Genomic DNA, 58,276 nt, shown 5'->3' on the forward strand with positions numbered 1-58,276 from the left:
CAAAAGAAGTCTTGAATCGTCTTTTTCTAATTTCTATTTCAGCACTTCATGCCCAAGGATAACCATAGCTGCCCTTATTAACTAAAAAACGTCTCCTTCCTTGCACAGATCATGGAAAACTCAGTTTTGCAACAAATGCATGACAACGTCATTTGTTCTGATTTACAAGGAATCAAATACTTTACAGAACAGAACCAAAATGATTAGTTATCACACAAAACCACCCCTATAGGCAGGCCCACGTGGCTTTCAGTGGGAATCTCCGAGTTCGGCAGTCCTGTTGGACAAACTGTGACTCATCACTCAAATCTAATTGTGCAGTTTGACTCTTAATCATCCCATTTTATGTCACTCTGCCACTTTGACTTTCACAAAAGATGAGGAAAGATGCCTCGAGTGTGCAAACATTTTGAGCAAACTCTACTTGAAAACCCTCAATGACATTACGAAGTACAGATTTCACAGAGACTAAATTTCAGTTCCCATTTCAGCCTTCAAACCTTAGTCCCTTTTATAGTTAAAAAAAATATAAAGAGATGATGGACAAAGACAGAAAAGTTATATAGGATTGAATTGATGTTTTTGATTTTCATTTATTAAAATACAAAAAATATATATGCTACCCTTTCAGCAGGCATAAGAGTTTTGAATAAATTAGCATGAATCTGTGTGCCCTTCAAACAATCCACATAAGTCACTGTAAGAGTTTTAACAAAGTAATTTCATGGAAATTTTAAGCAATACATTATCTTAACTTAGATTTCCTGTATGCTCACCTGCTTTACAATGTCTGAGGCCCTGTGGGTTCTCGTCCTCCTCGATATGCTGCCCTGCACCTTAAAAAAAAGAGAGCGAGAAAAGGGTCAGTTTACAAATTAGCATTGGGGATGATCGCCACTCTGTTGCTTCAACCTGCACTGTGAAAAAATGATCGAGATCTGTGATTGATTAGGATTTGTGGTGCACTGTTTTGTTGCGTGCTGTTCTCTCACAGTGTGCCAGCACAAGCTGGGAATGACACGTCGTTACTGGAACATTTCTGCTGCTACATATCGTCGCTGTATGGCAGAAGACCAGAACAATAATATTTCCCCTTTGTTTCAACCATAAGTTTTAGTTTTCATGAAATAATCGTGTTTAACTGCAATCATAAAGAATAAATATTAATTATATCTGTTAACATATATTTTCATATACAGAAAAGGACATTGATATACCTCATGAAGTACAGATTGAGTTGTTCAAATCAGCATAAAACTATAACTTTTACCCATTATGGGGCGTCATATTTGTCTATCAAGAATTCAAAAGCAAACTAAAACAATTTGTAATATATATATTATATATAAATATGTAATATATAAGTAGTATCAAATATTAGCCACACTTTTAATGTAATTGTTATTGCACTTTAATGCAACTTTACAGAGCAAACATATATATAGTTTTATTTTAAAAGGTGCAATATGCACAACACCTTGCTATAGGAGGAGGACACTCTTTAGCATCTATAGCACAAGCACATCAGAGCTAAGGGTCTCCTTTTCTTGCATCGCCAGACACTGCTGCAGCTTAGAAGTGATCTATCCCACAACCCGACCCTCATTCAGTCTTTTCCCCTGACCTCAGCATCACCTGATGCCTGCTGTTGGGTTAGGGACACTGAACGCACCACAAACGAGGAGTCATTCCTGTTATACTTCTTTAAAGTGCAACTGGAGCCTCACGCTCACTGTCTGATTATGACGTTTACAGTGGGACCCAAGCAGACCCTTGGATACTTGTGGAAATTAAGTCTGGCAGGAAGCCTTGTTACGTTTACTGTTTCTGCACTGTAAAAGAGTTGCATGTACATTAACAATAAAACAAGGCTGCCACCAAGTTACTGTTAGTTTAACAGTTTTCCTACTGTTATCTACATTACAGCATGCTACTACAATGATACCGTGTCCTGAAGTGCTCCGCGTTCCTTTATTTCTTCCTTATACCACGTCAGCTATAAAAACCTGCACAATGTAAGTCTTCCTCTCTCTCTCTTTACCACTGAGGGCATAGCCTGCTTGTTTGTAAAAGATTTACTGGAATTGTGACCAAGATATGGTGGCATTTACATTTAGTATTAGCTCTCACTGGTGGCTCATGCGTTTCATCAAACAGGATTGGTGATTAAAATGAAATATCAACCTCTAATGTCAGTTAACATAATGTGAAAGTTTAAAAAAAAAAGGGCAACAGTGTCTGTCCAGCTTTCAGTGCTAAGGCTAATCCTGCTAGCATTCTACAGACAGACAATAAATAATGCATTATCAAAAAAACTTCTATTTTTTACATAAATAGACTTGACTGTAAAGGATTAGCTCAGAGTGTACATAATCAAGCATACCTCATATTGAAATTATATAATTTGCATTCAACATTTTGAGAAGACCACTTTCTACATAGACTATGTACTAACCAATAATAATAATAATAATAAATTGCTGACTTGACATATTTATTCAAGACTTCAGCTGTTTTTTTTCTGTCCACGAAGTTACAGCCTCAGAGCTAATGCTGCAAAGTCCAATTAAGGGTTAAAGACACCCGGCCAAGGCTTGCTTACTGAGCAAGTCAAACCCGCTGCCTTACACAAACAAGATATTAAAACACAAGGACAAAATGGTTCCTTGACTACTCCTTGAGCAGACTAGACTATTCATTAATGAATACCTGTTTTGTAAGGACCGTATCGGTCCTTACAAAACAGGTATTCTGGAATATTTCTGTCTCTCGGCAGCTGCTGGGTGTGTGACGATGTTTCTAGATCAGTCTGTAGATAGTTCAAAAGGTATTGAAAAAAAACATGAAAGAGGCTGAGTAGGTGTTTTTAGTTAGAGTATCTGGCCTTATTTAATTCCTACCACCCCCACCCCTCCAGACCAAAATATGTACATGAAACCTTGAAGATGAGATTAGGTCATGCTGTTTCAACATTTCTAGCATTTGCCTTGGTCTGCATGTAGTTCTTGGAATAAGTGTCATCACACCTGAAATATGTCTAAGAACAAATTTAAGCTCGGTGACCTTCAAACCAAATGAATCAATTTCACGTTTATTCCACAAAATTATCACGGTTTTGGGATGCCAACGAGTCGATCTATAACCCCGGCTTCCAGTCATTGTTGTTCTGTGGTACAGTACCATTTATCACTCGGCAGATCACTCAGAAGATTCATTGGCTACTTTTATCTTTTGTTCTTTACTTTTTCGCTTTCAGCAATACAACGGGCAAATGCTTCGTAGTGTCTCGACACTGGCCTTGATAAACCCGGTTTGCGTATGTATGGTAAATACTTAAAAAATACTTTAAATACTTTCCAAGTATTTAATGGACCTCCCCTTTTTGCTGCACTTAGTTTATAACTGAACCGGAAGAATATGCACTCCTACCCACAAAGCAACCCCCTCACCCAGTCTTCTCACAGGACTTGTGAACTCTCCATAAACCCCCGAGTCCCTCCAGAACACTGCTGTTCATCTGGAATCAGAAAAACTCCACACACACACACAAAAAACTTAAATAGACACTAAGGTACAGAGAGTGAAAAGAGAGAGGGACAGAAAGAGAGGCAGGCCAGATTGCAGAGGGCTGAATCAATGCAGCAGCCTGGTCTCTTTTTTTTTCCCTCTCCACTCTTTTTTCATTTTTTTTCTCTCTCTCTCTCAAATGATTCACAGTGGAAAGAAAAGGCCTTTTCCCTGTCCTCAGTTGAACTCCACATCAGCTTCCTGTTAGAAAGGCAAGGAGGAAACACCCAGAGCAACACGCGCGTGCGCACATACACACACACATACACAAACACACACAGAAGAAGGCCTTCACTAGTGGATTCTTCGCTGCCAGAGAAATTAGGTCAAGCACTTAAATGCCCTGTGCTGAGATGCACAGAGACTTAAAATGTGAAGTGTTTGGTGGGGACAGCAAAAGCACAGCAGAGCAACAAACACACATGCAAACAAACGCCTGTTGCACTCGGGATATACACACACTAGTGACACACTTTACATCTCATGGTTTTCCACATTATTAATACCAGAGAAAACTTAAATAATCAGTGACAGACGCCCACCTACTGTTAACACACCATCCATCTGTGCAGATTAGAACATGACAAGGTGGCTTTGTCACACACGATAAAATAAATGACGAATTAAAAAGGGGGTAAGGAGAAAAAAAACAAACGCATTTTAAAGCCCTTTACGGGCAAAAAGCTAAAGGAGTATGTGTGAGTTCTCAAAACGCCAGATGACCTGATTAGGGAGCGACAGGACTCTGCGCGCCTATACGAAACAGCTAAAGATGGGGTGGGCGAGCACAAGACGCCACACTGCAGCATCGGCCGTGCACGCCGAAAATCCCCCTCGCCAAACCCCACCGCCCCCCGCCCTCTGACCTGAAATGGCCTTAAAGAAACAACACACCACATCGCCATCACGTCCAATCAACTATTCATAGAAAGGCTGGATTGCGCTCCGTCCTGATCTTGCCGTTTAGGGTTTCAATCAATTGCGTGAGATATGAGAGTGTGGCAGGGAGTGTGGGAGGGAGGATGAAGCTGCTCTGAAAGCAAATGAGAGGAATTTTTTTTTTTTTTTTTTGCTGAATCCAATCCTTCTTCTTTCCTACCATATTGGCCACTGCCAGTATGGCCCACAACGGAGCTCAGAGCTACGGGGTGGCGGGCTGAATCTGAAAATAATCACGTCAATTTTCACTCCACAGCCATGTGCTTTCTTCTGTCCCACTGCCTCACTGTAGAGAAATGAACCCCGGCCCATTGTCTAAAGGCCACCTGTGTTTCTGCTGCATTCTCTCAAAGGCACATTTTCCTGTTTATAACCATGATTGTGCCTTATAAACATGCACTGTCAGGGTATTAATAAATTTCATAAGACACAGAGGGGGAAAAAAAATTGTGTTTGTGACCAAGCTATTGCAGCCAAGAGGTCGTTCTGACCCCGCTCAAATTTTTGGCTCCTGACAGTTGTGTTCCTCTTTCATGGTGAGAATGTGGCAATAGCACAACACGCCGTGTTTTTGTCAGCTAGCACAGATCTTTTACTGGGAAACGCTGCTGCTTCTTTGCAAATTTGACCGACACTCCAGAATGAACAGAATCTTACCCGACCGGCCAACCAGGCTGCACACACACACACCTTGAGAGCACACATACACTCACAAAGCAAAAAAGAAAAAAATGTAGCCAGATGAGCAGAGATGAACTGAAAAGGAGAGGCAATTCTCTAAGGTGTGCGTGAGCCACTTTTTAACCTTTAACCTGCGATGCGTTTCCGTGCCGGTGAAGTGTGGCCTGAGTGATATATCTAAGATAAACTGACAGCAGTAAACTTGAAAAAATCAGAGTATGAAGCTAACAAAAAAGGAGACTTGTGCTTTAAATCAATAGAGTCAAATTTAATAAATTTACAACCAGTGCAAATTACAAAGCAACCATGCTTTTATGACTTTATGTGCAGGCTGCATTTTTGCTTTAGTTGCTTTTAGAAGAGGACGATGATTTCCCCACTTTATCTATTATTTAGCAGGAATCTGTGTGATTATCTTCAGCCAAAAACAACCAAAGAACGAGGCTGTAAAAAGAACTTTGTGTGCTGCTACCTGACCAGTGTAAAGCACCTGTTATTACTGCCCACATCCACGTGTAACATCAAACAAATCAACATCAAACGCATCACAAATCTGATATCTCACGGGGAATTTAAGCATGTGTCTTTTTAGAGAAGCTCAGTGTACACCTGAGACACAGCCGGGAAGCACCAAACGGGCCTTTAGAGCATTAAAAATACATTCAGCTACTGCTGAGTTAGCTGCTCTCGGATTTCAATGAATTAATTTCATCAAAAAACTTCTCTTGAGAGGAAACCACAGTGACACATCAGGGGGAAACCGCACAGTTCTACCATATGTTCTCGGGTCTTTCGTACGCTCATCATCTCGGGGCGCACAGCTCCGGGAGACGCAGTTTTTACTAATTAAACGCACATTTTTCCTTTTCCCCCATCAAATCCTTCAAACTGATCACTTGGAGAGCGGTGATGTTTTCCGCTGGATTGATGCGATCCGCCCGGCTGCCTATCTGTGTTTGCATCGGGGACAACAAAGGGGGAAGATTATGCCTCTCAGCTAGCAGAAACTAGGGCACGGGAAGGCGACCTCTTTTCTCGTATTGCGACGGAGAATTTACAGCCTGGCGACCATTTCCATCACCGCGTATAGACTATAAGGTGTCTGCGACTTGTTCTCAATTTTAAAGACTTTTTTTTTTTTTTTTTTTTGAAGCTATTAAACAGTTTCGGGCACGCTGGAAACTTCCCCTAAGGACTGTTTCAGTCATAACAGTGTCAATATCCACTGACTCAGTCTGGGGAGGGTGTTGGTGGAGGGGAGACACGCCGCCACAATTCACACACGCTGTATAGCTTTTGCTTTTAAAACAAAACCTTTGATGTAATTTTACGCAATTGGCGCAAATTTAAAGCTAAAAATAAACGTATAGAGCGGCATTTTAATACGCACCGATTCGTCTCAAGTTCAAGTTGGATGGTCTGCTCCGGCGTGTCCAAGTCGGCCGGCTTTATATTTCCTTTAGCCCACGGTGACTCGTCTTCCTTTTTGTGTCTGGAGCCACGAAACAGCAGGAAATTAAAAAAGCAAGAAAGGGACGATATTTGCAGACTGAGATGTGGAGGAGTCATCCCGAGACTCGGTCTCCGAGAGCCGCTGCTATGCCACGAAAGTGTTGCGTTTCCCCCCTTTCTTTCCCCGCGTCTCTCTCGGCTATCCAGCTCGGTTCAGTGGGGACACACAGCAGACTGCGCCGTGCGACTCGCGCCGCCGGTGAACCAGATGCGTCAAGTTCAGCTGAGGTGAAACACGAGTTATACAACCACACCGCTGTGCGGTGCAGGCTGCTCTGCCGTGCTGCTTATTTAAAGACTCCAAAATACGAAGGGAAAGGGGGGGAAAAAACAAAAGACACCACTCTGAAATATCAGCAAAAACGAGCCTGCGTTCAGATGATTATTAGGGCTGCCTCACTCCCTCCCCTCCTGCCCCCTCCGCGGACCTAAAAAGCACTATTTGCTCGCGTGAACTTTTGTCAGCCTCGTGAAAAAGACTATTTTAATTCTACCGTCAACTTTTACTGGTGCTGAAAAAAGCACAAATTACTGCCGCGAAATTATTTACAGGAATATTAAAGAATTAAAAACAAAAATGCTATAAAACAACCACCAAGGTCACTGTAAAGTCACATATTTTCCATGGCACACAGGTTTTATGCCCCACCTTGAATTATTACACACATACCATGCCTTTTTCCCCCCCACTTGCACCACCCCTGCTTTTGTAATTAACAATTACTCTGGTAAGTAGCTTTGCTGTAAAGTATTATTCATAAAAGTGTGTGCTTTTAAAACAAACTGCAAGTGTGAAGCTGAAGAAAAATAGCCACAAAACAAGCAAAATGTGCTGCGTCACCATCCGTCCGGGCTAACGGCGCTCTATTAACAGCACATTAACTTAAATGTAATTCTCATGTTAGCTTAAACCATTACCTCCACAGCTAAGCTACTTCATTTTCTTCATCTGCTAGCTTTTAAAACACACTCCCCGAAAGCGGGACTTCACACACCTGTTCCCTCCCTGCAGTTAATGAGCTTCATTCAGTTTTGTCCTCTCTGCAAGTTAATGAAGACCTCCTTATTCACTCGACGCCACAGGTGACTCGCAGACAAGCCCGGACTTGTTGAGGTAGCCAGTTTGCCTCACAGACACTTTATTGATTAATCAGCTGTGGTGATGAGTCAAACCAGAGCTGCTGGAGCACATCCCCGACATTTTGAAAAGTAGCTAAAAATAAATAAATAAATAAAAATAACCCCAAATGTCAAAAGCGAGGGGACGTGGGAGATATTTTAATAGCTAATAATTAGATTTTTCATGCTGGGTCATACTAGTTTAATGTAAGGAAATGAAACTGTAATAGAGTCCGTGTACTGGGGGAAAAATGTTTTCCGAGAGAGTTTGTAGGGGAATTTTATGATTGGACTAAAAATAAATAGTGCGCATCTTTAGGTCTAAATCTTTTTTTTAATCTAAAATTATTTATAATAACATAGAAAGGTCATTAAATGTTATACTCCTTATGCTGACACAGAGCTCTGCACAGTCACTCTTTAATAATGTAAACACACACAAAAGTGGCTTCCCTGTAAGATTTAACCTTTTCCTCAGGTAAGTTACTGAGAAATGAGATTCTCTGAAGGCAAGGATAAAAAATTAACTTTTAATATTCCTCTGGAATGTGTAAGAACACACTCCCTCACCATCAACTGCTCAATGTAAATTAATAAAGGGGGACCAAAAAGTCAATTATTAAGGGAGCTAATTAATTAAAATCCTCCCTTAAAAATCTTTGTAATAATATTAATAGGAAGAAAAACATTAAAAACAGCAGGTGGAAATATATCAATCTGATTATTTTGTGGGAAAAAACATAACACTAGTAAAAGAAGTTGAACAGAAGCATGTTTGTCCCTCAGTTCGTGATCAAACCACTGCTTGTGTGTTAGTTTTTTCTAAGCTCTGTGCACATTAGCACTGCAGCATCACACTGTGAACTAGCAGAGTGTGCAATGAGTGCAAGTAAACCTGTATTTACAAGCGTACAGAACACCTATATTCACGAGCATGGAGCCATACTATAGGATTAGGAGTGTGTGTGTGCGTGAGAGAGAGATGTTACAGCTCAGCTGCCTATGGCCTGAGTATGTAGGCTATAGCTTACTGGGATTAGAAGGTGACACGAGTTCATATTATTAAGACAAACACACACCTATTTAAAGCTGCAATAGTTCATGAATAAAGGCTGTGTGTAAACTTTTATTAACTAAAGCCAATTATAAAAAAATAGGGTAATGTTTTTACTTACAGTTGTGATGTTTATAACTAATATATATATATATTATATAGATGATAATATTTTATTAACACACATAGGCGATAGTAATTGCTTAATATATTATTTTATGTAAGCAAAGAAACATCAAATTCTTATGTAGGGTCAGGCTCATATTTGTTCTCACACACACACATACAACCCTGTTATTTAAATTTCTTAGATGTTAATAAACATATTCATTGTAATATAATATATTAGTACAGAAGTGTGAAGTTATTGTGTAATGTAAGTATTCTGTATTTTATTATTTCACCACGTCCTTTCTTTGTAGAAAAGCAGTTTTCATAAGGCACTTTTGAACTTTTTTTTTCTTTGTAATCACCTTTAGAAATGTTTTCACAGTTCCTTAAATTTTGTAAATGAACATGTTGAAAATATAAAATACCTTCAACAGGATATATATTTAATTATTAATGATCTTTTTTGTCTGTTTTCCCTCAGAAGTGGACCTGAAACTATAAAATCCCCACATTTCCTTTGCCTGGGAAGAAAAAAAATGCTCCAATAATAATAAAGTGAGCTTCAGGTAAAACAAATATTAGGAGATGTTAATGTCACTGGTGGATTTGCTGCAGATGTCGTATTTGGCACTTATCGTCCAAAATTTTACACCCACATTGACTTTTGCACTCAGTACTCATCAATGTTTCATTTGACTGAATTTGAACACTCACTCGCATCAATTATGTGAGAAGTATTGACGAGAGAAAAGCACCGAGTCCCGCCATTAACCTTCTTTTACGAGACTTTTTCATAAAATCGAACCGGCAACGTGTCCGAGGAGGACGGGCGAGGAGACGAGATGGCGTAAACAGTGTTGAATCTAGTGAAGTTGGCCAGGGTGCTCTATTTGGCACTTCTAATTTGCAATCAGACCCTCTCTTTGAGCCCACGTCTCCAGACAGTGTGGATGGCAGCTGAGACAAAGCTAGCATTCTCCACCGCCCAAGGCCCCTCTTAGTTTTATTTCAGGCCACTGCTCTCAGACACAGACCATTCTGCATGGAGTACCCAAAGACAGCAGCCACAGAGAGGGAAGAGGAGGAAGGAGCAAGTTCGGAGGAGGTGTGGAAAAAAAGTGGGAGGAGGCTTTGTCAAGGACCAAACTGCTGTCTGTCTCTGTCTCTCCCTCCTCCACCTACCCTCCTCTCACTGCTCCTTCCTCTCCTTGGATGGTACCCCTGGCCTGGCCCCCACCCCCCACTCCCACCCTCAAACGTACTGCAGTGCAGTGCCACGCCCCACCTAGTACCACGAAAAACACTTGAGACTTGATCGATCCCACCACTCAAACCGGGGCACGCCAATCATGACCTCCTTCCCCTTCACCATCTTTAGTTTTTTTAGCTCACGGGAGCAAAAAAGCTCTTTTGAGATTAGCATGCCGAGTGTAGGAAGTTTGCTAAACTCCTCAACGGCCCACTTCGGCACGCGCACCAAATGGATAATACACGGCACATCATCTCATGGTGCAGTTGTAAAAGTGAAAATTGAGTCACTCTGGTGGCAGACTTTAGTGCCACAGCAACCCAACTCTTTGAATACTTTAACTCTTTGAGTGCGACAGATTTTCATTTGGCAGGGAAGCTGGTGTCCGATCGGCAGTTGGCACAAGTTCAAAGATTGGAGTCGGAATCAAGGGTCAAAAAGTCTCCGCTGCCTTTGTGCTTGGTATTCACAAAGTATAACGTTGTGTGTATGCAGTAAAGCTTGGATGAGCATACTTGTTTTTACAGTAACGCCCTGTTTAACGAGATAATGAACAGGAGTTAGGGATTTTCTTGGGGCTTACAGGGATAACCGTGACGCTGATAATTCAGCCCAATATATATAAATACGTAATCTAACTCCTTTAGAAAAAAAAAAGCGTGAGCACGCATGCCTGCGCTGTTATCCACACGCCGACGTTATCGCCTCGCTATCAGCAGTCCTGTGGTCGTACGGTTCTTGTGGCTTAGTTGCCACAGGTAACAGGTCAATGATTACCAAGAGGGCCGAGGGTGTCCTCGAGCTCAGGTCATAGTCAGTTCCCCGAGAGAGAGCAGGACAGCAGTGCGCTGCAGCTGCCGTGTGTAACTCTAGGCCTGAGTGTTGAAAAGCGGCACTGTGTTCACATTGGGCATGTGGCCTGTGTCAGGGGGCCACACTCCAGTAGCCGGTGCTACTTTATGAGGAGAGGATGGGATCTTTTTATTTGGCTTTCAACCAGTCGCTTCTAAAACCAGGAGGCACTAAAACTTTCACATGATGTCGTTTTAAACCCACAGCTGTACCTTTCCTCCTCATCAATAACGTCTCCAAAAACGGAGAAAAGATCTGCCTCAGTCCTCTTTTTCGGTTTGAGCTGATTCCCACAGATTGTGTCACTTATTAGCTGCTTTTCCTTCACTGGACCGAGGAGCACAATCCCTCTCAGTCTCACTCGAACACATAACAATGCCAGGAATGGCTGCATTTGTGCAGTACGACCATTAGGCAACATCCAACTGCCTAATTCATTCAATTTCTCCCTCTGCCGTGCCAGCACAATTGGCCTGAAAGGGCACAGGTGGGGGGCAGAGGAGGCTGGTAGGCTCGCTGCTAAAGTCGCTCGCACAGTTCTAACTGTTCTAAGGGGCTTGGATGGGTTAAAGCACGGGAGCTGGTTGGGAAAATCGTGTCCTTGAGTCACCCTGACCCTTCTCTCTCTCTGAGCTTGACCCTGACTATATCTTTAGCAGTGAACGGTGCAAATTACTGGATCGCACGGCTCTGCTTTCTCCCCTCTTGAATCCCTTTCTCTTTCTCACTTTTCTTTTTCTCCGGATGACCACAAACAGCCATTGTCGCTGCAGACCACGAGAACAATTGGGTTCTTATGCTGTGGCTGGTCAGGGGATGGGAGGGTAAACTTCGGCAATGACTGCACTAAGTAAATTATAGCTCCAATGGCCTGTGTGGTTTGGAGAGGCTGTGCTTTGTGAGAGGTCCTGCAAGTAAAACCACCGGTTCAGCACATTCGCTGCACTCTGCAGCGAAAAACCGACGATAGCATGGCAGACTTTTTTGCATTTCTTTTTGTTTTCGCTGGTTTTTCTCGATCTACTAGAGCGGTTCATAGTCGTGTGAGCACTTTGAGCTAACACTGAGAGCTGTTAAGAAGCAGTTTGAGTTTTTGTTTGGAGTCTCTCTGTAAACTATATCTTGTGAAATGAATAATTGCATGACTGCGGGGCAATGCAAGATTGCCACAGTCCGGCTCCTTCTCTCCCCCCCCTCACCCTTCCCTTTCTCTCAGATCGAGGCTCCGCCTGTCGACTGTCCTCCCGCGCCTCCATCGCTCCACCCTCCCACCCTATCCCCTTTCTACATGACATCATCCGCACATCTGTCGTCCCAACAGGGTGCTAGTGACACAGACAGGCCACAAAATTAGTAGAGTTCCTCCCTCTGCCTTTGTCACTATCTCTTTCTTCCCCTCTGGTTTTCTGTTTCTTGCTGTTGCTTTTTGCTTTCTCTCAGCGCTCCTCTCTTTATACTTTCTAATCCCCACAACCATCACCATGCCCCCACCCCTTTCTGCATTATGTCCTGTAAATAATATAGCTGCATGCTGCATTACATTCTGCTTGTTCCCTACAATATGGCGCGTACATTTGAGCAGGCAGGAAACAGCCATTAAACTAAATGATGCGTGAGCTTCACCCCAGCCTTGACCCATGTGATTGTGAGCAAACTCAATCAGCAAGGTCAGCACTAACACGATGTGACTCTTACAAAAGACTTTTTTTTTTCTTGACTTTCTCTGATTTGAGCTAATAGGGCCTGCTAAAACTGGTTAAGAGGTTGCAGTTGTATCAATTTGTGCGTTGGTTTTTTTTGTGTGTTTGTGTGTGCGCCCGAGAGAGAGTGCAAGAGGAAGAGAAAGAGAGTGGGAACGATTTCTAGTGTGTTTCAACAGTCAGACCCAACCCATTAAGGGCCAAGTATTTCCAAGGGAATAGAAACTTACAGAAGTATAACACATGTTTGATTCCCAGAGTCCCAGTGCAATAATTCTTCACACATGAATTACTCACAGATCAAATCAAGTTGTACTGGATCACACAGCTGTGCTGGATTTACAGGTCTGCTGATGTGTTAGTGAGCGTTCACATCGCCATTCGTGCTGTTAATACCATCATTAACCAAGTTTCCTTTTAAAAAAATTACATTTCTCATATATTTCCTCCTATATAGGCGTATACGTGGTAACACTTTAAGTAAAGGTCATCAGTGCAGGTGTTCATCATTAACTACTTGATTATTAACATCCATATTAGTTGGCTCTTAATAAAGAACGCTGAATTATGGATTTTTACTTTTTTGGGGGGCCAGAGCTTTTACATCGACTATATATAAAAGATGGACCTACCCACTATGACATCACCCAGTGGTTACTGAGGTCCTGTTGTGAAGCCTTAAGCTGAGAGTTTGCTCAGCCATCGCATCTTCTTTCAAAATACCATTTTAGTGTTTAGTTTGAAACAACCTGTGACGAGTGAAGGGAGAATCTGGCTGAGAAACACACAGTAGACACAGTAGACCCACTCTAATGTGCACCCTGCTTTATCCTCCTTTGGACTATAATGAGACCATAATATACAATAAAAAAAAATTGGATGTATCCAGTAAGGTTTAAAAGAAACGATTAAAACAAAAAACAATTGTAGAGGTTGTAGAACAAGAAAGCTGAGGCTGTTTTTGCAATTCTACACAATCAATCATTTAGAAAGAATGCACATGTAAAGCATCTCTGAAGACCTGGAAGCTCTTCACCTATGAACTGCCGTCCACGGACGTTGACCGTTTTCTTTTAAGCTATTTTAGTGCTCTGCTTCTTTAAGAAATCAGCTTGGTTACAAATTACAAGTAATATTTTTTATTAGAGCTCCATGGTGATGCCTTCCTTTTTTATTTTTAGCTAGAGTGTGACAAGTGAAAGTAGTGCCATAAAGACCTGGGATTGTATGGCCGAACTCTTAGATTCCATGTCCAACAACAGCTAGCAATCAATCCCACAGCCCACACTAGACAAGCTATTGGCATTTTGCTAGCTCTGCTCTGTCGAGGTTACACACACTCTGATCGTTAGCTGAAAAAATCTAGAAAAAGCCAGTCGCTTGGCAGCAACTCATTGCATTTAGGTATGTAGACGTGGTCAAGATGGAATACTGAAAAACTGAGCATCAGAATGAGAAAGAAAGGTATTTTTAAGTGGCTTTGAATGGTTGTTGGTGTGTTGGTGGTAGATGGGCTGTTGTGGATGGGTTACTGTCCCACACAACCACCTCCAGGGTTTAGAGAGAGTGGTCCGAAAATAGAGATAATATCGTCTGGAAGAAAATAGCTGCTTAATGGAAGAGGTTAGAGGAGAATGACCAGACTGCTTCAAGCTGATAAGAAGGCAACAGTCACTCAGATAACCACCTGTTACTACCAAGGTGTGCAGAAGAGCATTTCTGAGCACACAACATATCAAACCTTAAAGCAGATGGGCTACAGCAGCAGGATGCCACTCCTGTCAGCTAACAACATGAAACTGAGGCAACAATTTGCCTGAGCTCACCAATAATGGACAAACTTTGCATGGTGAGTCTCGATTTTTGCTGCAGGATTCAGACAGTAGTGTCACAATTTGACATTAACAACGTGAAAGCACGGATCCATCCTGCCTTGTAGCAGCATTTCAAGCTCATGCTGATGATGTTTTAATGGTGTGGGAAATAATTTAGTAGTAGTACTGAAATGAACAATAACTACTGAATGAACATATTCTGAATTAAAAACAATCTGGACTCATTTGGGTAATGTTAACACATGCAGTTTTGTGTTTTGTTACACAAAATACCCCACACACCAAGGGAAAATTTCGACACTTGTAGCAGACCCACCCTTTTAAGGTGAAAATGAACAAAGCATATTAGAATATTCCAGCTATACAACAACTTTCTAATCCATTATATTAAAAAAAGCAGTAATTAGCCGGATATTGAGGAAAACTCTTACTTGATGCCCTGTTAGCAGTGTATGGATCATGCAGAATTAATCTTAAAACGTGCTCTATAATCACACAAAAAAATCATAAAAATAATAAGCTATTAATATGCCTCCTCCCAGGCGACTCGTGACTGCCGAATCTTGTCGAAATACAGACAGCGAGGAAAATTAAATGACATGTTATTAGTTGAAAGTCACTAGGTGGATGTGAGAGTGTAGTTTTGGGTTCCTCGTTTGAGTCTGATCGCCATCAAAAGACAGCCACACAGAAGGCAGCAGATGGGATTTGAACCTCAGATTACACAGAGAGGGAAGACGAACCCCGATGACCACCACGTATGACCTCCGCCTTTTTTTCTTTTATTTTTTTTGTCCTTGCTTTATTTTTTTTGTGGATGTTCATGGATTAGCACTTTTGAAAAAAAATCATACTAATAAGCATAATTGTTTAGGAGATACAAAGTTGCAAAATGCCACTGTGTGGAACTGCAGGGCAGTTGGAGTTTGCATTCAGAGAGCACTTTGTGTGAATTCAGTTTGTTTGTGTAGCTGCTGTAGACACCAGCAGATCCGATAGAGACCAAATCCCACTGTCAATTTCTAATAACAGGCTCGTGTTTCTATCAGAGAAACAAGTAAACCAAAGTTTTGGTGAAGGTGGCTCCACACACACACACTGCTCTTTTAATTTCCGATACATTTTACTAAATTCCAGGTCTTTGCTCCTTTAGCTGATGGTTAAATAGAGCGCACAAATATTTCACTTTTGTCAAAAAGTGCTTGCTTTTGTGTGCTCGGCAGGGGGACTTTGTGAGAAGTGGAATATATGTTCACTAAAGGCGCACAAATAAACACGACCGTTAAATTTTGAAATTCTGATGGCAGGAACCAAGATGGTGGAACGACTGAGGGGTGGTGGGGATGATGGGGGTGGATGTACGGCGTTGAAACAAGGGAGTAAAGAGCCCCCTTGAGGATGTCAGACACACACAACATTACTAGTGACACTGAACCACACCAGGCTCACTGAATAATCACCGGACACGTGAAACAATATCGGCAGAATCAGAAAGAGGAATTTTCTCAGCTGCGCGTTGCTTAATGTGCATTAGAATCTAAACAGTGGGGGGACCGACAGTGCTGCGATGAAATAAGGAAACAGTGGTTAAAGTAAAGTTTGTTCTATATCAAAAAGTAGGGGATCTGCTTTTTTAACGGCGTGAAAGACCAGAGTGCTGGTGGGAAGAGGACAAGTTTGACCCAAGCCAGAGAGATTTGACCTGAAGTGAGAGCTTCTCTGGTCCTTTGTCTCCCTCTGCAGCTCTAGCTGAGTAAGGACAGATAGAAGAAGCCATTTGAAAATGGAAAAAGGGGAAAAGTCTTGGGGAAAAAAACAAAACAAAACAAGTAGAATTAGAATAAATACTTGGGGATAAAAACGCTGCATGATTGCTACAGCATAAAAGTACATAAAGCTTCCACTTCAGTCATTAGCGAGCAGATTGTTGCAAAAATCTTTGCAGCGTTGCAGCGATTCCAAGCGATTCATATTTTTGAAATAAAAATAAGAAGATTTTTAAAAAAGAACCTGTTAGTCTCTTGTTTCTTGAAATTACAAACTCATAAGGATAAAATTCTCCCCTTTTTAGCTTCTCATGGTGGTGAATTCAAAACCCTTCCCGCCATCTAGCCTTTCCCCCCCACATCTGCAACATGTTTACAGCTTGAAATGTGTATTTGCGCACCCAAAAAACCCATAAATCTTCTTCACATAAAAGAGATCATTTCTGAAGGCGTTTATGTCCCTCATGTCACCGTTTAAAAAATACAGCCCTGCCATAATCTGCTCTGGAAAAAGGTTCAAGATGCTTCGAACGCAACGACTGCGTGAAAAAGTAGAAATGTTGCCCGTCAACATGGAAATAATTTCCCCTCCTGTCAGCTGTCGGGTTTTGGGGGAAACTCAGGACGGTGTAAATTAGATTTGATTACAAAGTAGTTTCTTGTAGCTGTGTCATAAATCCTCTCTTGCTTCTTCACCCCCAGGCCTGGCTGTGCCTTTTTTATCTCTGAAAACCCTTCACGGTGCAGGGGGTCATATTCATTTCACCAACCGCAACTCAGATCTTTTGTGCATTCCAGCTTGCGTCTTTACCCCATTACACATATAAGCACCATGTGTTTGTCTCGCAGTATTAGGGTCTAAACAATGCCTCTGACATTGCAGTTAAGCTTTAAAGTCACTCGAGTTGCACGTAGCAGTGAGTAAAAATGGCCCATATGCACTTGTCTGAGCTAAACAAATTGAACCCATCCGTTTGTCTTAGCAGATCAGAGACACATGCCATATGTTGAACCGAGTCTTTGATGCCTGTCTTTTCCTATGAGCTCAAATGTCACATTTTACATATAAGGCTGGCATAAATCTATATTTTTTCCTACTATTAACAAATCCCCAAACAAGCAGTGTAGGGATGCACCGATACCGATACTGGTATCGGGTATCGGGGCCGATACTGTAAAATGTGCGTGTACTCATACTCGTAAAAGTTAACCGATACCATGAACTGATACTAGCTTATTTCATAAATCAGAGGGTGGCTTGTCATTTTTGTTGTAGTTTTTTAGATTGGCCACTAGGGTGACATCCCCTAGAGACAGTGCCAATAGTTCAGTGATATTCTGTTAAATTACAATGTGGAGACTCTGCAATAATTTAACAGAAGTGCTTATTTTTCACTTGAAATTTTTTTGTGGTCATTTTTATTAAGATATTATTTATTATCGGCAGAGAATAAAATATAACCTGTCTTCCAATTCATTGCGTGTGTGTGTGTGTGTGTGTGTGTGGTAGAAGTATCGTTTTTTGTACTCTGTATCGGCAAGTACTCAGATCCAAGTATCAGTATCGTATCGGTTTGAAAAAATTGGTATCGTTGTATCCCTAAAGCAGTGTGTCTGTGGCAATCAGCTCCACCATGTATAGTTTCATTCTGCACCTGCTGACTCGTTTCAGCATCAAAATTGTGTACAGGAATGACGATCTAATCATCTAACTGGACATAAATGCTTTCATCGGTATTCTCGCGAACCATTCATCTCATCTACTTCAAATTTTTTCGGTGTACTGCCCGAGTAAGCAAGGGGTGTTCTCATCTTTGTCTCATCAGTGTTCAAAGTAAATGGTAAAGGGAATGGCTCCAGTGTAGCACTTTCCTACGCAAAGTGTTTATTACAAACGGTCTCATTCGCACACACATTCACGCAAGCACTTTCTAATGTGTCCAACGCCTTTCTATCTAACGTTCATTCACACTCCAGGAGCATTGAGAGCAAGTCAGTATTTCACCCAACCGACCTTCCCACCCCCGCGCCGTCACGATGTTGGCATCATCAAAAAATGTACAATGTCAGAGTAATAACACTAATCATGGGATTGATTTGTGGCCTCATGATGGTGTGTCACACAGTCTAAAAATGTCCCGTAGCTGTATTTTTATAGTTCCTGGAAAGCTACGAAGCTTAAATATAAACTTGGATTCATGGTAGGTACAAGAATGAACACATAGTTTAGGTTCACCTTATTTTTCTAGGAAGAAAGAAGTGTTAGTAGGGTTAGGCCTCCAGGTAGACCTCCACTGGGGATCTGCTCCTCCTCATTATTATCTGGTGGGAGTGGGTCCCTGGCTTCAGCACAGCAGTACATTTATTAAAAGAAAGTCATGGAGGGTTTTATGTATACAACACAAAGCAAAGATGTTTTTAATAGAAGTTGAGCTATTTTATGCTTCTCTTATTGTCACTTTGAACAGTCATTGTCACAAAAAATCCCCAAAATACCACTTTAAAAAAATAATAGCAATCAATGCCCAATATCCAGAGCCACAGTACAATAGACGCACAATTTATCAGTCCTTCCCAACTAATACTGTCTATATGAGCAACAACACCAACAAACAGCTTATTGGATGTAAAATAACACACGGGGTTCATTATACTGGGCAGAAGATCTCTCAGACAGCAATAGCTCCCCTCAGAAAGAGAAAAGACGGTGGACACATACTTTGGATGATTGCTAAGCCATCCAAAGCTTCTAGAAATACAACAATATGTCACTTTCCTCCCTGCTGGGCTAAACCATCACATTATCACTGTCTGTGACTTATAAAAAGATGTGAGGGAAAAGTTGCAACATAACTATCTTCATGAAGTAGAAAATGTAGACATCTTTACCCACCAATAGTTTACATTTCATTAGAAAAAGTACCTTCTTCTATACAGTTTACTTTTAAGTTAGAGTGAGAAATTTAGCACACAAGGAGAAGAATGAGATGCTGTGAAAGGCAACGTTAAGGCAGGGACACGTTTCATCCTCTGAAGGAATGGATGTGACAGGTCTGGTGGAGGTGATATATAAATAGAGAGGTTGCAGTGATGTTTTAATGCTGGTGATGAAGCTCAGAAAGACATTAAGGATAAGATTGGCTACACCGAGTCAACTCAGACTGGCATGGTGACTGTGAAGCAGTTTCACATGAATTTGGTGCTCTGAGTGTGATCCTGTGTGTGTTTGCTATTGTTCAGAAAAATGTAAGATAAAATGTTTAATATTATATTTTACAATGTTGTTTCATTGACATCTAGGATTTGGGGTTTGAGGAAAAGAAAGGTCCAAAATCTCTCAGAGTTGTGACACTATGAATAATGTGGACTTTTCAGGCCTGCTTCCAGCTCGAGCCCTCCGCCGCTTCCTCCCCGCCTGACTTCCAGATCCGCCGCTCATCGTAAATAACGTGAACAATTCCACAAAATCAGTTCCCGTCAAACTCTTGACACAATCGCACCAAAATTCCGTCTGATTTCGAGTCGCTGACATCACAAACTCGAGCTTCAGCAGTGGATGAGGAATTCCTGCATGGCCCCGTGCTTCCCGTGTCTCCCCGTTCACCTCGCCTTCTGCTCAGAAATATGAAAAGAAACAGATATCGCCGCGCGAGCGCCAGGACACTGAGTGCATGCTGTGTAAGTGCTATCTTGGCTTTGGAAATTGTGGTTTTAGGGGGATTATTTAGACAGAAAGAGAGAGGGCGAGGGAGCATGAGACAGGGAAAAAGTGTTGAACACATACACAGAAAGGTCCAGTTTACAGGAAAGGCTGCATGTAGCTACATTCTATCTGTCTGTAGCTAAAGTTACACACACACAGTCTGAGTGGGCACAACCATCAGGCCCATCTGACACGAGCCAAGGAATGAAAGGTATTTTATTTGAATCACTGCTATCTTTCGCCGGTTGCCACAGGGAATTTAAATTAAGCGGTTCATTTCCACAAAAATACCCTCAATTATTCCACTTAGTTTTGTTCACATGACTGATACCCTGTTCGGTAACAGATTTCTATCAATATTATCTCCTTGTGGTCATTTCATCAGTTCAAGTAAATCTTTGAAAGGCTCCATTTCGGCCTGCAAAATGTCAGCAAACCAGGAAAATATGCACTTTATCCTCTCCCCTCCTCTTCGTCCAGTCTGTGAGACAGACCTCTAAAGCCTAGCCCGAGTGCTGGTGAAGATCTTTTAAAGGTAGACACAGCTCCTTTTGTTTTCACAGCACTTTTAAGTACAAGTGTTTGCCCTTGTTTGCACTCCTGCATGCATTCACCACACAGAAAATTGTCCTGATTAATCAGTATCTTTATTTTCTGCTTGCCCACACTGAAAACTAATCTATAAACCTCTTTTGTTAAACAGTTACAGCAGTTCTCTGTAACTCTGCAGATGCAACACCAACTCCTGCGCATTCTGGCACCGGTTATGTAGCTGAGTGACATTGTTCCTTCATGTCACCACATGAGGGCGTGTTGTCGGAGGGTACAACCACAATACATTAGCTGGAAGCTTGAAGAGTCGGAGACACTGCAAATCTGAAGCATTTCAGCAAACACCAACCAGCTGAGAGAGACTGGAACTCCAAGAGTTAAGTCTCTTTGGGAGTGCAAGTAATGGTTATTAAAGCCATTTGTTTGGTGATACCCACAGACAGTCGCTAAAAAGCCATTCCAAAAAAAATTAATAAATAAAAAAAATAAGAATTAAAAAAAAAAAAAAAAAAAAAAAAAAAAATATATATATATATATATATATATATATATATATATATATATATATATATATATATATATATATATATATATATATATATATATATACTGCCAAAAACCCAGAAGATTATTATTTTTAAAACACTGAAGCCAATTTTGGGTAATTCAAATATGCAGTTATTCTCTGACATCGTTGTTTTTCAGAGTTAACAATATTACTGGTTGAGTTTTGGATGTGCTGGACTTAACTGTAACCCTGCAGTGGTCACGGGTCCGAGCACAACGGGGGGATGAGGACAAAAAAGAATAACGAGAAACACATTTAACTATTGACTGCCACAAAAAAAAGAAAAAAAAGAAAAACCTTTAAAAAATATATTTTAAAAAAACGCGAGAAAGAGAGCAGGGTGGGAGAGGCGTGGACGTGGGTAGGAGGTGTGTAGGGGGTGGGACACAGAAGGATGCAGGGTGTGCAGCCTCATCCCGGGGGCTGGTGCACCGGGGGAAAAAAGGCCACCGTCTCTCTCCCCTCCAAATACTATAACAGTCTCACTTTTGGAGACGCATCCGGACATCCGGAACCCCATCTGCCTCCCCCCCTCCCTATACCCTCTCTCCTCTCTCTCTCTCGCCTTTAACACCTAGCCCGCTTTCAGTCCAGGTGGCAGAGCGCACATCGGCCGAGGGATGCAGACTCTCATCTCCAACAACACACGGATAGCGGAGCTGGGAACAGCCGCCGACAGCCACGGCTCCGTTAGCTAAAGAAGGCGAACAGCTCTGCATTTGCGTGGACTCTAAAAAAAGGATACATTTGTTCTCAATTCTTCTTCTCCCTTTTTTTCTTAAACCCAAGCGAGCAAATCAAGCTGTGTTCAATGCGCAACCATGCTCATCATCTCATCTCGCAGTGCGCTGCTGTCCGTCTACTACCCACAGATCTTCCTCATCCTCACCAGCGGTAGCTACCTGTAGGTTTCTTCTGAATGAACACGTGTAATTTCTCCAACAGGTAGTAGTGCCTTGTGCGCAAATTAGCCAATTACGCACAGGGAAATTGGACTAACAGAGAGCGAAGTTTTGTTTTGTTTTTAGTGCAGGTGTTTATTACAGCTGATTTTTTTTTTATTATGATGATTATTATTTTTAGCTCAGCATTGACTTTGCAAAATGAAGAAATCCGACTCGTGTTTGCATCTCGTTCTGGTGTGGCAGAGATTTTATTTTAGAAAGTGGGATAAAAATAAATTTGGACTATACATTCCCTCAATATACGGGAAACATGGGGAGGAAATGCGTGATTTGTGTCGTGCAGTTAATTTCATTTTATCCTATCATAGACTGCCAAGGAACAAGAGCTGTGGATTTTTCCTTCAACATATGGCCACGTGTGTCATTTTCCGTCTCACATTGAGTCATAAAGATTGAATGAATTCGCTTGAGTGTATGCATGTAGCCAATATTTAATCGGCAAGATTTGTGCACGTTCTAGTGTGTGCGCAGCTGATGAGATAACCTGCCCTCGTGGATTTACACATTACACCAGAACCACTTTGTCATAGAAGCACCTCGTCAGACAAGGGCCATAATTGGAAAGCAGCATATGGAAAAGCCTCATTTTTGGATTACTCCATGCTTTGCCCACAGGCCCAGGCCTATGTAATGAGCTCTTTTCTTACAACATTAAAAGACCCAGACCTTCACAGAGAGAATGATTGCTGCACCATACATGCCTCTCATTCATATTAAGGGCAGGTTCTGAAGCCTTAAAGTAGCAGTGCTGGTTCATGTTTTATATAATATAGAGAAAGAGAGGTGGACAGAAATGTCTGAATTTGAAAACCAGTTTTTCTAATTAAATACAGCACTTTCTTATGTCTATATAAGAGTCCATTAAATCAAACATGATAAGACGTGTTTTTATTTAGTTATCTTGACAAATGTACCCATTTCTCCTCTTGACAATAACATCTTGATACCCAAGCAAGGTTTAAGTTGGGGGCAGAATTCAAATCTTTCTGATTTCACTCAGATTTCAGTTCCATAATTTCTATTGTTCTCTCTCACTAAGCTCCATTACTCTCTGCCTAGGGCGTTGTCTTCTGTGGTAGCTCTGGGTGCCAACATCATCTGCAACAAGATACCTGGACTGGCCCCACGTCAGAGAGCCCTCTGTCAGAGTCGCCCCGATGCCATCATCGTCATTGGTGAAGGTGCCCAGCTGGGCATCAACGAGTGTCAGTACCAGTTCCGCTACGGCCGGTGGAACTGCTCAGCCCTGGGAGAGAGGACCGTGTTTGGACAAGAGCTGAGAGTAGGTCAGTCTGGTTGAAAGTCAGCTTCTACAAGAAGTATTGACAGTTTTTCTCTGTATAGACACATAGACTGTATGCGAAAGATGGAGGCAGCCACTGCATGGTTACCTAAAGATTGCAGATACGTTTTTGTTTTGCTTGCACCATGTTGGATTTTTTTGAGCCAGAGGTGACTACATAAAGACAAGCAAGTCAATAAATAAGTTATCAGCTAATGGTAGCATACTTGGTTAGCAAGCTACAGCCACAAAATATACTGCTATACGAACCTGCTAAATCTGTGCTAACTAACATATGCTAGAATTTAAGTTTCTAACACTGAAGCAAAAAATATTTCATGAGATGTCAAGCGGATTTCATGAGATAGACATCACAGCTGGCCAAAATAGTTTGTCAGTTAATCCCAAGATAATCAGAATCAGAATCCTTTAATAATGCCTAAGGAAATTATGTATACACCATTAGTGCAAACATACCATGAATCTCAGCTCAGTAACTTAGCAGAGGTGTGTCAATGCTCATTTCAATCAAAGAGGCCGTGTCCCAAATTTTAAGTCTTAAAAAGATCCGAACAGGTGAGTTAGGAAATATTCTGCCTTCCTACAGTTGTTATGAAGAGGAAAATTGGCTTTAGAGACTCAATCCGTGTTTCGTATCATGCTCTAAACATTGTTAATTTCATCTTTAATGCTGGTTATTTGAAAACCGAGTCAGTATGGACTGATGTATGCGTTCTAGATACCTCGGTACTCGAATGTCAAAACTTGGGAGTGACATCACTCCAGAGTTAGCACATTCCAGAAAAAGACAGGAAAAACAGCATTTGTTTTGGTTCTTAGCAAGGTAGAGCCATGCAGGTATTACTAGCAACACTGCATAATACATATTTTTTTTGTGTTACAAAACACATTCATGGGTAGAGCCTGAGTGCTCTGAAAATGCTTATTTAGTGAGTCAAAAATACAGAATAGTGGTAGTACAGATGAGAAGTTTACCGTTTTTCTACTGTTTATGTTTATTGCTGCCATCTCAGGGTATGTTGGTCTGCTCCGACTTTTCTGAAGAAATCAAAGTTGAGGGGGTTTTCCACAAAAAATTTCCAAATCACAATTTCCGACTTATTCAGGAACGCACCATAACTACCTTTTGGAGTCAGCCCCTAGTGGCCATTAGAGGAACAGCAGTGTTTTACACTTTGGGTTCACCCCTGCTTGTAGATTGTAGAATATGTGAAAAGTAGGCTGAGACTGAACAGCTTCAAGGACGAGACAGGGGTGTTTGAGATACTGACATAGTATCAAGTACAGATTGACAATATTTAACATAATTTGACCTATTGAGAGTAAAAAGGTGACAGAAGAAAGTTTATTGGCTAACATTTTACAACAGTCTGATTAAATTAAATAAGGTCCAACAGGTGGAAATGATAGATGTGATAACAGGTGGACTGTTCAAACCAAGCCCAGCCGAGATTTCCCATCACTGAAAGTTGAACATCAGCGCGTAGACGAAGCCATTCTTCTTGCCACGAGAATCTCTTCTCATTCTTCTAGTGTTGCCTTTGAACGTCCTGTCACTATTGTCAGCGCTGTGAGGAAAAAGTTGGAGCACTGATGAAGGCATTTCTGTTTGGAGCTCCACACGAGAGAACAATGAATGAACAAACTCCAACTCTAACGGCTTTGCTAGTATTCCCAAAGGGGATTTAAGCGACTCTGCTTGCCATGCATCGTGGTTGATGGGGCAAAGACTTTCTCTGTGAAGCCTCACTTCAGGTCCATCTCTGAAAGCGATGCATAAACACATAATCCACATTCTTCCCAGTTTTATTCCTCACAGGAACGTATTTGCTCCTAATGTGAACCTCTCATGTAAATCACATTGTAGTTGGAGCTGTTTTGTTGCGGTCTCGCTGTGGGTTTGGATGCACGTTTAATCTAGCATCTCTGGGAGCAATCACTTTCTTCAACATGGGAGACGGGCAGACGAGACGTCTGGATCGCTTTATTTCTTTTGTCAGAGGAAATGTCTCTTTTCTTTTGTGGTGTGTGAACAAGACTCAGAGAGACGCTCTAGACCTTACTTTGATCCTCGTGCCCTTTCCATGAAGAACAATCAAAAGACTTTATTTTATTAAGAAGTAAACTAGTTAGCAGGCTGCAACAAATGTGTGAGCTTTCTAGATTTTTTGGGGGGAGGTGGGGTTGTAAAATAATTTCTTGTAAAATCACACACATCTGTCACCTGATTCTTACCCATTTTCTTTAGTCTTAAAGACAGAAATGTGAGCTAGGGTCTTAGCCCCCTCTCATGTGGCCAATGTGCCATCCACCACTTTATTTGACTGACCTGCTGAGCCTGTGAACTCATTAAATGTTGAGAAAAACCAGCGAAATTCATGCAAAACCACTAATTGAAGTCAGCTCCAGCAGCTGGATGGCAACAATGGAACCCTGCATGCACTGCTGTACAATCAAAACAAATCACAGTGCGAAGAGATGGCTGTTTGGCTATTGAATGCGCCTGATGCATGGAGAAAGACTCAACCATACAATATATCCGAATGGGTCGCAGATTCGGCCTGATGAGAGACGACTAAAGAGTTTGTTTTGAGTTATGGAACGAGCGAACCGCAGGCCTGATGGTTTGCGAGAGCGAGTTTGTCAGGTTGGAGGCGCGCCATTAGAATCGCCTCCACCAGAGACGCCATGGATTAATACTCTGGGGCTGCTCAGAAGAACGGAGGCCCGGCATTATCCTGATTGGTGAGCGGGGATATCCTGTTACCAGCTTCTGTGCCAATAAATCCATCCCCTTTCTGCCCCCCTCCCCCACCCCATAAATATCAACGTGTTTATTCTGAAGTTCGATTGGCGACACGCAAAAAGCTTGGAAATGGGCACATCTCAGTCGAGCCTGGCCACAGATTATTTCAACATGCAACACACAGCAGTATCATTTGCTGGAATGATGCGGACCGCCTAAGACAGAGACAGAATGACACTTGAGCTGCGTGAGAAATCCCATTGATGAAAAACATTAAGCAAAGTAACTGCGAGTGCTGATCTTTAAAGGGAAAAAAAAGCTCCTCCAGTCAGCCAGTAGATGTCACTTGTGTTTTCTTCACCATGGTGATCACTGCTTCAACAGTTACCGACTAACTGTGCAGATCAGCGATGGAGCATGAAACAAGGCTTACGGAGAAAAGATGGAGTTATGAAACTGTGCCTTTACTCTTTGGCTCATTATTTTGCCTCTTACAGTAAATTTACAGAAGGCATTAACAAATACTGTTATACACCACTGCTCTCTTTCATATTTAATCATGTCCTTAAAGCAGTGAATTTTTTTTTTCTCTAAAGCCAAAGAGCAGCAACCCAGCTTTGCACTTCAATACATTTTGAGGGCTTTTGCCTTTTCCGGAAAGCTGGAAACGAGGGACTAGAGAACTTGTCGTGAAATGCAACAAATGTTTGGCTGCTGGGGTAACCCCATAAAATTGAAAGGCCTTTTGTCTGCCCGCACAGAAGTGTTTTCTTTTATTTTTGCCTTGCGTGTTATTTGATGTCAAGTCAAATCAAATCATTAAAAAAACAGAAGAAGGACATTACAAATAATGCATGGTGACCAAGCTTTACTTGGACGGACCTTAGGACAGACTTCACAGCTAAAAGAGAATAAAATAATAATAAAAAGGAAAAGTTAAAACAGGACAAGTATATGCAAATGCCAAATATTCAGCCTAGTTTAAAAGCCAAAAACATAAAATGTGTTTTCAAATGATTTTCTTTTTTTTTTCTCAACAAAGAACGCTAGTTTTGGAGAGGTCCTGATTTAACTCTTTACCCCTTGAAAGCCTAATAGGAGGAATCCTTGAAGCTTTAAGGTATCCCGAGAAAATAGATCTTCAGCGGTTTGGTGACCTCATGGTAATTCTACCATAGGTCTGCATAACCTCTAATTGAGCAGAGGGCTAATTAGCTAAAAGGAGTGACTTGGTAGTGTCAAGGAATCAGTACATCAGAAGTGACTTTCAATGGGTCAAGACAAAAGCCTTTAAGCTTACAAACATGGGCCACAGTCCAGAAATGCTGAATGCTGTATTGTCTTTAAGTCCAACTTTTTCCTGATAGTAACACTTTTTGCTAAGAGCATTTGAAAAGATGTCAGAAAGACAGAGAATAATGTCTTTCTGACATCTTGTCAGGTTGCTGCCTTGATAAAAATGAATATAATATTGAAGGGGTTCATTCCTCTTGCAGAGTGTCTGTTAAATCTTTCAATGCTCAGTTCAATTCAGTTTTTCAAGTGGAAATTTTAAAAATCCCTTCAGTTGTGTCCTCATGAGCTGAAAGGTATGTTCCACTACATTAAAATCAGGTGACTGATTTGCCCATTCTCTTTGCCTGGAGAAACTCTTGGGTTGCTTTTGCAGTATACCATAACAATGCCTCCACCATGTTTGATAGATAGTGTGGTACGCTTCGATCATGAGCTGTTCCTTTCCTTCTGCATACTTTTCTCCTCCCATCATTCTGGTACAAATTCATCTTGGTTTCATTTGTCCAGTGATTTCTTTTCAAGAACTCTGCAGGTTTCTTTTGATGTTTTCTGGGAAAGTCTAATCTGGTCTTCCTAACCAATCTGCACCTTAGTGTAAACGCTCTGATTCTTATATTTTAGCATCTCTTGACTGTAGACTTTGACAACAGCAACAGGTCCACCTGTTCTTGACTTTGTTGTGAAGTTGTGAAGAGGTTTTTCTTGACCATGTAAACATATATTTCAGTTTTCTTCTGTGTTGGTTTTGGTGTTGCTGAGCTGGCCAGTGCATTCATTCTTTTTAAGAGTGAACCAGGTTGTTGATTTGGCCACTCCGAAAGTTTCTGCTCTCTCTCTGATAGGTCTGGTTTTTCAGACTAATGATGGCCTCCTTCACGTCCATCAGCATCTCTATGAACCTAATATTGGAATAACAATGGATTCGGTATATTAACATGATTCTATTTCTTCAGGCAGCAGGGAAGCAGCGTTCACTTATGCCATCACGGCTGCTGGAGTTGCCCACGCAGTAACCGCAGCGTGTAGCCAAGGCAATCTGAGCCAGTGTGGTTGTGACCAGGACAAGCAGGGCTACAATGACCAGGAGGAGGGCTGGAAATGGGGAGGCTGCTCAGCTGATGTCAAATACGGCGTGGAGTTTTCGCGGCGTTTCATGGACGCCCGCGAGATCAAGAAAAATGCCCGGAGGCTGATGAACCTGCACAACAATGAGGCAGGGCGAAAGGTAACACATGATCACAAAACTCTGTCTGACCAGTTGTAAACGAAACAATAAAGCAAATAATAATTAAACGATGTGTGACATAAAACGTGAGGGTTGGTAAGGACGACTCCCAAATGGAGCTGTGCCACAGGCCTACAGCCCATTCACTGAATTACTAAGCATTAAGTCAGAGTTGAGGATATTATCCCCCGCCTCCTTTCTCAGCGGCAGCACCAAACACCACACTTCTGCGCCACCACAAATACTGAACCGACCGGAGGGACTTCCAAAAATGCGATAACCACGAGGGGAAAGACAGAGTTTCTCTTAAGACCAGAGCTGTAGACAAACAAGTTACAACATGATGTAATTATGAGCTTTAAGTCATCTCACGTTGAAAATGCATCGAAAACAAAATACAGCTCGGTCACCAAGGCAAACAGTCACCTGTCAATTTTGTCATCTGAAAATATTTGTATGGCAATATAATATAAATCTGGCTCAAACCACAATGTAACTCTATACATGCATGGTTGCACAACGGCTCTGGTCAGTTTTCTCGGGCTGACATGCTATTCTGTGGTCTCAGCAAAGGTAAAGTTAATTACAGACTACGGTTCGGGGGTATGAGTTATTTTCCCCAGGTTTTGACATAAAGTTGGCCTATATGTTGCTGCGCTGAAAGTTGAAGTGCCCACAGAAAACCCAACTCACCAGAACAGACAGACTTTAAGGCTGAGCGAATGCTATTAGGCATTTTAAGCAATGGACCTGCAAATTTAAAATGACCATTCGCAACACACAGAAGTGTGTACACCCCCGCGCAACGTCAATTAAATGTCAAATGATTCAAAATGATGAACTTGTACTAGCTGCTTACTTTTAAGTTGAATGGTCAAGTGTTTGTTCTCCTGTGAAATTAAAAACAGGCTGATTCTATTCAAAATACCAGGAAACCAGAGCAGCAACTTTTAATAACAGATTCAATCCGCTTTGGCATGAAGAATATCAGTGTCACACAGATTTCTGAAGAGATGCTGTGCTGTTCATCAGAGACATTTCTTTCAGCTGTTGGTGTTCTGCTGGATTCCAATCAGGCAATATACTTGGCCTGGTCATAGTTTTGAGTTTTCCTTCCTTTAGAAACTTTTGTGTGCTTTGGATGATTATCATGCTGGAATATTCATCTTCTGCCAGTCATTTTGTCAGCCGGTATTTTGGGATTTCCACGGGTAGCCATGGCCCAAGCTATAAATGTCATCTCTTCAACCTCTTTTGCATTCATTCAGCCCCGTATCACCTTGGAGCTTCACTGCTGGTGTGGGGGTCCCGGATGAGTTTGTGCCAAACACATTGGAACCTATCTAAAGCAAATAAATGTATCTGGCTTCATCTGACCAAAGAATGCTCTCCTAAAACCAATTTTTGTGTGGAACAGCAAGCAGGACCTTTTTTGGAAGTCATCCTTAGAGCTTGCACCGTCCTTTCGCACTGTCTCAGATGTCACACAAACTCTGACTTTCACTGATAAGATAAACAGAGGCTCAAAGGTTACCTCTCAGATTTGAACTAGTCTACAGACTATGGTCTGTGGTGACATTTCAGGAGGTCAGTGGCACTATGGCTGGCTCTGTTACTCTTGATTAGTGCTGCAGCTGTGTTTTGACTGCTTTTGAGTCGGTTACTGATCTTTCTCCATGTTTTTCCAACCTATTTTTCAATTCCTTTGGCAATTCTACTCTATAAGAAGCCATAAAGCAGCCAAGCAGACAGACAGCCCATAGCTTCAACATTAAAAGGGCTGTGGGGGATCAACACTGCTAAAAAAAAGAATTAAGGGAACACTTCATTATCATAGTATAACACAAAAATCAGTTAAAGTTTCAGTTATGAAGCATGAACCACTTTGAATGAATTTATCTGCTTTGATTAAAATCAAGGTGATAACATGTGGAGACGATCCTCAAAAAGGGAATGGTTTTGCAGGTGATGCCCACAGACCATTGCTGTCTCCTTATCCTCATCCCTGTATACGATGTTGCAGGCAGCGTAACGTTTGCCACACCAGTTCCATACTCTTCTGCATCTGTCACATGTGCTCAGTGTGACAGTGCTCAGAAAAACATACATAAATAGCTTTCATGTTCATGTTGTAGGGTTCTGGCAGTGAACTTCCTGCACCTCTTCATACAAAGGAGCAGATACCAGACCTGCTAGTGCGTTGACGTTCTTACACAACCGTGTCCAGCTCTCCTCGCGTAACGGTCCATCTCCTGGTATCTCCTCCACATTGTTGAGAGTGTGCTGGGAGATACAGCAACCCTTCTTGGATGGATCAACCCTGAATGGGTTAGGATTTACGTACCAGCACCCCCAAGCACCACCGAGGACACTAGAAGTAGCCAAAAACTGAAGAAAATTCAGTCAGGTGGGATGAGGAGAGAGGAATGGTCTGTGGCCAGCACCTACAAAACCATTCCCTTTGTGGCGACTGTCTTGTTGGCTCTCCAGTGCACCTGTTGTCACTTTCATTGGCACTAAAGCAGATTAAATCAGAATGGTTTTTGCTTCCTAAATGGGCAAGTTTATATCCATGACGTTTAACTGACTTTGATGACCAAATGTTCAGTTAACTTATTTTGAGTTGGGTATGTTCCAGCAGTTAGGCCAACTGGAAGTCAAGGATTTACTCAGTTTGTTCTCATGATAATGAGATTTCTTGTGTGTAAGCAATCTCAGGTGCAATTAATTTTTATTGCATTGAGTTTCTATTGTAAGACCTGTGTTTTCAAAATACTCTTTCTTAAGTTCTTTGCCAAGTTGTATTGTTAATTGTTATTTATCCTACTGATTAGGCTTTTAACCACCATGATTAATGTGTACCAACCTAATATCTACTCTCTGTGCGCTCAGATCCTGGAGGAGAGAATGAAGCTAGAGTGCAAGTGTCATGGTGTATCTGGTTCCTGTACTACTAAGACCTGTTGGATCACCCTGCCAAATTTCAGAGAGATCGGTAACCTGCTGAAGGAACGCTACAGCGATGCAGTTCAAGTAGAGCCAGTTCGAGCCACACGGCTTCGCCAACCCTCCTTCCTGCGTCTCAAACAGGCTCGAGGCTACCAAAAGCCCACAGACACAGACCTGGTGTACCTGGAGCGCTCTCCCAACTATTGCGAAGAGGACAGGGCCACAGGAAGCACAGGGACAAGAGGAAGACTGTGCAACGGCACCTCGAGCCTCGCAGACGGCTGTAACGTCATGTGTTGCGGTCGGGGTCACAACACACACCACTACACGCGAGTCTGGCAGTGCAACTGCAAGTTCCACTGGTGCTGTTTCGTCAAGTGCAACACATGCAGTGAGAAATCAGAGGTTTTTACTTGCAAGTGAGGAAACAATGAGGCAGGGTACAGAGAAAGGAAGGGAAAAGGGACAAGGGTACGAAGGGAAGGGAATATGAGAAGCTGGAATTGGAAGTGAAGAATTTTGGAGGTATTTATTACATTTTGCACATTCTGACATCCCATCTGGAATGGAAAACAAAGTGGAATTTGTTTGGGAGCAACAGACATAAATATTTAAGACACGTAACTGCTTGCATGCTAGAGTAAAAGTGACATGACAGTGAAAGGATTTTTAAGATAATATCGGTGACGTATCCTACAGATGTTCTACAGAAGAAGAGAAAGGCGACTGTTGGATCTTGGAAAACGTCTGGAACACGCTAACTGGAAATACTATGAAGTAAGATTGCAGCGGAATGCGTTCAGCTCTACACTGTATTCGGTTTGAACACTGAAAATGAATTATTTATGTCAAAATATTTTTCACACTTAGAGGATGATTAGCAAATTCACGTGCTCTGGCATTTTTTTCGGGCAGGCCACAATGGTTTTTTCATATGGAAGCTCAATTACAGCAACTAAAGAGCAAAAATAATCTTTTTCCATTTTTTCCTCCCATAAAGGGCAACTTACTAGTGCTTTATTCTCTTTTTTTGCACTCACGTGGTTATGTTTTCTTTTTTTATGTCATGAGACATTGGTTACTTTGGGGAGCTGTTGGGTCATGGACATACACTCACCGCCGATGCTTTCCTATGCCAAGAACCAAAGAGGCAGAAAAATACACATGAAGTACTTTTAAGCACCGTACTTGTCAGTTTGAACGGCACCTCGTCTTGACTGTGTTCACTGTTTTGTTTTTGGAAGGCTCTTGACTTCTGTGAAAACCATGTAAGCCTCATTGGAACTCTATAGAGGTGCAATCAGCTTCAGATACATCCAGCATTCCCATGAACGGCAGAGACGTGGAATTCCACATTCATGGTCTGTGCTTACACAAGGCCTTCCAGCGCGGTTTAGGCCTGCCTGGATGGATGGCATGTACCCCAACCACACGGAAGAGGGTATGTGAGGATCAAAGGCCTCAAAGCTATTTTTGGACAGAACCCTTAATGTATTCAGAAATGTTTATTTAGGCTTTATATAACTTACAAAACATTTTGAAGAGTATATTTTTATATGAGGAACGTGGCACTTTATGTCATTTAAGGTGGAAAGAAAGTCACTATTTAGGAGTGCTTTCTGACATCATTGTATACAGATTGAAAAGCTTTAAGTTATTTGGAATTTTTGTTTTTCTTCAAGGTTCCTAAACTGTAAATATTCTACATGTTTTATCAAAAGTTGACCAGATCGTCTATCTTCACATGATCCTTCATAACTCAGAGTGGGCTCTAATAGTTAGCTGTCAAATCAAAGTAATGCAAAGGCAAGTGGAAACCACTATTAAAGTGGACCTATTATGCTTTTCCTTGTTTTCTATCACATATATAATGCTACAATGGTGGGTGCTCATCTTAAACATGGAAAGGTTTTCAATTAATGAAGCCTGAAATCCTGCTTCAGACTGCACTAAACACTTAGTTTTAGTGTGTTTTTCCAACTTCGGCTCTGTGTAGTATTCACTGAGAGGGGGCATCCTAATCTGGTCATCTAAGGCAGCAGTCCCCAACCCCCGGGCCTCGGACCGGTACCGGTCCGTGAGTCGTTTGGTACCGGGCCGCGAGAGTTGAGGGTCAGGTGTGAAATGTATGGTTTTCAAGGTTTTTATCGGTTTTCAGCGTTATTTTGTTATCGTTTTTATCGTTAACTCGGTTTTCCTGGGTCTTTTCACGTGTGTTATGAATAAATCTTCTTTTTTTCGGTACCGGTACTAGTTTTATTTTGTTGTATTTATCCGCGACACCTTAAAGGCCGGTCCATGAAAATATCGTCGGGCATAAACCGGTCCGTTGCGCAAAAATGGTTGGGGACTGCTGATCTAAGGGACAAATCTTGTATTTGTAAATGGCATGCAATCAGAAGAAAGTTGACTTAATGAGAGGGTTTTATTAAAGGAAATGGATGAATGCAAGATAAATGATTATTTTGAACTGTGAATTACTCAAAGCTACTCTAGAGTCCAAGTATTATAATATGCAGCTGGAAAACAAGCATAATAGGTCCCCTATAAAAAAAAAATAAAAATAAAAAGGTACATGGAAGGTGCTTATAGACAGTACATGGGAAGTGTAAAACAAAGTGCATGTATTTTGTATTTGTCTTAATGGTGCTTTTGGTTAACAGTTTCCTAAAAGCATAGCTATAACTTAAAGAAATTTAACTAAATCTGTATTTTATTTGTTTTGTCGCAAAATTAGAGTCTGCAACACAAACATTGACAGTTGTATTTCATTCTTTTTTTTTACCAATAAAATTTCTAAGGCACCTCTAGCTTTTTTGTTTTGTGTCACAAAAGGCCAAAAATATTTCAATAAAAACAAAGAGCTCTTTGATACACGCAGTCCTTTATTATGCATTAAACTCATTATTCATAACCTCATAGTGCGACCCAAAGAAAATGAAGCTTTGAAACCCCAATCAGAAGGCACAAGTACATTATAGTAGAGGCCTGTGGTGTAAAATGCTGACATGGGAAACAAGAAATCATGACCTTGACCAATGTGGTACTAATGTGTTAGGAGATGACCACATGGCTGCAGCCATGCCACCTCATTCAGCAGGCTGACTTGCACAGGCTCTTTCCTGTGAGGCTGAAAAGCATTGCAGCCATTCAGTCAAGTGCGACTAACAGCTGTTTTGTTAGCCGTCTGAAATCCTGGGGACCGGAACCCCATAAGCTCCCTTCACTATGTTGGCGGATCGAGAGGAGAGTCCGACCAATTGTTTCAACACATTTTGTCATTAAAAAATCAGGTGCAGAGCAAACAGGGTGGAGCAGGGTGTTGGCAGGCGCATAAAGCGCTGCTTTGTTGAGTTGTCAGGACCGTTCAGCTTATCCAGCAGCAGGAGGGATGTCATTCTGCAAACTAATGCTTATGGTCCCATTCCTCTCACTCGCTCTGCAGATGCACAATTCCAGTATGTTCTTATCTACTGCCTACTGATGTAGAATTGCTATCACAGGTCAGCAGACCAAACATGGCTACAGCTAAACAGGAAATACAATATTGATGAAATATTCCAGGAAAAGTCTCCGGAGTCTGGTATAATAAATAATAGATTGCTCAAAGTATTGTGAAGTGTAAGGTGGTGTTATTCTAGAATGGTTAGAAGTCATCCTGCATGCCATGATCTCTCTAATGCCTTATTTTTAATCATTAATGGATAGAAATAGAAGATTAGGGTGAAATTCACAAAACTATGTTAAGTATTTAACTAATACTGTTATAATCCTATAACAATAACTGGAAAGGCAAGCAAAAACACGGTAAACACACTGGGCCTTGTTTTTAAATAACGACACATGCATTTGTATTACTGCATTTCCCCCTTAAATCGCCTGAGCTTATAATATCGTTAATACCATATCTGTGTAGATAAGTGGATATTGGAAATACTTGAATAAGGTCTTCATATCGTGACCAAGATGCCTCAATTTAATTAGGTAAGGCAGGGAGGGGGTAGATTACATCATGTTTTGGTCATTCTCTGTTTCATGGTTACTGCAGAAGTCACTATGGGCCTGGGATTAAACCCAAACCCCTGCTGGTATCATCTGTGTCTGTGAAAAGCAAAAAGCCAGGATACTGCAGTGCTCTTTGTCTTTGGATTAAACCGCAAAGCATCAGCCCTGCCAAAAGTTACCAGCATGAGCTCGCCGCTAACAAACTCTTCATTTCCCAGACTCGGATCAAGACAAAGCCAATGCTCCTGGCATCCTGACCTCTGCTTCTATATCACAGATCTTTTGTTTACATAATAGTTTAGGCTTGAGTACCAGCATTACTGAGGTAGAAAAGTACATTATAGAGCATAATACATACTTTTCTGATGGGACTTTTTTGATTATTGTGTGGGCAGCAGTGTGACTGTTAGTTATCCTGGACAGGCGCAGATAATATTTGTCTAATACTAAGCAGGCCTAGAACCTGAAGAAGCTGCTTAAGTACTTGGTAACATTCATGAGGCTTTTAACACAAGCTGCATGTTCACCCATTAGCGTACACATTTCATGTATTCCCTTCTACTTTACATGGAAACCTGTTTATGGGTTGAGGACCTTCTTTCTCCTCACAGATGTTTTTTAGGAGTCTTTCCTGACAGGTTTGAGCAGCAAGGTTCCATCTCGTTCTTCCACCAGGAAACCCAACTCCTTGAGCGCAGAGTAGTCAGCTGTGCCGCAGCGTTCCAAAGTGGCAATCAGTTTCTGGTTCTCCAAGTTGTGCTCCAGGAGGTTCCTGATGGTGAAGATTGCCCACTGGCTGATGACTAGAGATGCCCGGTTAAGGACAACAATGTCAAAGTTTCTGCTTTAGAGAGTGGAACATGCAGCTGTTCCATCTTTTATTTTTAAACATATTTTTCAATTACTTATTATGCTTATTAACTCCTCCTCACATTTATACAGCTTCAGAGGTAGATCTTCATATTAAAGATGGGAAAAGTTACAAATAATACAGTCAGCATATGTGGAAGCAATCCTTTTTAGACAAAAGCTTGGGAATCAGTTTCTCGCTTTCTCATAGAGAAGGGATCTCCATAATACAGTAAGGCTAAAAGCAGCCCCACCCACCTGCTCTTCAAACCTTGCGTTTCCAAGGAGCAGCCAATGAGAAGAAACCAGGTTTAAAGAGAGATGAATAGCTGAAACTACTCATTTCAGACAAAGGACAAACTGAGGGGTTACACCACAGCCAAGTTTATGAGAACTATGGATGATTTTGAACCGATTAAAAGTAAGCAACAAAACAAAACACATTACTATTGCCTAAAAACAAACATCCATTTAACACTACTGCATCAATTTAAATCAAAATTTGTGGTCTTATTCAGTCTCTTTTGGAATAAAGTTTTGTATATTTGTACAGTAAAGCCGGTGAGTTTGCACCCCCCCCCCCCCCCCAAAACAACAACTTTGCATCGAGCTACAAGGTAGTAGATGTCATGCAAGATGGATCTAGGAAACGAACTTGTTATAGAAAGAAAATACAACACCAACAAGACCTGGAAAATAGATCAAGCTCTTTGATCTAATCATCCATCCATCCATCCATCTTCATCCGCTTTATCCGGGGCCGGGTCGCAGGGGCAGCAGCCTAAGCAAAGAGGCCCAGACCTCCCTCTCCCCAGCCTCCTCCTCCAGCTCATCCGGGGGAACACCAAGGCGTTCCCAGGCCAGCCGAGAGATATAATCTCTCCAGCGTGTCCTGGGTCTGCCCCGGGGCCTCCTCCCGGTGGGACATGCCTGGAACACCTCACCCAGGAGGCGCCCAGGGGGCATCCTTACCAGATGCCCAAACCACCTCAGCTGGCTCCTTTCGATGTGGAGCAGCAGCGGCTCTACTCTGAGCCCCTCCCGGATGGCCGAACTTCTCACCCTATCTCTAAGGGAGATGCCAGCCACCCTTCGGAGGAAGCTCATTTCCGCCGCTTGTATCCGCGATCTCGTCTTTTCGGTCACTACCCACAGCTCGTGGCCATAGGTGAGGGTAGGGACGTAGATCGACCGGTAAATTGAGAGCTTCGCTTTTACACTCAGCTCCCTCTTCACCACGACAGACCGGTGCAGCGTCTGCATTACTGCAGCTGCAGCCCCAATCCGTCTGTCGATCTCCGGCTCCCTTCTCCCATCACTCGCGAACAAGACCCCGAGATACTTGAACTCCTCCACTTGGGGCAGGACCTCATCCCCGACCCGGAGTGGGCACTCCACCCTTTTCCGGCTGAGAACCATGGCCTCAGATTTGGAGGTGCTGATCCTCATTCCCGCTGCGTCACACTCGGCTGCGAACCGCTCCAGTGCGAGCTGGAGGCCCTCACCCGATGAAGCCAACAGAACCACATCATCCGCAAAGATCAGAGATGAGATCCTGAGGCCACCAAAGCGAAAGCCCTCCGCCACTTGGCTGCGCCTAGAAATCCTGTCCATAAAAATTATGAACAGAACCGGTGACAAAGGGCAGCCCTGGCGGAGCCCATCACCCACCGGGAACGAGTCCGACTTATTGCCGGCAATGCGAACCAAGCTCTTGCAACGGTTGTATAGGGATCGAATGGCCCGTAGCAATGGGCCAGACACCCCATACTCCCGCAACACCTCCCACAGGACACCCCGAGGGACACGGTCGAATGCCTTCTCCAAGTCCACAAAACACATGTAGACTGGTTGGGCAAACTCCCATGCACCCTCAAGTATCCTCGAGAGGATGAAGAGCTGGTCCAGTGTTCCGCGACCAGGACGAAAACCGCATTGTTCCTCCTGCATCAGAGGTTCGACTAGCGGACGAACTCTCCTTTCCAGCACCCTGGCATAGACTTTCCCGGGGAGGCTGAGGAGTGTGATCCCCCTGTAGTTGGAACACACCCTCCGGTCCCCCTTCTTAAAGATGGGGACCACCACCCCGGTCTGCCAATCCACGGGTACTGCCCCTGATCTCCACGCAACATTGCAGAGGCGTGTCAGCCAGGACAGCCCTACAACGTCCAGAGCCTTCAGGAACTCGGGGCGGACCTCATCAACACCAGGGGCTCTGCCACCAAGGAGTTGTTTAACTGCCTCAGTGACCTCGCCCCCAGAAATTGGCGGGTCATTCCCCTCATCCCCAGACTCTGCTTCCTCCTTGGAAGACGCGTCAGTGGGATTAAGGAGGTCCTCGAAGTATTCCTTCCACTGCCTGACAATTTTCTCAGTCGACGTCAGCAGCGCTCCGCCAGCACTATACACAGTGCAGGTAGAGCACCACTTTCCCCTCCTGAGACGCCTGACGGTTTGCCAGAACCTCTTCGAGGCAGTCCGAAAGTCTTTTTCCATGGCCTCTCCGAACTCCTCCCACACCCGAGTTTTTGCTTCAGCCACTGCCCGAGCCGCATTCCGCTTGGCCTGTCGATACCTGTCGGCTGCCTCCGGAGTCCCACAGGCTAACCAAGCCCGATAGGACTCCTTCTTCAGCCTGGTGGCTCCCTTCACCTCTGGTGTCCACCATTTGGTTCGGGGATTACCACCACGGCAGGCACCAACCACCCTGCGGCCGCAGCTCAATGCAGCAGCTTCGGCAATGGAGGCGCTGAACATGGTCCATTCGGACTCGATGTCCCCCGCCTCCCTCGGAATGCTGTTGAAGCTCTGCCGGAGGTGTGCGTTGAAGATCTCGCGGACTGGGGCCTCTGCTAGTCGTTCCCAGCACACCTTCACTACGCGTTTAGGTGCACCAGGTCTGTCCAGCGTCCTCCCCCGCCACCTGATCCAACTCACCACCAGGTGGTGATCAGTTGACAGCTCAGCCCCTCTCTTTACCCGAGTGTCCAGAACATATGGTCGCAGGTCTGGTGATACGATTACAAAATCGATCATCGACCTACGGCCTAGAGCGTCCTGGTGCCACGTGCACTTATGGACACTCTTATGTTCGAACAAGGTGTTCGTTATGGCCAAACTGTGATTAGCACAGAAGTCCAATAACAAAGCACCGCTCGGGTTCAGATCAGGGAGGCCGTTCCTCCCAATCACGCCCCTCCAGGTCTCGCTGTCGTTACCCACGTGAGCATTGAAGTCTCCCAGCAGGACAACAGAGTCTCCAGGTGGAGCACCTTCCAGCACCCCCCCCCCCCCCCCCCAGGGACTCTAAGAAGGCTGGGTACTCCGAACTGCCACTCGGCGCATAAGCGCAGATGACAGTCAGGACCCGTTCCCCGACCCTAAGGCGCAGGGAACAAACCCTCTCGTCCACCGGGAAAAACCCCAACGTACCGGCAGCAAGCCGAGGGGATATTAGAATACCCACCCCAGCCCGCCGCCTCTCACCAGGGGCAACTCCAGACTGAGACAGAGTCCAGCCCCTCTCCAGGAGACTGGTTCCAGAGCCCAAGCCGTGCGTAGAGGTGAGCCCGACTATATCTAGCCGGTACCTCTCAACCTCACGCACTAACTCAGGCTCCTTCCCCACCAGAGAGGTGACATTCCATGTCCCTATTGCCAGTCTTGGCAGCCGGGGGTCAGTCCGCCAGGGCCTCCACTCCTGGCCGCCACCCGGCACACAATGCACCCGACCCCTATGGCGCCTCCTGCGGGTGGTGGGCCTGCGGGAGGATGGGCCCATGTCTCCTCTTCGGGCTGTGCCCGGCCGGGCCCCATGGATTAAGGCCCGGCCACCAGACGCTCGCCCTCGGGCACCCTCCCCGGGCCTGGCTCCAGGGCGGGGCCCCGGTAACCCTATCCCGGGCAGGGTAAACTGTTCCCTCTGTGTTTTTTTCATAGGGGTCTTCTGAATCGCTCTTTGTCTGGTCCCTCACCCAGGACCAATTTGCCATGGGAGACCCTACCAGGGGGCAAAAGCCCCCAGACAACATAGCCCCTGGGATCCCTGGGACACACAAACCCCTCCACCACGATAAGGTTGCGATTCACGGAGGAGGTCTTTGATCTTATTTGATCTTTGATCTAATCAGCAATTTTTTATTTTCCTTGGGTCACTGACTTCAAAGACAGCCTAACAAACAAACGGGTTTGCAGACAGGTTGTGTATGCTTTGCATTTCAGGTCACCCCATACACTTTTTTTTTCTAGATAACTACATTTTCTAGACAGGATGTAATGGTAGATAGACTGGGTTGTGGTTCTGTGTGTGTGGATGTGTCGGTAACCAGACATGGAAGATAAACATGGGACCAAAGACAATGACCTGAAGACGTGCGTTTTCTCAAAGACTGTCAAAAAGTTGTGACAAAGATACATTATATGTGAGCTCCCTCCAGTTTAAAGTCAGGGTTTGTGGGTCTGATGAATGTGGTGCTGGAAGCGCCACTTTCTTTTAGTGCAATAAATAAGTGAAAACTGGAGCTCCGCAGTGTACCAACTGTTTATTTTCTTTCTTCCAAAGTCTGCTGGTACCCATCAGCTAATTGAATCAAGCCCAATAAAGTGTAACTCCACTGGATAGAAGAAGAAAGTTTAGCATTTTACTTTAGTTGTGTATTGAACTGGATTTAAAGTTTACAAAACAAAGTTTGCATGTTGAATTAGCCATTTTAACACCAACTGCAACCCATCACATCATGCTGTCAACCATCTGCAAGCACAGCAACATAACTCTCTTCACATTTCGGCACTCTTTCCTTGCCAGCCAGTACACGCTGCAACAATTAAAGCTCAATGCAAAGTTGTGTTTTGTTTTTTGTGCATGGGCAGGCAAGCCCACTAGCTTTACTGTACAAATATACAAAGCTTAATTACAAAAGAGCCCACAAACTTTTTGCTTAAATATGAAGAATGATTTAAATAAATATGGCTACATTACCACAGCTTCATATTTATACTTCACAGAAAGGATACAAGGATTGTTGCTGTCAATGTTGCAGTTATCCAAGATGAGGGGGATGCCTTCAAGTTCTCGCACCTATGGGATATAAGAAAAAGATATAAAATATAGAGTAACTCAGCTGCCAGGTCCCCAGCTAATTTCAGTGTTACCTTCTAATGAATTAGAATGTAATTAATTACTAATTACTTAATTTCTTTTGCTTGTTTTCACTGTTGTTTGTTCGACTTTAACGGTAACATATTACTAGGGCTAGGGCCTAGTAACTAGGGCTGTGCGATATGACCAAAATCTCATATCCCGATATAAGAATTCTATCATCCCGATAACGATATAAATCACAAAAATGTAACATTTTCTGTAAATTCTGTGAATCTCGGGCAGCTCGACTTGCGGGAAGTGTTTCCAGCTGCGCGTCATGCACCGTTTTCTTTGTGAGTATTTATTACACGGCGTGCTGCGGGGAAAAGCCTGTTCTAACGTTTGAGTCTAAGGTTTATTTTTTAGTACCTGGCGGCTCTTTTTTACTTCTCATCCGTAAATAATCTGCTCTTTCACGTAATTCAGTTTATTTTGAAAAGTCTCAACAGGATCTTGAGCTTTATTATGAAAGGTTTATGTGGAACATAAACAAGCGGACATGCAATGGTGTTACCGTCGTTGTTGCTAACCACAACGCATAAAAACAGGCGCTTGTCTGTCAGTAGTGTGGTTATATTAAATATAAGAGAAAGAGAGAACTTTAAGAAATTAATATAGCCACTACAGTGACCATCAAAACGATGAAAAAATATTGCCGTAAACAGTTTATTTTGCGACACCACGAAACAAACGATAGCGTAAAATGAAACGATAGACGTTTTTATATCGTCATCCGATATATATCGTTATATCGAACAGCCCTAACTGTAACGTAACGTAAGGTGTTGTTGACTACTTGATTCATTACCATCACTTCACCTGTCGGCTCAGCAGGTGTACTCGCAGTGAAACTGAGAGCAGAACGAGGCAAAACTAGCACAACTATAAATGACAGCAGTAAGCAGCTGCCTGATGACTCTCACATTGAACCAATATGAGACCAGTGTAATAAATCGTCAAATGCCAATTTAGTATATTTATCCTTGGAAGTAATTTATTCCCAAATTCTACTTTCCAAAATCAGGAAAAAATAGAGCCTGATATAGCTTGACACAAAATGATTTTGGCTGCTCCATCCACCTCCATCTCAAACTATCCTCAGCATCCTCTTTTTAAACCAGACCTCTCTGTGGATCCGCCTTCATTATGTCCATGAATCGTCTCTCTGGTCTTCCTCTTTTTCTCCAGGCTGGCAGCTCCATCGTCAATATCTTTAATGAAATATATCCACTGTCTTTCCTCTGCACATGTCCAAACCAGCTCAGCCTTGTGTCTCCAACGTTGAACTGTCCCTCTGATGTACTCTTTCCCAGTCTTGTCCATCCTTGTCACTGCAGCTACTACAGCTCAGCACATCAATTTTGTTCTTGAACATCAACCAGTACCACTCACACCTCAGGTATGTCAACTGGACCGACTTGAATAACACATTTTTAATTTAACACTGGTATTGGATCAGTACTCAACATCTGCTGAAGTAAAAACATTTACATATCAGCACCACAAGCTGCCCATTGTTTATGCAAGAATAAAACCAGATACTCTTAATGAGATGTCTTATTAAGTGAACAAAACTATAGCAAAAGGTTTTGCTGTACAGTCTCTAGTTACTTTATATCTCTTTTTCAGGAGGAAACAAATCTGTATAAACGTACTTAAACAGATACTTTATATCCGAGATTTACTGAAAGAATTTGTGAGACGTTTATCGAGGTTCACGATTCGAGTTAAGAAACAGCAGACAAAGGAACAGTACAGAGATGCCCTTAGCAGAGCCTCACATCCATGCAAACAAAGCAGTGTGGTTGTGGGTTAGTCTAAGAGCACCACAACAGGACAATCTGTTCTTTATCATGTGTCTCATTCTATAGGCTTAATTGTTGTATTTGCTTTCTGGTGCCCTCTGCACGCCGTTGCGGTTACCCTCCAAACACACTGGAGCAACAGAACAAGACAAAGTGCTGAGTTACAGAAAATGGAAATGTCATTTACACTGTCAAAGAAACACAGAGCACGCAGCTCTGCGTTTTCCACTTTAGGAATCATTGTCTGAAGTTACTGAAATTATATTTAAACTCATAAAGGGATGAATAACAAGCAGCTGGACCCTGACGGCACAAGCAGTTCCTCGCTTTGCATGCACATCTTAAATTACAATCTCTCCCAAAGGTGAACAGAACGACATTTGGTTTACTGGAAGAAATCTGGGTGAAAACAGATACGTGGTGATTTCTGACCACTGACAGACCACAGATCAGCATCCATAAATATTATACAGGGGCCAATTGAGGGTGGCCATCCCACAAGCATTCCACAAATCTGTTCCTATTAAGTACAACCGAGTCTACAAAGTGATGTCGATACTGTCTGCTTTATTACCCATCTGTGCTTTACGCTGATAGCTGCATGCTGAAAGATGTCAATTGAGAAAAACTGATAAGATTTCTAGAATAAACAAGAAGCTAATGTTTCCCGTTTGAGCGGAAAAGCGAGTTGTATTGAAAGAACCCACAGCCTCTCGCTCAATTAGACTTTGCACTCGTTTGCACTCCTCAGGAGATTTGGTTTGAGGTTGCATGCTGCAGCCCATTTACTAGAACCTGCCTCTGAGCATGATCATTTAGTGGAGAGGTCAAACAAAGCAAACTAATTCAGGTGGGCCTCCCAAACCTCGCAGTCACATTTACACTTTTGACCCTACAACTGTGTTGGACTGATTAAGGGTATTTGTTTAAATGCTAGGAGACCAAGGATCGCATTAGAAGGGCAGACCAGCAGGCTAGAATAAATGTAAGCAAAGAAAAACATTTAAATTTTAGAGTTTGTAAATATTTTCCTTTTCTAAATTCGATAATTGTTCTAAACCATAATTTCCTGACAGAACTATCAGTACATATAAAACTAACCAAAGGGGCTTTGGGCAATTTTCAATATGCTAATGTGTCTCCCCGCTTCCTTCACTTGACTCGTCCTTGTGTCTTACCTCCTCCTCCTACTGAGGATGGGAGAGAGACAAGGAAGAGAAGCATATAAGCACCGACATTTACTACATTATACATTCCCACGTATAAAACCTTACCGCTGCTCATCTTTCACAGCTAGATAGCTAGCACGTACAGGTAGGAATTAAAAGGCACCATGTGATAAGATATCATGACAATATGATGTTCTTGTGATTTTTTTTTTTACATTTTGCAATATGCTGAGTGTTGCAATAACATATTTTGTGATTTATTTTTTTGTAGCTGAAAATGATGTCCTAAAGTTAACTTTCTTTTTGGATAAAAAGATACTGACAAACGTTATCTCACTTCAGTTATTTTTCTACTGCAAAATGAGATATTCAAGCACACAAACACTGTCACAGAAACCTGCCGGACAGAGTCTCCTGTCACTTTACAATTACATGGTGTCAAGTTAGCAATTACATGTAACCCATTTCTGATAATACAACAATTATCTGTAATAAATAGGCACATAATGCTGTCTGTTGCAGTCTGCATAGACAAAAAAAAATAAAAAAAATAATTTAACTATCACATTTGCTCTCAGCAACCTTCCTGTTCTACAGGAATATAACCAGAATGCAACCACTCAGCTGAGTCAAGTCCCCTCAAGTTGTGCTCATTCAGACTGATAGTAGTATGTTGGTAGTCTTCCTGCATTTATAAATTAAACAGCAGTTATTTAAAATAATCTCTCAGAGAGTGACTGCAGTCATTCTAAGTCAGACTGCAACCGTTTGCAGAACAGCTTCCTACCTGTGCAATCACCTTGTGACCAAAAGTGGTCATGACTGTTAAGCTCTGCGCAGCCATTTAGTACAATATGAAAAAAGTCAATACAATCACCAGTCAGCCAGCTATGTTTTTGTAGATGCAAGGTGGTTGCTGTCCTATTTTTACTGTGACTGAGTCATTAGCTTGCTCTGAATTAGAAGGTAGCGTTGTTTGCGCAGCTAACATTTATCTCATGAAGATGGTGCATGAGATAAGCCCTCTTTTACGAAGTATCCTCACAGTATTATTTAATAAAATACTGATTTTTTGCTGTACCTCTATAGACAATAATGGCAAGGAAAATATTGTGATACCATACTGCATAGATTTTTCCTCTCCCCTATTAGATAGATAGAAAAAAATAGCTAAAGTGCTTGAGCAGATTTCCCCACCTAACAGTTATTTCAAAATGCATCCGGGTACTTTTTTGGGCAGCTATTTTGAAGTTTTACTTAAAGAAACGCTTCAGATGTGACAGATTTAAGTACAAGACTCTGTGAGTGTCTGTCTCTGACAGATAGGTAGAAGGACATAAAGTTCTCTTTATGTCCCACTAATAGTATAATCATGAAATACTGTATGTAAATTCTCAACATATTTAAAATGGCAGCATATGAAAGACTCTGAGGTGCAGAAGTAAGATTTTTAGGTCAAGGAAAGACAGAGGACAAGTGGAAATATGATTCAGCACATTGAGCTACCTCTGATCTGGAAATTATGGCTTACAGCAAAATTTTCATTCACTCTTCGTCACAGTTGTTATCAAGTACCACCACAAACTTCCATCCCTCCACTCATTCATTTGTCCAAACCTTGTTCTGGTTGTTGGTATTGCTGTGGCAGAGGTTTCCTATGAGCCTGATGAGGTGTGCCTTAAAGCTGATGACAGGAGAATAAGAAGAAGAGTCTCCATCTCCACTGAAGGAGGAGAAGTTCTGAGCAGCACTGAAAATATTCTTACTGGCCTTCCCAGTGGCGTGTACCTGCTCCAGGAGCTCTGCATGGACAGTTTGTGACAGACAACAGGAAAAGCAGAACACCTTCTGAGAAGCAGCATAAAGCCATTCAGATTATAGCTGATTTTGATTCTGCTTTTTCTGATAAACCTCAAACTTTCCAGCATTTGGACTTTGCGGGCTGTTTAATTTAATGTCTGCTGTTGCTCGGTTGTTGACTTAATGGCTGTTTTTCATTTACCAACAGTAGTTACTAGAAGGTCTGGATGATCTTGTAGGAACATGAACTGCTTGTGGTCTGAGGTCATCTCACACAGCACATCCAGCAGACTAATCACTGTTAGCGCCTCCTGCAGGACCTGCAGGGGATTGCAACAAACCGGAGGGCAGTCCACAGAGTAAGAATCTTTTGAGACACAATACTGAGAGTCAAAACGACTGAAACATAGGTTAATTCATTTCACACAGGGTAAGACTAACAAACGCAGGGTGAAAAACCCGCGGAAAATGTGTTGAATTTATGATCCGTACCTCATCACTGGACGCAGAACCCGTAGCAAGTGTGAGCACAGCGCCACAACCTTTCTGGAAGGAAGTGGCCAGGAAACAAGCCACACTGGGAGGGATGCCACAGTCTTCTGAGCCCTCCTCTCTTAGCTGGGCTAAAAGTAGCTCTAATAAAGTAACTCTGAAAAACAAAATGTACATCTATATGAAGCATCTATAGTTTTTATTTAAATATTAGCTGTTTTTACTACTATTCTGTGCATCAATTCTCTGCAGTGCAAAAACCAAACAGACTAAAATAATAATAGGCTGAAAGGTGTTGTAGTATACATTTAACCAGATTTTTTTATTTTTACACTTCTGTTTAAATGAATTGTTCATGTTTTTGTCCAAACAAAAATGAAGTACCTATCATGATGAGACATTTCAGAGTACATGTTCTCCACCAGCGATGAAGACCTCAGGAAATGCTGTGTTGCAATCAGCACTCTGAAAAAATCAATAAATAGCAAAGGGAAAGTAGCACTTAAATATGCCCTTAATGCATAACAACAGTTTTCAAGTTAGTACCATAATGATGCACTTACGTCCAGTCCAGCTCAGGCTGAGTCCTGCAGAGCTCCATCACCCTGAGAGCCAGCTCAATGTTCTGTGGCTTGGACAAATCTTCCACCTTGGCCTCATCCAGGCATGTGTGGATTACCATCGAGGTGTAGTTCACGGTCTTCTCATCGTCAGTGCTAAGCAGCTGCCTGTTTGGGTTGACAGAATTACCAATATAGAATCTGCATGTGATTTTGGAGTCAAACAAAAAGATGAGGGTGAGATTTTGGCACACAGAACTTACAGGAAAAGGTCTGGGAAGCTTATCATCCAAATGTCATCTTTGCACAACTGGTTACCAACAGCCAAGTTACCAAGAAACTGGATGCCACAGCGAAGAGCTGAGCCACAGAAAACAAATCAAAAATAAGAAAAAACATTCAACATTCATTTTCCTCCATGGTGTATTACTTTTATGTCCCTCTAGACTGTTAAAGTTTTTTGCCTACTCTTGAATACAAAAGAATTTGACAGAATGGTTTCTTATATAACTCAAAGAACCTTAAAAAGAAAAAGAAAGAAGAAAAACAGCTCTTGATAGTGACATTGTGACAGGATGTAAACATTAATGACATCCTCCCCTAACCTGAGCTGTAATATTAGCTGGATGCACACTTCTTCTGGTTGGCGGATGTAGACTGGTGACAGAAAATAGTTCTTATATGAAACTGCCTACACAAAGGCATAATATTTTTTTGACTAGTCAAAGTCATAATTTCTTTTACAATTTGAGCACCACAAGACAAAAACAGCACAATCTACTTCCATCTCTAACAACCTCTATAGCTCACTTCAAAACTATTTAGTTGGCTTTGAAAGGGACAAAGGAAAAACACATAAGAACTGTACCTTAAGCATCAGTGGCTGAATTTTAGACTTACGTTCGAAGATGGTATCTGGAATCTCCATATTTACAGTAGATAAAAATCTCAGGAGTTTGAGGGATACATCAATGAAACCAAGTTCCCTAGTTGACAAAGACACATTATGTCAAGTGTTTCTTTGTCTTAAGAAAGGAGATGCCCAATAATCTAACAAACTTTGACATAATATGCTGCAAAAATAGCACTTCAACAAATCCTGCAATTGCAAAGATATAATTGTACAAGTTCCTTAAACATAAACTGCCAAATTTTAGCAGGAAAAATGCTCAAGAAGGATTTTTAGCAGAGTTTCCAAATAAATCAGTCACTAAACTCTATGACCATTGTTTACTTAATTAATTTGTATTTTCTGAAAGATCGCCCTCATGCTGCTTTGTGACGTCGGGGATACCTGAGCAGACTCTGGTTACGTGTACTCTGGACACAGGAGTTCCTCTGAGCTCTGAAGCACTCTGCGGTCAGCTGGAGCTGCAGGGTAAAGGTCTGCACATCCTCACTGTCCAAGCCGGCAGCCTGCAGCTCTTCACATAGTCTGGTCAGGACCTTCACAAGAGTGGAGAATGTCTTCTCCTCCACAGCATCTCTGAAAACACAATACACAATATTCATTTCATTTGCAGTACCCTCACTGGGAGACCACATGATATAAAACACAGATGTAGTTAATAACGCGGTATTTGCACTACATTAGCTGGATCTTGCGTGATATACTGTCTTTTTTCCATTAAGAAAACAATAAACAGGAAGTTTACAATTTGAATCCAATGTGCGGGATACTCCTGTGCTACAAATACTACAGACGGGAGCATAATGTCACGTGCACAAGCCGTTAAATTTTTAATAAGCAGAGTTAGCTCCTGCACAGGAAAAAAACTGCCAGTAATGCTTAAAATGTGCTTTTAGTACAAAACCACGTATTTAAGCTATACTGCTGATATGTGTTAGTTTTGTTTCTTTATGCTGCAGCGACAATTATTAGGTCTGAATGAGTTCAGAAACCGGGCGTGCCGTTATATGTGGCTGTGCGTAGTTGACAGTTGGGTATTTTCAAGTTACTGCTAGCTTAGCCGGACCGCACTGATACGGCCCATTTCCGTATAAAACATAAATAAATTACCCAGACCTCACCTGTATTCGACATCCCGCAGCGCAGCTGTAAATGTTTTTAAAGTCTGCAAGTGTTCAGGTCCGTGTTTTTCATTTAAAATGCCAGCGATGGACGCTGAGGTCCCCAAAATGATGTCGGTGGAAGCTGCCATGTTTGCCCGTTTCACGCTTGTGGGCGGGACGTCCGGAAAACTCTTTAAGACATTATTGGTTCACATCAGTATGGGGCGGGGACTGAGCATGTGCTGCTGTTTTCTTGGTGAAGAGTCGCCTAGACTGCTGTGTAATGAAGGCTGTGACTGCAAATAGACTCTACAGAATGAATTTTCATATGTTTTTGGATAAAACTGTGGGTAAAAATGACTTAACTATTCTGTGTTTCACTGTAATGATTTGATTAAGCACTTAGCACTGAGAAAGACAGAAGTAAAAATAGAACTGATGAGAGCCCAAGATTATTTTAGTTAACTAAAAAAAGGTACAAACTAAAAATACAAATGAAATAACATTTTAGTTGACTAAAATAAAACAAATAAAACATAGACTTAAATGTAAAACTAACCGCAATTATTTTATGAACTTGGAAAACTAACTAAATTTGTTTTGTTTTTTTTAAATAGAGAGACTAAACTCTATTTAATCTAGTCTAATTTTGTACCCATTATAACCTCCCTAAAATTGCTATAGGATGCAGCTGCATTCACATCTCAAATCCATTCACCGAAACCAACATTTGAAAAGTTCAAATGTCAATCCATTCAACCCAGATAGTTTATAGAACAGCTACTGCAACTGCAGCTGCAAAGCCGCAAGACAAGCCTTTGTGATTTCCATGTAGAGTGGCAAATTTTAGATTACAGATCCATTATGGTTGTCCCTTGTATTTCCACTGGCCTGGAAAAGCACAGCAGCGGTGAAAAGCGGCTCGCTGCTGAGAAGAGTTGATTACGGATGGTAGGAAGCATCCACCTCAAGCAATTTGTCAGCCTTAAAATGAGGCAATGAAAGAAGCAAACATTCCCTTTATAGAATTCCCATTATTCATTTTTCAAGTGGAATAACTGGAAATATCCTTACAAACTGGAAATACTGTGGCATGATCGGGGAATCTGAAGAGTTGAGTTACAGGAAAAACAGGACATCCTATCAGGGTTCAGCCATTCTAGAAACCTCAGTAATGTTAACTAGACGGCGGCTGGTTTAGTCTGCTGTGGCAGACGATCTAGCTCTCTCGGAAAAAGAAAAAACAAAAACATCAAGACAATCAACCACACACACAGTTTTTATTATTCACAGATGGTCGGACATTTTGCCTGTACAAAACACAATCAGCGTTGTTAAATGAAACACTTTAATACCAAGTGAATCGTGTCGTATTTGGTCTTTCAAGACAGAGAAAAATGCAAGGAGAAATGAAATGGCTCCTTGTGTCGAGCAGCAGTTTGTCACAGCGGCACTCACGACAGCAAACTGAGCTGAACCTAAACACAGCGCACAGTGGTTAAGGAAATTATAAATGTTTATTTGCACCCTGATGGTCTAATACCAGAGCCTGTTTCATTCCACTCTTGTAAAATCCATGTTTCAACACATCTGGCATAGCGTTAACAAAGGAGAAATTCATTTGTGGTGCGAACATTTTCAGCCGTGCGTGAAGTGTGGCTCTGTGAAGACGTGCTTCAATTCAGACATTTGTGGACTCAACATTATGTAACCTTCTAATTTTCATCCCCCCGAGTGCTCTAATTTGTGGTTTTGAGTGAAAGGCTGCGGTTGAATAGTTATTTGCTGCTCTGAATGAATGAAAATCTCTGTTATGTGACATACATGAAACAAAAGTAAAAGTATTTAGGACACTGTAGTGTTAACACAACACAAAACAGTTTCCTTAAGGCACTTGATATTGTAAGATAAAGACAGCTACAGTAAGACAGAGAGAAACCCCTCAGATGACCCCCTATGAAAAAGCACTTGGCAACAATGGGAAGGAAAAACTCCCTTTTAACCAGAAGCAGTCTCCAGCAGAACCAGGCTGTAGATGGAGCATGCCCATTCACGTTCTGTTAGACATCACCTCTGCTGACTGGGGTCACTCAAGTGGACTTCTCTCGCACATTTGTGGTGGTGGAGCCTTTTTTTTTGAAAATCAGCTTCTGTAAAATTATATTGATTTCTGTGCAGTTTATTGTGTAAACACCTAATCCAAGAGGTACTTAGCATCTCTGGGTGTCCTGTTATGAAATGTTGATGTATAAAACCCTCCTTCTGGGTTCAAACTACACTGTGTTCATTAAGGTTGTTGTCTTTTTAATGTGTTTTAATGCTTTATATTCTTGAATTCAAGAATTGGTCAAAATCCGCCTGTACCGTACACTGGGATTCCCCATTCTTCTCTATGGGTCGTAGATCTGGGTCATCCTCAAACACGACCTCAACAACCTTGAGGTCTTCCAAACGTGCTGTTTGCGTCAGATTCTCCGTGTGTCCCTCCGTGATAGTCTAAGCAACGTGTGATATGTAGTCAATGTCACCAGCAGGCCTCAATGAAAGAGCTGATTAGGAAGCGACGACTGCAATGGTTTGGCCACATCTGCCGCATGAGCAACCATCGCCTGCCACACCGCCTTTTGATGCAGCAGCATCAGAGTGAGAGTGATGAGAGACCTCCAAGAAGACTTGGATCAAGCAAATTGAAGATGATCTTAAACAACACTGTCTAACCCTCAAGCAAGCAAAGGTGAAGGCAAGAGACCACAAGACCTGTAAGTGCATCGTTGATCAAGATGGAAACCCTACGACACCCACAGCGACGTATTGGCTTTGTGGACAACCTCCCTGCCAACTGCCAGCTAGGGACAAAAGATGAGGAAGAAGAAGACGAAAGAATGCTTTATATCTTATTCTATTTAATCTGAACAAGCCCCCTGTGGCTTGCTAACTAAGCTTGCTAGCATTAGCTGACAACATAATCCACCCTCTGCTCTAAGGACCCACTGCACACCTCATAATAATTCATGTTCAGAGACTGTAAAGTGTTAATTCAGTATGTTCTCAAGCCATTTGTGAGTATTTCCGAGGTTCAGTGGACCACATTTTCCTGTTGGGGAATGTTTTTGCAATGGAGGTGAATGCTTGGTACGCAACAGTGTTTAGGTGGTATGTGTCAAAAATGCCAGGAGCCATTACTTTAGCAACTTGCTAGCGCTTTTAATGTTGTGGTCAACGGATTTATTTATTTATTTATTTATTTTTATCTCAGCTCAGAAGCAGAATTCAGAGATGAAGGCATGGACGGTTTCAGAGCCACCTTCAACACAAAGTCCTTGGAACCAGTTGCAAGATTCTGCTGGATTTCACCTGAGTGATTAGTGACAGATTTGAATTAGTAAGTTTTCAGTTTATATAGTGTCTAAATGTAAAAATAGACCAAAAATGCACAGCTGCCCTGGGGCAGACTGACAGAAGCGAGGCTGCCATATCACGCCATCGGCCAGTAGGTGAAATGTCTTGCCCAAGGACACAACGACCGAGACTGTCCGAGCCGGGGCTCGAAACAGCAACCTTCCGATTACAAGACGAACTCCCAACTCTTGAGCCACGATTGCCCGATTATAGAGAACTGACTGCCATTTGTAACCATAACTCTCTTTCCTATACAATCGTGCTTGTTTGAAGTACTTCACCGCATCGAAAGAGAAGTGGTCATCTGCTTCCAGGTTCTCAAAGAAACACCACTGGCACCTTGGTAAGGGTTAACCTCTAAAGCTGTCCTGAGTACAACTACTTGTAATGCAAAAAGATGGTTTAAGGTTTTTAATAGACTAAAAAAGAAAACCACAATGTTCATTCAGTGTTTTACACACATTTTTACATTATGATTTAATAACTGTTCTGCAGATTGAGACAAATATTATCTTTAGCAGAGTCATGATGCTTGCAAATAATTTCCTGGATTAAAGTTCCTACTTCTTTAATAATACGATACCAGACACCAGAGACACACACGGTTTCACACATAGATGAAATGTATTTTTGCTCCACTTTTCTTTACCCTCCAGTTCAGCACAGTCTCTGAAGGTTGGCAGAGAGATGAGGTTAAAAACACAGCTGGTGTCACATGGCTGGCAGGCCTTAGCACATCACAGCGACTGAGTGGCTGTGATACTGTCGGACCTAAGTGTGACAGAGAGGAGCCATCAGTAAGAGACGATATGCAAGGAAAAAGTGGGATCTGTAATGCAATCTGAGGGACATGTGTGACTGATACAGAATTCAAAAGTCATCATATAAAAAGACTTTAACTAAAGCCCCACAGCCGCCTTGAGCAAGAAGAACCTGGCAACACCTGAATAGTCCCATAGACCTCTATGGTAAGCCGAGCAATGGGCGCCTTAAAAAGAGGCCAAACCCTGATTCCAAACCCTAGAATCAAGTGGGTGAGGGTTCCCCTAACGTGAAGACAGTGGTGCTTTTACAACACGACCTCAAAAACTGTAGAGGGAGCTGAGCCATGTAATTACAAGCAAGCAGGTGAGTCCAAGTTGTTCGCTGCGAAACGGGGCCAAGCCACAGAAATGATTGTGTGGTATTCCACACCACTGCCGTGCCACCAAGGAAAAACAGGCGGAGAAAAATTTAGAAGCGGGTATGTAAGAATGATTGTCATTTGTTGTGATCCAATGGCACATTCGCATTTCTGAGGAAGAAAAGGAAACCGACTCAAAATCAGCAACTGAATCAGCATTAAGGAATTAAGGCCACCACAAGCAGGTAATATTACTTTTTCCATGCAGAAAACTATATTTTCCATTTATTTCCATTTTTGGAAATTGTTATATAATCCAAAGATATTGCAGAATTACACTGACATATATTTCATACCTTGGCACTTTCAATCAGCTTCACATGCACCAAACCTCGAAAACCAGCAGGAGGAAAGTGGAAGAGGGGAAAATTTGTCTGGTTGCATTTATTCAGCTGACCAATGCAGCTACTGGGCTTTTGGTATCAATTACAGCGAATTAAGTGATAGCCACCCAACACCAACACTAAAAGCATCATCCATCAAATGAGTTAAAATGCTGCTCTACCACTAATTGAGCCCACCACTTTGGCTGGGCCCCAGGTGCCTATAAATAAGAGCCACGCTTATTTTTCTTGCATTCCTCTAAGGCGAGGCCTATTTGATCTTTTGGCCACTTGGAAGTGATCATCGGAAAAAGTTGGTTTCAGGGTTCAAAATGACCACAGCTGAGGAAGAATGAGTACTGAGAGGAATTAAAGCCAATGTGTATCTGCGTGCTTTAAATGTTGGAGAGCAAAAAAGCGACTTTAATCTCGCAGCTTTAATTTCAAACACAAAGAGTAGGGTGTATAAATGTATCAAAAGGAAACTTTGTGTATGTGAGATGCCATCACTACTTTATGAATATATAAAGAGTATTCACATGGTGAAGGGCAACTTAAAAGCCCCATCTAGTGGTCTATGGGGTCTCCTAATATTCTAAATGACATGTAACAAGAAATCTCAGAACAAATATCAAGATTACAAATAATTTAAAAATCTGCTTTGCTAAGAGTAGGGGGGAAATGTGTGTCCAAAACTAAAACTAGCCACTCTGTCCAAACTGTAACAAATACGCTTGCAATCCTCATAGATTTTTCAGTTAAATTACAAATTGTTGACTTATGGAGGGTTCATGTGACCGTTAGTTTTGGTCCTGTGTCTTTCTGGGGTTTTTCATGTTACAATTACCATGTTTTATTTTGGTGCTTGCATTTCTTTTGTCAGTTCGTTCTACTACCTGTCTTTCTACTTTTTTTGGGTGATTATCTGCCATGTTTTCCAAAGTAAACCACGAACGGGTGTATAGATAGCCCATGCTTTGTATAGACCACAGGTGTCGAACTCCAGGCCTCGAGGGCCGGTGTCCTGCAGGTTTTAGATGTGTCCTTGATCCAACACAGCTGATTGAAATGGCTAAATTAGCTCCTCAACATGTCTTGAAGTTCTCCAGAGGCCTGGTAACAAACTAATCATTTGATTCAGGTGTGTTGACCCAGGGTGAGATCTAAAACCTGCAGGACACCGGCCCTCGAGGCCTGGAGTTCGACACCCCTGGTATAGACGGTCCAACAGAGTCTTAGTCTGTCCTATTTACCAGCCTGTGCTATTTTGTGGAGCAACCTGAAGGACTGAAAGATTAAGCTAATCTGGAAGGGTCAAAAACTTTTCCTAGAATGGCCACTTAATGCTACAGTCGGGAAAATAGTGGTTGAAGATTGCACCGCGACCAAAACTATTGACCCAGTGTATAATGAACTTACAATCTGGCTATGCCTTTGAAATGGTTACTTCGATGACTGTGACCAGTTCTGCAACCACTCGTCAGTTGCTACTTTCAGAGCGACTTTGATGTAATAAGATGGGAATAACACAGAGTCGGTCTGCTTTTACTTTGTGATTGAATGGGTCAAGTTTGAAAATTACATACAAAGTTTCTGTTAAAGACTGGACGATCCTCTTCTTGCTTATAAATTCAGATAAAACTGACCCCACTGTACTCGGCCATAAAAATCTTAGAAACATGGTGTCTAATCAGATGGACATGGGCAGCAACAACACTCAGGTAGGCTGTGTTTAAATGACAGAATGATTAACGGGGGATCCAAAGTGTGCCAAGAAAATAATAATAATAAAAAAATAACACACCATTAAACCACCATCACTAATCTAAACCAGTGATACAACAATTTTCTTAGCATGAAGATGGTGGTTTATAAAAGATTCGATTACAATCTACAACACGCACATTTCAGAGTTGCACCCAGGATGGTCTTCTGCTGCTGCAGCCCATTTGTCCCTTTTGTAGATTTAGAGATGCTCTTCTGCATACACTGCAGTAGACAAATGGCTCGTCGGTTTATAGCTCCAAAACATAAACTCTAAAATCACAACGAACAGATTATCACAGAGGGACGCAAGCACAAGCCAGATGTTCATGTAGCCCTGTTTATTACAAATACTGTAAATTCAGGTATTTTTATGCTCAGCATTGTTAAGTTATTTACAGTATGCTTGATTAGTAATAAAGTAACAATATAGGAGAGAATATTAATACTAATGATGTTGTGTCCGTTTTTGAGCCATTCTCATCTTGTAGAGCACAATTTGTAAAACATGACAGTGACGACAGATTCTGACGATTTCTGAATTATCTGAAGTGAGCCCACTAAAATCTGAAGCATTTTTTTCTCGATACCAACAACAGAATACTGCTCTGTGGAAAGTAGAAACACAAGAGATGGTTTGACTGCAATCAATGTGGGACTTCCTTCTGTACAGAAACTACAGTACTTATTTGTTGCATACGTAGCGTTACTACCATACTAAAACAAAGCTATTGCGTTTTAACATTATTTGATCATGAAGGTAAAAGCCTAAACAGAAATGTTAGCATTAACACATTCTACATGCATTACCAATTTAAACTTTTATTTTTGGCTGCTTTCAAAATACATCATTATTTTGTACCGGTGACGAGCAACGTGACGACTGATAACCTGTACATATTGAACAAAGAATGTCATTTATGTGCTTTTCAGTGGCATCATCACTGAATATAATCTTTTACAAGATATCAAATGTCCATTCAGAGAAGAACACAGAGCTTTTTAGATCTTTGCTGTGGATCTCAAGCATAACTGCTACTAAAGCCTATTTAGTACAGCAGTTCTTTTCCTATTAAAAGCCCAACTATAAATAATAGCTGAGCAATCTCTATAAACTATGCTAATCTGGACCATTCCCATCAAATAAAACATAAATAAAAATACAATCGTAAAAACAACATTCATCCTACAAAACACAAACAAACAAAGGCATGATTGCAGCAAATGTAGGTCCCCACTGGGGCCACTTCTGTGGAAGACTGACTCATCCATCGTCATTATCAACAGTTCCTCTTCCTATCCGCTGTACATCCATCTATCGCTTCTCCTTGGCTGTGTCCACAGAAGCAGATGTCTCCTGCGGAGCTTCAGGTGGCTCTGTTGTTGTGTCGGTAGTAATTTGAGGTTTCACCTCTTTTGTGGAGCTGGAAGCTGCTCCGTCTTTTGTTTCGCTCTGAGTTGCTGGAGAGCTTTCCGCCTGTTTTACAGCAGCAACATTTTCCTGCTTTACTTCATCTGCAGGAGGTGCGTCTCCCTCTGTGGCAGCTATCGCTTTGCCCGTCGTCTTCTCGCTCGTTTCAGCGTCCGACTTTTCCTTTGCTGCTGGTGTTGTTCTGTCTTCTAGAGGAGCTGTGTCTTCCTCTACTGGAGGGATCCCCTTTTCTGCAGGGCTTTGTGGCTTATCTTTAACGTCAGCCACACCGTCCTCCATCATCTCCTCTTCCTCGTCTATCTCGTCCTCTAAAGGGGGGATCATCTGTTCTTCCCTCCCACCTGGGAAGACCTTGTCTGGGTAGATGAGCTTCAGCTGCTCCTCGAAATAGTCCTCCAGGTACAAACCCGCACTGCCGACCTCTGAGGTTGACTGGTAAAAAACAAAATTTCAGTTAAAGGAAATATCAATTAAATAAAGCATGACTGACATTTACAAAATAAAAAAAAATACAAAAATCAGACCAACCTTGTAATACTTGGCACAGTTGAAAAATATGAGCCTGACATCTGCAACAAAGACCTCAGGACTGACATAACTTTCACCGTCTTTTGCCTCCAGCTTCTTCTTTACTATTGACAAATCCATCG

At 42.1% G+C, this 58,276-nt stretch overlaps 3 protein-coding genes and 1 long non-coding RNA gene across 9 annotated transcripts in view; 1 reads left to right on the plus strand and 3 right to left on the minus strand.

Annotated features, from left to right (window-relative positions):
- LOC146499690 (uncharacterized) overlaps positions 1 to 7,799 on the minus strand; it is a 35,565-nt gene extending 27,766 nt beyond the window's left edge. The window contains exons 1-2 of one of the 3 annotated variants that reach the window (XR_014870104.1): positions 7,695 to 7,799; positions 777 to 836 (exon numbers count right to left, since the gene is read on the minus strand). This is a non-coding gene — a long non-coding RNA (uncharacterized LOC146499690). Of the gene's footprint in view, positions 1 to 776; positions 837 to 6,577; positions 7,085 to 7,617; positions 7,640 to 7,694 lie in introns of those variants that run through there. The other 2 variants (XR_014870106.1, XR_014870105.1) reach the window with 2 other exon arrangements.
- Positions 7,800 to 21,324: 13,525 nt separating this feature from the next.
- LOC146499691 (protein Wnt-7b-like) lies at positions 21,325 to 37,128 on the plus strand. Of its 2 annotated transcripts, none has more exons than XM_085138895.1 (4): positions 21,325 to 22,112; positions 23,233 to 23,459; positions 28,472 to 28,743; positions 31,636 to 37,128. In XM_085138895.1, exons 1-4 carry the CDS (start codon positions 22,030 to 22,032, stop codon positions 32,113 to 32,115), a joined length of 1,062 nt encoding a protein of 353 aa, XP_084995021.1. In that variant the 5' UTR covers positions 21,325 to 22,029; the 3' UTR covers positions 32,116 to 37,128. The 2 variants fall into 2 exon arrangements, with proteins under 2 accessions (XP_084995021.1, XP_084995022.1); XM_085138896.1 differs by having other exon boundaries at positions 21,904 to 22,102.
- atxn10 (ataxin 10) lies at positions 34,560 to 49,709 on the minus strand. The gene is made up of 11 exons (XM_085138894.1): positions 49,544 to 49,709; positions 48,807 to 48,998; positions 48,413 to 48,498; positions 47,776 to 47,872; positions 47,516 to 47,680; positions 47,337 to 47,417; positions 46,953 to 47,109; positions 46,663 to 46,780; positions 46,278 to 46,462; positions 41,560 to 41,623; positions 34,560 to 36,500 (listed from the first exon to the last, which is right to left on the minus strand). The coding sequence occupies exons 1-11, from the start codon at positions 49,672 to 49,674 to the stop codon at positions 36,316 to 36,318; spliced, it is 1,461 nt and encodes a 486-aa protein (XP_084995020.1). The 5' UTR covers positions 49,675 to 49,709; the 3' UTR covers positions 34,560 to 36,315.
- A 5,603-nt stretch (positions 49,710 to 55,312) lies between these two features.
- trim24 (tripartite motif containing 24) overlaps positions 55,313 to 58,276 on the minus strand; it is an 18,398-nt gene continuing 15,434 nt past the window's right edge. For all 3 annotated transcript variants that reach the window (XM_085138886.1, XM_085138885.1, XM_085138883.1), the window contains exons 18-19: positions 58,155 to 58,276; positions 55,313 to 58,058 (exon numbers count right to left, since the gene is read on the minus strand). The exon at positions 58,155 to 58,276 is cut by the window's right edge and continues 34 nt beyond it. In XM_085138886.1, the coding sequence (XP_084995012.1) occupies positions 57,510 to 58,058; positions 58,155 to 58,276 (671 nt within the window). In that variant the 3' untranslated portion in view covers positions 55,313 to 57,509. The remainder of the gene's footprint in view (positions 58,059 to 58,154) is intronic.

This window comes from Neolamprologus multifasciatus, chromosome 17 (genome assembly GCF_963576455.1).
Source record: "Neolamprologus multifasciatus chromosome 17, fNeoMul1.2, whole genome shotgun sequence".
In the NCBI taxonomy this organism is placed as follows: domain Eukaryota; kingdom Metazoa; phylum Chordata; class Actinopteri; order Cichliformes; family Cichlidae; genus Neolamprologus; species Neolamprologus multifasciatus.

What these genes read in the sequence shown, in the direction of transcription:
- LOC146499691 (XM_085138895.1), top strand. Translation starts at nt 22,030, where the DNA reads ATGCTCATCATCTCATCTCGCAGTGCGCTGCTGTCCGTCTACTACCCA. An exon ending in CTCACCAGCGGTAGCTACCT is followed by an intron (nt 22,113 to 23,232) that starts GTAGGTTTCTTC and finishes CTCTCTGCCTAG; the next exon opens with GGCGTTGTCTTCTGTGGTAG. An exon ending in TGGACAAGAGCTGAGAGTAG is followed by an intron (nt 23,460 to 28,471) that starts GTCAGTCTGGTT and finishes CTATTTCTTCAG; the next exon opens with GCAGCAGGGAAGCAGCGTTC.
- atxn10 (XM_085138894.1), bottom strand. Translation starts at nt 49,674, where the DNA reads ATGGCAGCTTCCACCGACATCATTTTGGGGACCTCAGCGTCCATCGCT. An exon ending in CTGCGGGATGTCGAATACAG is followed by an intron (nt 48,999 to 49,543) that starts GTGAGGTCTGGG and finishes TTGTGTTTTCAG; the next exon opens with AGATGCTGTGGAGGAGAAGA. An exon ending in CAGCCTGAGCTGGACTGGAC is followed by an intron (nt 47,418 to 47,515) that starts GTAAGTGCATCA and finishes TGATTTTTTCAG; the next exon opens with AGTGCTGATTGCAACACAGC.